This window comes from Stegodyphus dumicola, chromosome 3, assembly GCF_044657685.1.
Source record: "Stegodyphus dumicola isolate Sdum_Otavi_A_Nest chromosome 3, ASM4465768v1".
Classification (NCBI taxonomy): Eukaryota; Metazoa; Arthropoda; class Arachnida; order Araneae; family Eresidae; genus Stegodyphus; species Stegodyphus dumicola.
The window spans coordinates 107402807-107460126 of record NC_140770.1 but is presented as its reverse complement, the minus strand read 5'-3'; the positions used below and the strand labels follow the sequence as shown (position 1 = coordinate 107460126).

General features: G+C 33.3%; 1 protein-coding gene across 2 annotated transcripts; it reads right to left on the bottom strand.

Annotated features, from left to right (window-relative positions):
• Window positions 1-2940: 2940 nt before the first annotated feature.
• On the bottom strand, window positions 2941-37530 carry Polr2J (DNA-directed RNA polymerase II subunit RPB11). 2 transcript variants are annotated; one of them, XM_085813147.1, is made up of 4 exons: window positions 37354-37530; window positions 37182-37271; window positions 26959-27133; window positions 15876-15995 (listed from the first exon to the last, which is right to left on the bottom strand). In XM_085813147.1, exons 1-4 carry the CDS (start codon window positions 37404-37406, stop codon window positions 15960-15962), a joined length of 354 nt encoding a protein of 117 aa, XP_085669273.1. In that variant the 5' UTR covers window positions 37407-37530; the 3' UTR covers window positions 15876-15959. The 2 variants fall into 2 exon arrangements, with proteins under 2 accessions (XP_085669272.1, XP_085669273.1); XM_085813146.1 differs by lacking the exon at window positions 26959-27133 and having other exon boundaries at window positions 2941-15995; window positions 37354-37402.
• Between the last annotated feature and the right edge of the window lie 19790 nt (window positions 37531-57320).

Here is a 57320-nt window from a genome sequence, read left to right as displayed (position 1 = left end):
AGGTAGCGGACCAACAGCATCGACATTTATTTTAGTGAATATTTCGGAAATTACTGGTACTAATGTCATTGGAGCCTTCTTTTTGTCATTTCCTTTTCCAGCGCGCTGACAAGCATCGCAGGTTCTTACAAAATCTTCAGTTTCTTTGTAACACCTCGTCCAATAAAAATATCTAGCAAGTCTGTCTTTGGTCTTTTTGACACCCAAATGACCAGAAGTTCCTTCGTGGCACAGCTTTATAATTGACAACTTGAGTTTTTCAGGTATAACTACAAGCTGTCTTTCAAAGCCCATTTTATCAGTCGTTTTTTTAACTAAAAGCTCTCTTCTTCTTCAAAAACATCCCTGGATGCTTTATTTTCTTTCTTCATCGGTTCCAAGAGCTTCTCTTCAGCTATTTCTCTTTTCCTTTGAGCTCTAGTAGAGACAGCATTAACCTGGTGAGGACAACTATCAGGCTCTTTTCCTTGTTTATTCAACAGTGCAGAAGTTCGATTGCCTAATAAATACCTTCCTTTGTCGAGTTCATTTCTAATAATGGCAGCCTTAGTTATTACTCGCCCAAGATCGCAATTTAGTTCGATCTCAGCCAATGGTAAACAGGTTGGATTCAAGTCTAATGGCTGTTGCACCCACACATTTTCACCTGTCAGCATTTCCGGCGTGATGTATTTGCGACAAGCTATATCAATACTAGCACCTGAATCCCTTAACTCTTTCGCGTCGAAGTCGCCCCAAGCGCCCGAGCATTCAGACATCGGCTGGACGCCCGAAACGCCTGAATAATTTCCTACCCAGTGCTTTCCCCCCCCATCACGTTACTGCATCACTCATTGCTTTCAGGTGTTGTTAAATCACATGTCAATCATTCTTTTGAAGCTACTAAAAGTAGCTTCCTTGTTTCCTTTGTTCCTTCCCTTCCTTTGTTTACTGTCAGTGTTTAGCTTTTGATGCCCGAAGTTGCAATCCCGTCCCAAGGGGGAACTTCACGCAGTGTCAAAGCGTCGAAGAAAGAAGTTCTCGCTTTACTTAAGTAAGGCTATTGTTAGCACTGTAGTATTCAACTTGTCATGGGGGAAGGGAAAGCATTCCAGGAGAAATTCTTAGATATGGGCGTTTTCGATGTTTGGGAAATTCAGATTTTGCCCTCTCGATGCGAAAGAGTTAATATAGGAATTTTATGACCATTTACGTAACCCATACTAGTACAAGGTAATAGAAATTTATCCTCTGGTTTTGCACTAATTCTGTTAAGATTAGCAGGAGATTCAGTACTATTTCTTAAGTTTTGGACATTGGGGCCTTAAATGTTGATAAGACCCACACTGATAGCATTGTGGCGTCTTTCGTTTTTCATATTTATCATCTGGACGTGGACTTCTAGGTCTATGAAACAAGCTTTGCGTATTAAATCCTGATGACATTTTGTTTTCAGTTTTATTTTTATTATCTGAACTCAATTTACCTTGAGTTAGTGCATTGTATCTTTCTTTCTGCCTATCCACTACAGGCTTTTTTTTAAAGTTTCCGCAAACGTTTTCATAGGCATCAAGTTTTTCAGCTAATTTTTTAGATGAAATCATCTCTACCCACTCATCAAGAAAATGATCTCGAATTTCAGGAGGAACTCGACGCTTAAGTTGGTCAATCACCATCAAATCTAGCAACTGATCAAAAGTCTTAACTCCTAGACCAGTCACCCATTCCTTGCAATAATTTTCTATTTCATAATTGAAATCCACCCATGTGGATTCGGTACTCTTTTGATGTTTCATAAATTTCTGCCTAAACTTTTCCGGGCTTAGTTTAAACCGTCTTAACAATAAATTCTTCACGTGTTCATAGTCTTTAGCTTTATCGGAGGGTTCTCTAGCTATTAACTGGGTTACTTCGTAAGGAAGTAGTCCTAGTAAATGAGATACAAATTCTTCTTTATCAATTTTAGCCCATTCTGCTTGCCTTTCAAACAATAGCAAATATAGACTGATATCTCCTTTCTTGTCATCGAATTTCTGCATAAGGTGACGCAGCTCCGTTTTCGGCCGGATCTGTCCGGTATTTTGAGACTTTGTCTCTGCTTCAAGTCTTAATCTCTCTAATTCATACTGCTCGTTCCTTCTCCGCTCTTCTGCTTCTTCCTGTCTCCTACGTTCTTCTCTTTCCCTTTCCTCCCTCTCTTTCCGTTCTTCTCTTTCCCTTTCCTCTTTCTCTTTCCGTTCTTCTCTTTTTCTCTTTTCTCCCTCTCTTTCCGTTCTTCTATTATTGTGTCTAAGACTCCTTTGACGAATACTTCATCATAATCACTACTTTCAACAATTTTCTGTTTTAAATCGACTATTTTCATATCTGCAGTCACATGAACTCCCAGTTCAGCCGCGAGATTTTGCAAATCTTCCTTACCGAGCTCTTCCCAAGTAGGACATTTTTTTATGTTTAAAATTAACGAACACTTTATTCTTTATATTTCCTCAAAATAGCTCAATTCAATTACTTTAGTTAATTAATGCAGTCAGGAATCACGAAATTAAATGCACTTTGTTAAGTACGTATACCTCAAAAATGAAATATTTAAATTATATGAAGTTCATTCTCTGTACCACATTAATTGTGATTAAAATAAGAATAATAATATAGAGCAATATATATATCTACTGTATGGACAACTAAAATGAATATTAAATATAATATCAAATACGGTAATAAAATAAGACAATTTATTATTAACAGGAAGTAATAATCTGGTATCACTAATATTGCGTTCAGTGATGAACTAATAAAGCAATTCTATATAAACATTAAGTAATAATCTGGTATCACTAATATTATGTTCAGTGATGAACTAATAAAATAAAAATACGCACGATTATTCGATCTCGGTCAGTGCCTCCAAAATAATTAAGACTGTAATACTTCTTTGACGAAATGAAGCAACTCCAATGATGGAACACAGAAGAAAACTTTATTTAACACTCAAATGGCGACATACAAACAAAAAGAGAGAACATATTCTCACATTTTAAAATAAATTACATTCTTCGTGCGAGAGTCGCACATGGCACTCGAGTCTGGTTTCAAATATTGCCATTCACAAATACCTCAATGTTCATCTATTTAAATTATTTAAACTACAAGATTTTAATAATATGTAAAGCTGTTACAGAATGCTACATGACCGTGGTATCCCAAGGGAGGACTAAGGGGGCGGAAAGGTGTGTGGCCGACAGTAACAAGGCCAGTGAAGTAAATGGAGTCGTAAAATGGAAAAGCAAAACAGTGCGAGGTGTGAACCTAATACTGCATGAAGAATAACATGTGAAAGTAGAGAGAATACACAAAATATAATGCCGAGTAAATGAAACAAAATAAAACAAAATGCTAGTAATGAAGTTGAAGCTATATACACTATCAATACTATATAGAGTGCAGTATTTTAGGTGGGGAAACTAGAATCTCGGGTGATGTGTGCCGCGAGGGGGCGAATATCGTGGTCTTCTTGCAGAATTTCATAATTAAAATCATTTAAAGAGCTTAGATGTATGCATTCACGTGCTTTAGCAAAGAATTTTCGGTTTGTAATCTGCAGGTAGTCATCCATATACTCAATTTTTAAATCTTTATGCAAGGTATCGTTGCTAACAAAGCAGTGGGCGTTCGTAATCCGGTGTACGTACTTATTTTGGGTGACCTGTAATTTTGCAATCTCTGAGTTGGAGGCCGCAGCCCATGCCGGTGAGGCGTAACAGAGCACCGGTCTGATAACAGCAGCGTTAGATGTGCCGCTTTTTGACCAGATTGAGTTTCGAGCTTGAACTTAGCAGTGGATTTAATTGGTGAATAATATACAAAGCCTTACGTCCGACCTTGTCAATATGGTCCGACCAGGTGAACTTATGATTGATGACAGCCCCTCAATAAGTTGCCTTCTTTACAAGTGGAATCGTCTCATTAAAAAGACTGAGATTAGCATTAATAGTTTTTCTTTGCCTTCTCCTGATAATCTTGAATTGTGACTTTTGCGCATTTATTGTGACCCGCCATTTGATGCACCAGTCTTCAATGTTAGGTATGAAGTTCTGCAGTTTTTGAATAGCGTGCATCGGACGAATAGATTTAATCGCTAACGCAGTGTCATCTGCGTAGCATCCAAGAAAGCTGTTGTGGTCATTCTGTAATTTAGGGAAATCCATCACGTAGTAAAGATACAAAATAGGTCCTAAAATGGACCCCTGCGCTATACCGGCGCACATTCTTCTGACGCTAGAGGTGTCTTGACCCATTGAGACATAAAATCTTCTGTTAACAATAAAAGAATTGATTAGCAGAATTAGTTCAAGGTCAAAATTTAGCTGGATCAGCTTATAAATGAGCCCCTCATGCCAGACGTGGTCGAAGGCTTTCGCCACGTCCAGCATGAGTAAGGCGACACTCTCCTTGTTATGTAAGGCGCTGCCAATAAACTCGGTGAGTCTAACTAATTGTTTGGTTGTGGCTAAGCCTTTTCTGAAACCAAATTGTTTTAAAGGTAATCTGTTAAAGTGGGGTTGCAAGAGAGCATAGATAATTTTCTCATAAATCTTTCCGAGGCCCGAGAGCAAGCTAATTGGGCGGTAGCCGTCCGGTCTGGTTATCTCTTTTCCTGGTTTTGGTAGTAGAATGATCTTGGCAAGCTTCCAAGCACGCGAGAAATAAGAATTTTCTAAACTGGCGTTGATGATGCTTATAAAATGAGTGATAATATTGCGGGGAAGATTCTTAATGGCCATATTCGAGATAATGTCATGCCCAAGCGCTTTTCTTTTCTTCAGAGTCTTGATAATATCCTGCACTTTTGCTGGGGTGGTGAACTGAGTCCTGTTTCTGACACTAGGCGCATTTATCCAGTCTTTTACAAAGTAGAGAACGTCATAATTGAAGCTATAGTCACAGTGTTAAGTCCTTTGGTTTAAATTGCTGTTCAAGATGATCAGCGAGAATTTCCGCCTTGTCTTTGTTGGTCAATGCAATACAATTATTGCTATAAATAGGCTTATTCGTAGTGGAACTATTTTTGAGGCGCTTAACGAAGGACCAAAAGTTCGGTCAAACTGAGTATTTTTTCTTCCCATTTTTCTTGCCTGAATTGGTAAATATTCTCTTTAATAACTCGATTTAGCTTATTTAGCTCTTTTTTGTGGGCTGGGTTCCAAGTCTTATTCCAGATTTTTCGGAGCTTATTCCCCTCTCTGATTTGCTCTCGAATAAAAGAGGTTAGTCTATCTACACTGTGATTGGTTGGTACACTAAGTTGTTTTCATCCAATAGAACCGAAGGCGGGTTATAGAAGGCACAGAAATACACTACGCCGTAATAAGGGAGCAGTACGGATACCCTTGATCATCTCCTGACCGTTATTTCTGAAGTCTGCAATGTGACATGACTGAAAGGATCGCCTAACATAAATTGCGACTCCCCCACCGCGACGACTCAACCTATCACACCTGTAGCACATATAATTCGGAATCTTAATGTTATTGCATGGTGAAACATGCATCTCAGTAATTAAAGCTACGTCTATATCATAATTAGTAAGAAAGTTTTGCAGCTCCATAATTTTATTAGAAATGCCACAGGCATTCCAAACAGTAAGTTTTATCGGAGCTCTGTTATGGTTGTATCTACCTATTATTATTTTAGTTGGTAGAATTGGAGTCCTTATTTAGTTGGGTAATTTCCTTCATTTGTTGTGTAATTTGAATACCAGTGGTTTTTATAGCTACTAAGAGTTCTGAGAGATCAATAAATACTTTCTGGGCTTCCTGAATTTTTTCAGTGAATAGTCCTGCGGAAAGAGCTTGTGAATATGTCTTATTCTCCACAATTCTGCTGGTGTAAGTTTTTTGTTTGTCATTTTTTGCTTTCGGGAACTTAATACAATCACGAAAACTTGAAGTATGTTCAGAACCGCAGTTTGCACAGCATGGGGTTCTATCTTTGTCCTTTGTAAAAGGGCATAAGTATGGGTTATTCAATTATGGCAAAGCATACGAGGGCTATCTGCCTAAAGGGAGGACTTTCTAAGGGAATTATACCTAAATGTGGTATCGTATACACGTTACACATGGGGAAAACCACGAAAACGCCCATGCAGCCAGCCCGTTCGCGAGATTCGAACCTCGGACCGAACTACCAGTGTTCAGCGTCTTTACCGCTCAGCCGCTGGTGGGCTCGGGCATAAGTATGAAAAGTGTTCTTGTGCACAGCGAACACATTTAGGTATAATTGCAACCAGTTTGGGTGTGGTGGAACCCCTGGCACCTAAAGCACTGCAGGGTCCTTGTCTTCCCTTATAGTCTTCAATATTTACCTTAAAATCCAGTAGATAGCTCTCATAATAGATTCCTTTGGAAGTCTCATTTTTTGGTAATGAGGAAAAGAGGCAGTTTCGTAACATCTCCATTTTGGCTGCGTGTCATTTGTTTAATATCTGAGGGGACGTAATTTAGGGCGTTAAGTTCCTCCTTAATGTCTTCAACTTTAGTAGAAGAGGTAAGACCTCTTATTACAACCTTGATATGTTTTTCTTCTGGTAATACAAAACAGTGATGCTCTACTACTGCATCCTTGAGAATTTTTATAATACCCCTATAACTGTCATGGTCGTGTGCAAAAATCTTAATTTTATCATTTGAAGTTTTACTATAATATCCATATCCACGCTGTTATAAGCTTACGGATGTCACCTCATGCGAGTTTATTTTCATTTAATGTGATGGGAGGCAGTTTAGAGTTCGCTGGATTAACGTCATCTTGCTTGTTATTTTCATTGGCGGATTGTTGTTCATTGGATGTAGTATCCATATCTTCATTTGTGTTTTGTAATTGAGGTACATGTATGGATTTTTCAATGTGGGTGTTAGAAACATTAATCATTTCCATGTTGGAGTCGGTCGATTCCGAGTCTTTTTGTGCAACAATCTTTGCTTTTTTAGCAACATTCTTAAGTTGTCTCGTGCGCACAGTTTTATCACCATATTTGTGAGGTGCAATATAATCACCAGAACTGATGTCCTGATCTAAAGGTTTGCCTATTTCAGAGCTACTATGCAGCTTAATAGGACTACGTGATCTAACATTTGTAGTGGCTGTCTTACTGCTACATGGCTTTGCCCAAACAACTTCCTGATGTGTGCTAGCCGAAGATTGATTTTTATCTGTGCCCTCAGTGATGGCCTTTTTAACTTCTAACATAGTCAAATAAACATGTATAACATGCATTCTCAGTAACCGTTAATTCACCATTGCTTTCCTTAACGCACTCCAAATTATTAATTTGACTCTTAATTTCTAGCAGTTTCTCCATTTTCAAACTATCCAAAATAAAATCCTATCCACTCAATGGGTTCGCGCCACAGGTTAGTAAATAAATCTACTCCTCTCTAAAAACCACGGAAGTTTTCCTGAGGATGAGTAGAGTCAAAGCCTGCAAGACCTCTGACAAGTGCCCGAGGTGCAAGCTTGGAGGCAGAACAGATTTTTTTTTTTTTTTTTTTTCATGGCATCTGTATGTATCTCGCAAAACGAGTAGCCTCAGAACGTTGACATTTTGTATATAGGACTGCTATAACATGCAGTTATGCACCTTCTTTTTTTGGTTGCAATCGGCCGCACGAAAAGTATGTATATATCACCCACTCTGTTATTCGCCTCAGTGAGCTCAGGTTTGTTTTTTAATTCTTATATGTTGGTAATTTGTGCATTTTTTGCTTTAAAAGTGATTGAATTGTGTTGCTCTTATCTTCCGGTTAATGTTTTTATGCATGCAATAATTGTAAAATTATCAACAATTTAAAAGTTGTTTAAGGGCAGCTAAGCCTAATTTTTATTTACCATAGCAGCCATATTTGTTTACGTTTGAAACTTAGCAAAATAGTGAATTAATTCTTTCTGCACTTTCAGTGTCTATTTGCCGAGTGGGACGAAAAGGAAACTTAGTTTTGGCACTTAAAAATCTACCTTCTTGCCTGTTGGCCATATTGCTTGTTTTTGCGTAGAAACTGTACTTTTAATTGTAAAAATTGTTTCAACTGCATTTGGTGTTTTATGTTTTTCTATATCTTTCAATTTTAAATGAAAATATTTTGAGTTTGTATGTATTTTTGCCTTGCTGTGAAGTGAGAAGTGAATTAATTGAATGAGAAGTATATTTCTAATGAAATACGAAAAAATAAGTTTAAACAAAATGCAGGAAAAAAGTGTGTATAATTTAATATTTCATACAAGGTAGTCATGTTGTGAATACATCAGCTTTCCTCCCCCCCCCTCCCATTGAAACGATACATGTATGAGGTAAATTACCGCGTAAAACATTTGCAAAGGACCAATGACAACACAAGAAAGGAGAGAAGGGGGAAAAAAAACTTTTATTGAAATTACTTTTTAACGTGACCACCTTCGCAGAAGATAACGCATTGCATGCATAACATTGTTGACAATAATGAACGTACCATCTCAGGAGGAATATATTTTATCGCACCTTTCAATTCTGACTAATCTCGTGGGTTTGATGCATATACCTTAGACGCTATGATGATGTTAATCTTTACAAAAGAAGAGTGTTAGTTCGGCATGCGTGCTTATCTTGTAGCCGTGGTTCATGATTCTGAACTGAGATTAACTTAATACTAAAATGTGTCAGCCGTTTCGGAAACGAGCGTTTTGATGGTTTCGTCTTATAAAAATAAGTCAGTAATGTGCTATTTCTTCTTTGAGCACTGGCTATTTATCTAAAAGATTTATTTTACAATATTTGTATTTTATAGGAATTTGTTTTGCTAGTATGTTCCCATGGCGGAAAGGCGCAAGTAATGCTGGGCGGATTGTTATTTTATATATCATTTTATTACGAAGTAAAATTTCCAAGAAGAGATCTTAAGTTAGCTATGGAAATGCTAAATTTATTTCTAAAGTTTGGCAAACTGAAGTCTAAAACCGAGTTTAGCTAAGTTAAATCAAGCCTTAAATCGCACAAAATTAAAAGATGAACATTTATTTACGGCTAATATAGAAGTTTAGCGGACAAAAAGCATGTTCTAAAAATGGGCAGCAGCAATCCAAATACACAAGATTAAAAATTATTAATCAGATAAAAGTCATTTTTGTTATCAGATACACTCAAACAGTATTTCTAACAACTATCAAGTATGATGACTAATTATGCGATTTCTTGTTCCCAGATATTTCTTCAAATAATTTGAGAGTAAATAATAGATTTTGGCACTGGCCTTTGTGAAACAGAATTACATTCGATCTGTTGACATTTTAATTTTGAAATTCTACAATCAATAAGCCAAGGTTCTGAAAAATAAAGATAACGCTGTAGTTTACTGTAAATCTTGGCATTCGTCAGAACAGCTGTGTCAATAGCAAAAAGGGCACTTTGAATTTTAGAGCGATGTGATACAGTCTGGCTCGCCCAGAAGCCCAAAATGCTGTTAAGATGGCACTGGCCATAAATAGTATGCACGGTCCGGCCTCCGTGAAGGAGAAAAGAAAAAATACGAATCAGCTTATCTTGAAAATTGTTGTTAATTTATAAATAAAGACATTGCAAGACGCAGTCAAATGCTTTTGCTTTCAAGGAAGATTGCAACTAACGGCAACCTGCTATTGAAACCTACAGTAATAGTGCTAACGACCCGAAGTTGTTTAGTGTTATGGTTTACCTTAAAATCAAAACTGCTCGTATGGTTAAGAAGGTGGAATGATACTAAATAAACATAGTTGGAATATGACTTTTTCGGAAGCTGCTTAGAAAGAGAACTAAATACATTAATTAGTCAGTAGTTTTGCGAAAAGGTGACATATTTTTGTTTAAGAAAAGTTGTTGTTATTGCACGTTTAAAGACATATCGGCGTACTTTCTGTCGCTTGGGTGACTGATGCTAAAAATTTTTATAAATAAAAAAACACGTGCTTGAGAGGTTAAACTTACTATATCTATGATTGTAACAACTAAAAAAATATTGTTTAGTGCATTTAACAAGAACAGTGTAACTTGAAAAGGTTTTATATGTATCTTGCATCAAAATAAAATAAAGAATTTTTTATTACAGCAAAACAAAATCATAACTTATTTTTTTAAAAAAAAATTACCAATAAGTTTAGTTTTACTTCGCTTACAAAAAACAATAAGCAATCTGGACGATTAGAGATTCAGTTATATGGAATCTGGATGAATAGTTTTATTGTACTTTTTTCACATGTTGGCCACCTAATATAATCGACTGATTCGTTGATTTTTTTATTGGTTGCAAAAATTTGATCTTTCTAGAATAAAATACATTTTTCTACATACTGTTGTTTGGCTTTAATAAAAAATTTTATTGTTTTCAAGTAAAAATTCCTCTAATACTACAGCTTTAATTTTGATAAAATGCTAAGCATTTTTTTTTTACGACATTTAAGTCGTCATAATTATTTTTTTGCTTCCGAGGACACCAAAGATATGTTTTAATCTAAAAACTTTAGTCCCCTCTCTCTATTTCCCCCATAATTTAAAAACAAAGCATGTGCAAGTGTCTTAAAAGCTTGCAATGGTAAAAATGCACACACAGTTAAGCTACCTGAAGTTTAAAATACAAATTTTCACCATAAATTTAATGCTCGTTCTCTAAAAACAAGTTTTACATTAAAATCAATTCAAGAGCTTTTTTTTTTGGATTGTTTGTTTTTGTATTGAAATATACAATACGGCAAATAATTTCTAATTCACCAAAAATTTATGACTAAATACACTATAAGGTATTTTCTTCGTCCTTTCGTCATGCCTTCGTGGTGTAACTGGAAACATACTCAACGCACATTCGAGATGTCTAGGGTTTGAGTCCCGGTGAAGACAGCTTCATGGCAAAACACTATATATAGTTCCCCACTTGTTCGATCACTCTCGGAGCTCAACACACTCAAACTACTCTTCACGATAAAACTCATGATAGACTGCTACTCCGCATACAGGTAGTGTTTATATAGCTTTTGACTTGCCTTAAAGGACACTCTGAGGCAAACAGGTAAGAATTTTTCTAGAATGTTCTCTCTCTGTCTATGCCATATTGCCAATTTTGCCACCAAATGAGCAATTTCGCGACAAATCTGGCAACCCTAAGCCCTCTTTGAGGGGAAGCTATCTTACCAGAGCTGGGCATTTCGTAGCGATATCTTTACGCCAACATGAGCACATCTAGCTTCAGAACATTGGTGTCCTAAAATATTCCTTCTTGTAAAGCTATGATCATGTATCTGTACAAAGAATCAATTTAATACATTCTTGTAAATGTACACCTCACGCAATTTTAAAGTATTAGTTCTATAAAATAAAATGCACATAACATGGAAGCCAAATGTGACAGAAGCTGCCAATGGATCACAAAAGAATGAGAGCAGACTCATAAGCAGCAATTTCCCATGTTGACTGCTACCCATAAAGAAAAAAATTCGTCTGCCAAAAGATATAAGAATGCTACTTGTCATGCATTGTGGTACAAAATACAATACATAATCAGTAAGTTTAGGTGCATCTTCAATAAGTTAGATTTCACTTGATCATTTAGATCTAAATTAGATACACTGGATGGCAAAATTTTATCCATCACGGACAAATGCAGCTAGCTCTGCACAAACTGTTAGCTTCCTCTTCCCAGCGATAAGCTCTAGTCTCATTTTTTTTTTTCTTTCCTTGTATCAGATTTTTATACCTATTTTCAACACAGGCCCTTTCTTTTAATTTTTTATGCGATGCCATTCTCAAGAGTATGGTGGAATTGTTTCATAAAATCTTTGCTTTATAGAAAAAGGGTTGTTGCTTTCTGACTTTCATAAAATTTTTCTGAAAAGTGCCAACCAGTGGACAAAATTTGGATCTTTTGAAAGTATACTCACATATAGCAGAGGGGCAAGGGTAGAATTTTCAATTTTTTTCATGCAAATACTGGGCCATATAAAAAGTCTCTGCACTGTATTGCCATTAGATGATGTTGATGCCTATATATCCGGCAACACTTACCCGATTGTCTCAAATGAACATGTGCTTAAAAGATGATATTATTCAGTTTCTATTGTTTGTGAACATATTTTAATTTGTTGCTCGTGTAAAAAGTAATATGAATTTGAAAATGAGTGATATATCTGAAGAAATACGCCATGTGATACTTTTTTACTATAAAAAAGGTAAAAACACTGCAAAAACATGCCAAAAAGTTTGTGAAGTGTGTAGTGAGAATGCTGTGAGCAAGCGAAGGACCCAGGAGTGGTTTTTTTCAATTCCGTTCCGGAAATTTCGATGTCAAAGATGCACCTCGCTCTGGTCGGCCAGTCACTGAAAATGTCGATGGAATTTTGCAACTGGTGGAGCAAGACCGGCAATTAAGCTGTCAGGAAATAGTGGAGAAATTAAATATCAACCACATGACAGTTTAGAATCATTTGAAAAGAGCAGGCTACAAAAAGAAGCTCAATGTTTGGGTGCCATGTGAATTAACACAAAGAAATTTGATTGACCGAATTACCATCAGTGAAATGCTGCTGAAACGCAACGAAATCGAACAATTTTTGAAACGAATCATTACAGGCAATGAAAAATGGGTGAAATACGAGAATATTAAATGCAAGTGATCATGGTTAAAGGCTGATGACCCTTCACAAATGATTTCAAAGCCAGATTGTGCCAAAATAAGGTGGAATTTTGAGTGTCTGGTGGAATTGGAAGGGAATTGTCCATTATGAGCTACTGCAACCTGGCAGAACCACGAATTGGGCCCTGTAATGTGCACAACTTGACCATTTGAACAAACCAATCCACAAAGAGTGACCAGAATAGACCAACAGAAAGGGAGTTGTGTTCCATTATGACAATTTGCAGCCACACACATCTCTGATGACTCAGAACATATTGACAGAACTTCGTTAGGAAATTTTGATACGCCCACTGTATAGCCCGAACTTTGCTCCATCTGAGTACCATTTGTTTCACTCTCTGCAAAACTCTCTTGATGGTAAAAAATTGGCCGACCGAAGCGCCGCAAAAAGTCACTTGGCCAAGTTTTTTGACAATAAATCACAGAAGTTCTACACCAATAAAATTATGAAGCTACCCAAAAAATGGTCAATATGTACTTGATTAAAATTGATTTTCAATAAAGAAAATTTGTGTTAAAAAATGTGCCAAAAAAAGAGCGGAGACTTTTTATATGACCCAATATTAGTTACTACAAAATATTCCCATGAAACATGATCAAACAGCAGAAAGTAGAAATACATATCAATTGAGATTAATAAAAAATACATATGTGTTTTGCATTTAATTCACTTATGTAAAACTGACTGTGTTACTTCAAAAGTTATGGAGCAGAAAATGGCTGGCATTATTTTCAACAGCAAAGCTTATTTCAGTAGTTTTTTAATAAGTAAATTTGATATTTATAATAACCAAACAGACAAATATCTTGAAAAGCTCAGTATAATACCAATACTAAAATACATTCTTAAGGACACATTATCCCACATAAAAGAGTTTTACAGAATATGAAAAATCACTCCACCACATCTTTTAATAATTTTCCATCTCATGTATATCAGTAAAATAAAGAAAAACATTATGAAGATCAAAAGAAGAGTCTTTGATTTAAAATAATTTGAAAAGGATTAAGCTTCCCAAAACTGCACATTTTAATTTACTTTTTAAATATGTAAAACTAAAAGATATATTTTACATTTCTTTTCCATTTTTAAAATTCTTTATTATTTAACTTAAAATTTTAAATTTGCATTTCATATGATAATTTGACACCATGTTTCTTATCAGAATAGATGTTATCAGCACACAATTACATCATAAAAATATGAATATTAATTTCTTTTAAAATCCACTGACATGCTAAAACACTTTATTAGAATATAGATTAGATTTAAATTACTAGAATGTTCTTGAAACTGAAAAAAATAAATATAATAGTAAAGTAAACAGATGAAGAATAAGAACTTAATTCTGCCACTGTAACTTGATGTAGAAAAGTGATACAACTGCGATGCAAACATCATGATGAATCACCACAAATAAACTTAAAATTGCCATATGTTATATGCTTTTGGATAATGTATACACTTCGTTGCTTTGCACATTTAAAAAAAGGAAGGGATAAATTTATATATATAAAATCTGCTGGTAACAAAGAATGCAGATTTAGAAGAAAAAATGGCATGCTACTATACATATATTAAAACTGAAAACGGCAGGGATAAAAGTGACTCATTTGCTCTTAGTTGACACTGTAAGGGAAAACTTATGATATTATACAAGTACTGGTATCTAATAATATAAATATGAACATAAAATTTTTCAGGCAGTCACTAAATACTTTTTAAAGAAATTTAATATTATGTATAGGCCAAAACAGCAGCTATTCTTGGATGAATGTAAACTAATACATATCACATTAAAAAATATACAGGCTCACAAAATAAATGTGAAATTCTGTTGCAAATAATTTGTGAAACTTAGTCTGGTTACATTAATTTCTTTTAATTCTGCACAAATGCATGTTCAACAACACAGTAATAAATTAGATTATAATATAAACTTTTGGCATCATGTCTATATGAATAATTATTATTATAGTATAAAACTCAGCAGAGTCTGCATCAAATGAAAAGCAAGATTTGTAACACAATGAACACTAACAAAGTATTGATTATCTCAGTAATTCTAATAATAGAATGATGACAATTATTAAATTAACAAATTTTAATATAAATATTCATTCACCAGAAATACAACCATTGCATATCGTCCTACATGAAAAGTATGATATGATGAGGGTAAAATAAAAATCAAGTAAGGATTAGAAACAGATTCTCTGAAAGAAAAAATTAAATGAACGTTACAGTAAAACAAAGTCAGTTTTAAAATATGAAGTAAAAAATTTAACATTCCTATACTTTTTTGGAAGAAGACACGAAGAATGTCTTATAAACATTATCAATTAGAGTTACAGAATAGAAAGAATTACAGTTCTAATGCTTTTTGTTAAAACAAATTATCAGCAAACTTTTAAATTTAACACAGAGAGGCAGATATCCAAGTTTCAGTTTTGTAATACAACCTGAGTTTTCATCATTATTAATATAACCACATATACATCAAATTTATAAGACTTCAACCTGATATGTATGCTGACACAAACTTCTGCAGAAGATTTTTAAAAATTTTACAATTTTTGGTCATTTGGATGACAGCACCATAAAAAAGGGTTAAAAACTGTAGTAATAAAATATAAATATTGAATGAAACCATGAATTTTTTATCACCATTCTATTTAAGATTTAGGAGATTACCATAAAAAGTTTTGAAAAATATATTTGAACTGCCTCAAATGCACTATGCAAAAAGTGAATGCCAACACCTTGACTAATTATTTAAGTGTATTAGTGGCAGCAACTCACGTCAAAAACACACACACAAAAAAAAGAAGATAGCATAATTTAAAAAAATAAAATTACTAATGCAAATTACTAATTAACAAGTGTTTTTAAAAATTATAATGTTTAATAAAACTTAATGGAACTTTGATTTGTGTTTTAAAGAAAGAAGTATATACCAAAAAATAAATAAATAAAAGGTAAGTACAGATTTAACTTCTTTGAAGAGAAAGATCTTACAATTAAAAAAAATTGACAATATGGAAAATAAATCTTCCTCATACCTTGGATGCATGAGACAGAAACAAAAATACAGCTAAACTTTCAATACTTGAATGCAAATGATGAAAGGATTAGTATATTATTAAGGAATTGAAAAGGCTTTTAAAATATGGAAACTTAATTCAAATAAATCTTGCAAAAACATATCCAAAACATTATGAAACTTTATTTTAAATGAAAGACAAAAAGATAATGAAATATGTCGGTGTTCTGATGAATAGATACAGCTTTCAGTCCAGACCTTCTTGTTTTTCTCTTACAGCTTCCTAAAAGACAAAAGATAATTTATATTTCTAAATAAGAAAATGCAATAACACATATATAAAACTGCACTTAATATCTCACTTCAAATGGGGGAAAAATAAATAGCATTCATACTCGCTTAACATTTTTTATTGAAAAAGAGAAAGGTTTCATTAAAGTCCTATTAAAAATTCTTCATTCAAATAAAGAGTAAAAAAAACCTAAAAAAGAAACAGAAAGAAGAGAAAAATCATAGAGAAGCCAATTTGGTACTCTTCTATTTTATCGGGACCGGATTCAGAAATGCATGTATGTATGCATGCATGTATGTATGTGTATGTACACACATACACATATATTCATACATACACACTTGCATACATAAATACATTTCTAATCCGGTCCCGACAACAAGAGTCCATCAATTTTTCCTATCAAAATATACACTAGAAACACATGTATACAAAATTATTTTATTTAAACTGCTACTGAACTTTCAATACTTCAACATACATTTAAACAGTTTTTCACATAAATAAAAAGAATACAATGCAGATTAAATTCTGAAGATTTTTTGTAACCGCTGTTACACACTAAAGTTTAATACTGTTTTAAGAACTTAATTATTCTAAACCATCTTTCACAAACCAAAATAATTCTTTTTTGAATACTTTATACATAAATAAGATAGAAGATTTAATTAATAACTACACAGAGCTCTAGTCCTTACCTAAATTTTAACCAATTCTTACACAAAGCACATTCACTACGCCCCAATTAAAAATTATAAACTTTTTACTTAGACAGCACTTTAGCTGGTTCTCTTCCTTGAAACTCACAGACTGATTAAAAACTAACACAATAACAAAGAGCCAAGCAAAATCCTTAAAATTTGCCAGTGATGCCAGTTACTATATTCTTCGTCCAAGAATTATGATTTTTAGTGCAACTGTAATTATATATCTAAAAAATTATTTAGTGAAAATTTATTATTTAAATTAACAATTAATACTGTTGCTAATAAAAACCAAGTAACTAATATAATTCTACAACTTTTCACATTTTAAATTCTAAACAAATACTGTGTCAATTGCATATAAAACATAAATGAAATAATAACTTTAACACTACATATTAACATGAAATACTATGATAAATACTCACATATCTTCATAGTCAAACATACATTACACAGAAAAAAATAAATAAATAAATAAATAAATAAAAAATAAACAAGAGAATACAACTAATTAAATACAATATATAAACTATAATTCTTAAATAAAACAAGGGCTAAATGCAGATAATCAATTATGTAAATCACACAAATAAAAGTGGTATTATCAAATATATTAAAATTAACCAAGCAAAAAAATTGCTGGTCACATTTGCTGAATGAATTCCTTAAATTTAATACTTTTAACAAAACAACAGAACAGCACAATTAGAACAATGGAACAAACAACTTTAAAGAATGGATGAACAAGTCACAGGAAAGCGCAGAATTCAATGGTTTGACTGGGGCACTGATAGTAACTTTATCAAAAGTACCAACTGAAAACTGTAACCAAAGGAATGAAAAAAATTTTTTTTCGAAGAAAGTCATAACACACCTCAGCTATCGTGCCAATAAAAAAAGGGGGAGGGAAAAAGAATTCAAGTGAGGTTCATGTAAGAATGTTTCAAAAGTTCATTTCGAAGTATTTTTTACCATTCACTAAAATTCTACATTTTTATTGCTTTTAAATGCCCATTACACTCTTTTTTAAAAAATGTATCATAAATTTTTGCTTTTCAATAAAAATCATTTCTCACTTCCTTGCCATAGATGTACAAACTGTCCATTCGACCTTGTGCTCATTTATTTTCTGTTGGCATATTGAAGTAGCAGGATACAAACTGCCAGCTATTATGTTTCCTTCTTCCCTCTTACACATCTCTTAAACTTCCTTTAATGAGGAGCTCCCTTAAGCCAACTGTGTCTTCAGAACCCTCGGTTTCTTTACTTTTACAGGTCTCTTCTTCCGACATTTACACAATCAATTTTATTTTATTCAAAAAAATGCCACTCAGTTCCTTCCACTTCAAAACTTGCAGTTCAAAATTCAGCAGTATAACTATAAAAATGATTTGTGAACTGAATTTTACCTTGCAGGCTTTTCAGATAGAAACTTTTCAGTCCATTATAAAGTGTGAGGATTGTCGTCAAGTATAAAACATACACCAGTCACTGGTATTATCAATCTTACAGAAATATACTGAGTATTTTTATCCTTCCAATAAATATATACTATCAGGTTTTAATAAAAGTTTCCCACCACTGCAAATATCATCTGCGCAAACAGTTCACGGTGGCATGTTTAATCATATTTTGTCAAACGATTTTTGGCATTTGAAAGAAAAAGACTCGCTTTAGAACACTGTCTTGTAAAATTTGTAAAAAAATATCATTAAGTACACACACCAGATTAGAACATCATATACTTCCAGTTCTGTTGCAAAAAGTCAACTACAGATTACCACCAAATCATATGTATAGATTTAGGTACTAACGTTGTATCATATGACACAGTGAAGGTTGGGTAAAGAAAGTTAAAAAACAAGGACTACAACATTTAAGAAGCAGAGCGCTCTGGCCGGCCTACTAAGGGTCTAGGACTTTTCACCATTGGAACACTTTGCCGTCAAAACTTATTTTTCTTTATATGACTGTATTATATACTAGCATTAAATTTATTTAGATTAATAATTCTGTTTACCTTTTATATACTTGATAAAGGTTGCTTGTAATATATATAGTTATTTACTAGTATGAGATATAAAGAAATTACACATAGTTGGAAAATTATGTCAGTATCAAAGAGAACTGGGACTAAACTTCTGTTATATCAGAAGTTATATTATCGATTTTAAAATTATGCAGGTACAATATTTACATAATTCGCCAAAATTTCTTAAAATTTTAATTGGCTAGTTCAGAGAAATCACACATACAAGCAGGAAATTCACATTTTTATGAAATCTGAATGGAAAATGGAATTACTTTGGAATCTTGTCAGTACATTAATTTCTTAAAATTAATATGTGATGTGTAAGTGTGTATTTGTATAAAATTGTACATAAAAACATTTTATATATAATTTTATATATTATTTTATATAAAATTTATATAAAATAATATATAAAATGTTTATTGAATTATTAAACTAAACAGAGTTATTAATTTAAATCAACTTAATATAATACGCAGTCATGAAAGGAAAAATATGTCTTGATGGTGAAACAGCAAAGTGGCCACGGCAAATAATCCCATTCCTGCCTACTGATGTTGATGAGGCCTGTTTGCAAGAATTTTAAGAAAAAGATCAGTATGCAACCATTCGAGAGCTTGCCAAGGATGGGTTAGACATTAGTGCCATGTCCATTAGTCACGCTATGTATTGCATAAACTCGACGTACAAGTTAAACGGTTAGATGGCGCTTGAGCTGACTTAAGCAGATAAGGACAAACATGTTTAGGCCTGCATTAATCTGCTCATATCAATGCAAGGACAAAATTCTGGACCGGATTGTCACTTGTGATGAAAAGTGGATTTACTTTCAACACAGATCGAAAAGGAGTCTGGTTTGCAACCAGTGATCCCATCGGCAGCGTTACACAGTGCAATTTGACTAGCAAAAAGATCATGCTTTGTATCTGGTGGGACTACTTGGTATTATCCATAAAGAGTATCCGGAAAAAGGTAAAACCCTCAACAGTAAGGGGCACAAAGTATTGTGCCCCTTACTGTTGAGCTCGCTAATCCGTATTGACGTTATTATAAAGGAAAAACATCGAACTGAGTTCCAGTGCAAAAAGGTAATGCTTCATCAAGATAATGCAAGACCACATATGTCTGCTTTCATTGGCTGTACTCCGTACAGACTCGAATAGGATCTTTTGCCACACACACCACATAGCCCCAATATCGCTCCTTCAGATTTCTACCTTTTTTCACACCTGCAGCTACATCTTGCAGGTGCTATCTTCCATTCTGCACAGGACATCTGAAATGAGGTTGATTTGTTTTGGGACTCATAGCCAGCAAGTTTCTGGGCCAAAGCTTTTGAAAAACTACCAAAACGTTGGCAGAAAATCATAGATTTAGGTGGTGATTACTAACTCACACTAAAAATACTACTCTTATGTTGTTTTTTTTTTTTTTTTCTAACTTTATTAAGAACTTTTTTTGACCGAAAACTTTTGTTACAAGCAGATATATTTATTTTCTTACTTTCTTCTTTCCTTTTTTGTTCAGATACTTATTTTCCTATTTTTACTCATTTCTATTCCCGAAAATCAAAAGAGTATATGCAATATACAGGGTGTGAGTCAGAGACTGGTTCATTTCTGAGTAGGGGAGCGCACGCGGACCGGTTCCGCCAGATGGGGAAGTAGTGGGGGGTTTAGGGGAACGAACTGACACTTCGGCAGTTGGCTCCGGAAACCTGGAGAGTGTGCATCACTTGCATCATTGACCTCGGTCGAAAAAAGGAAGAGGCGAAAATGGAGCAGCACTTGGAGCAACATTATGCAATTTTAAGTTTTGCGTGCGACTGAACAAAACTCCGATGGAGACTCTCGGTATAATTCAAGAGGCCTTTAAGGAAGAAGCCATCTCCCATGCAATAGTTTTCATGTGGTGCAAATGTTTCAAAGATGGCCGTGGGAATGTTGAAGACGGCAACCGCTCTAAGAGGCCATCATCAAGACGAACAGATCAAAATGTGGAGAGAGTGCGGGAACTTTTAAACAATGACCGTTGCCTTAGTACTAGATTAACCCGCTCCCGACGGGCACTTCTGTTACCAAAGCATTCTCTTGGTACAGCGTGTTAACCGGATATGTCATCTTGTGGGGATAAGCAATTCGCGCTGCTAAGACTAACTTTGGAAAAAAATTCATTTAAATTAAATTTGTCATTCAATTGTTCCAATTTTTGGTACATGAGAAGAACATTCAGGTAGTTGTCAGTATTAATTGTTATATTTTCCTTAAAAATTTTATAAAATACTCATTCTAGAATAATATAATCCCACAATTAAATATATATGGAAAAATATCCAAAGAGTTGCAGATTTTATTTAACACAACACATAATTAAAATTAAAAAATATTAAAACTGTCTTTCATAAAAATTCATTAAAAAATATTAAAACTGTCTTTCATAAAAATTCAATGTGCAAACAACGAAAAGGGAGCAATATTTCAAAAAAGAGACACTGTATGATATTCTTTGAAACATGGAGGTATGCAAAGTCCAAAGTTGCAAAAGACACAGGAATAGAATATTAGTAAATTTGACTCATTTAGCATTTGTGTATCTTCTACGGTCAGATAGCGCTTTCGTTTTGCCATTAAAAAAATAGAACACCAGCAATAGAACTTTCACTAAGCCATACAAAATATTCGTCTCAATGCGGGGAAAATCCAAGAGTAATAAAAAAGTCTCTAATGATAGAAAATCTACTCCACTATATGGTGATAAAAAATTAATTAATTAAATTTAAAAGTATTCCAGAGCATCGAGAATATGTTCATTTGTTTATATGAAATGACTCGGTAAGAGCCATCACATTACTCAATGCTAACGAAGTCCGCTGTACTTAAATGTCCAATAAATTTCTAGTTCTGAGGTAAGTCTTGAAACTTTTGAATCACACCCTGTACATCACATCTGAAAGAGTTTAACGTGTTAATCACAGCAATGGCAGGTCTTTATCCTACTCTCTGTGCTAAGAGCTCACCTCTAGTGCTAAATTCTATTAAAACTCATTTCTTTTACTTTAAAAAACAATAACAATAATTCCTATAATGATTTAAGATTTATTTGTATATAAAAAAATAAAAAAAAGTACTACAAGACAAAATAAAAAATAAAATTGTAAATCTTGCATAAGGTTAGAATTTATCAAATTATAATAGTTTTCAAAGCAAGGCATTACATACAATGCAGATCTGCTTTGCACAAACATTGTGTTCTCAGTAAATGTGGTGGGTATGACATACTCCTGTGTTAGTGCAGCTTTAGTTCATGTTGCGAGTATTTTGTCCATGTAAAATTAGCCTTCCATTTGCCATGTATCTGAAGACTTATGGTGCCTGAAATAATTTCTAGAAACTTGTGTACCTTTGCATTCAACAAAACTTAATAGCAAATGTATTATTTCTTTTTGGTACCAGATCTGAGTTTGTTTTCCATCGACCTTGATATACATAACATAGGAGTTAGAAATTACAATATCCAAATGTTGAAGCACAAATTTTCTGCACTATTTAACTGAATTCAACAATGTTAAGTAAAAGAAAAGGATTTCCATGATGATGAATAACAGGAACATGTGGCATCATTTAAAATTATAACTACACATGTGTTTGTTGTAATCTAGAACATATTTGGTTTAGTGACAGATTCCCAATTTCGATCCTTTCTAACTGAGGTCTTTATTTTGCCAAGGATACTCAGTTCTAAGCATAAGGAGATCTTGTTTGTTTTCCCATTTCATCACACCCATACGAGGCTTTCTGAATGCAACTGTTCCACCTCATTTTAGCTGTAAAGAAAAATTCGTACAATTTGTACTTTTTGTATGATTTATTTCATCTACAGGTCCCAAAGAACTTTTAGGATTATTGTCACTCAAAGGTCAAACATGTGGAGAGGAAACAGCAAATGCTGTAATTCTTCTTGGAAAGATATTTTCTGCTTATTTAATATTCCATGTAATGTTATTTTGTTTCGTTTGAGATTATTTGCTTGAAGAATATTAGCATATTAACTGTACATGTAATTTGTTTATAAGTTTGTCCATCAAAGCCACTTTACTTACTATGTGACCTAATCCACGCATACGATCCATCGTATCACAATACACAAGTACATTCAATACTCCACTACTTGGCTCACAAAGCATGTTAAGTTTTACACCATATGTTAACCATTGGCCAGGAATTCTGTATGGACTGCATTCATCAACAGAAGTTTTTCTTGAAATATTTAGTGATATAGAAGGAGTTCAAATAGATATAGATGACTTATTAATTTGAGGAAAAGATTAAAAAAGAACATATAAATTTAAATAAATGTAAAATTGGGGTAATAAAGTCAAATATATGGAACATATATTCTCTAAATATGATTTAAAACTAGATGAAGTTAAGGCTATTCCAGATATAAAACCACAAAAAATATCAAGTAATCAGAAACATTCCTAGAAATGATTACATACATTTCTAGATTTACACTAGAATTGAAATCATGTTTAAGAAATTTGTTGAAAAACAGGTTGCCTGGAACTGGAATGCAGTACATGAAAAAGATTTAGAAGACTAAAAAATGTCTTATTAAATAAATCAGTTTTACAATAACATATGACATAAACACGCCTGCCTGTACTTTTATTTATAGCTGCATCTCAAGAAAGTGTGTGTGTGATTATGGCAAAGTCTCGAGGGCTATCTGCCTAAGAGAAGGGATGCCTTCATGGAGGACTTTCTAAGAGAAACTGGTTTGTATACACGTTACACATGAGGAAAAACGCAAAACTGCCCATGCAGCCAGCTTGTTCGCGGGATTCGAACCTCGGACCGAATTACCAGTGTTCAGCAATTTTACTACTCAGCCGCTGGTGGGACACATTTCAAGAAAGACTAGAAGTCTTACTGCAGAATAATTTACCAGTGATATATGGATCTATGGAATTAACAGATACAAAGAATATGCTCAAATTGAAAAGAAAACTTTAGCTATTGTATTTCAATGTGAGAAATTTCAACATAATATATCTGGAAAATGTTTTACAATTGAAAGTGATCATAAACTGTTGGAACCAATTTTCAAACAGAAATTAAATAAATGTCAGAAAGAATGCATATAAGATAAGAGTCGTGTCAGTTTGAGATAAAATATAAACCAGGAAAAGAACTTTTTATAGCTGATGCATTATCAAGATCATTAGATTACATGATTACAGTAGATAACAAGATCATTAGATTACATTATTACAGTAGATAACAAGATCATGGCCAAATGCAAATTATATGGTTTTAGATCTGACAAAACCATATTTTAACTTCAGAGAAGAACTATCAGGAGCAAATAGAACAATACACTGATTATCATAAATTAAGGTGATGCTTTCCTGTTACAGGACGATAACGCAAGACCACACAGGCCTCGCATCGTAGATGATTATCTTCAACAGGAAACAATTATGCGCATGGAGTGGCCAGCTCAATCTCCGGACTTGAATCCTATCGAGCACGTTTAGGATGCTTTAGAGAGACGTCTAGCTGCTCTCAATCCGCCCCCTCAGACCCTTGCCGCGCTTGCAACTGCTTTGCAAGAGCAATGGCTCTCGCTTCCTATGGAACTGATAGACTGCATAATTGAAAGCATCACGCATCGCTGAATGTGCTGTATTGCTTCTAGAGGCGATTATATTCCATATTGAAGGTACTTTTACTATAGCAAACTGACATCTTCGATTTGTTCATTTTATACATGTGCTAATTTCTACACTACCATAATTGCCTGGTAATTTCTTTTTATGTTATTTGATACCTTACTATGTGTTGTATATTGTGGGTAAGCTTCATAAAATTCTACATGTAACTTTTTCAGTAATCATGATTTTTGTGATTTTTCCTTAATTTATGATAACCAGTGTACATAACTGTAAAACGTAATACATACTATAACCATAACTGTACTATAGAACAACAGTAGTTATACAGAATAACAATGCTTAGCTGACCTTGTAGTAATTTTCCATTTATCTAACACATAAATAATGTTATACTGTAGACATAAACAGAGCCTACAGCCATAAAACTGTTGACTCAACTATTGAAAATTCTGGTTAATCTTTGGATTATGGTAACTTGGCGATTTTTTGGCAAAAATTTGACGACCAACCCTGCTACAGCAACCTGCTAGTTTTGTTTTGGACGCCATTTTGTTTTCACGAAGTAAAGGCATTTTTTCTTTTAACTCAACATTTTTTTCCAACAATCTGCTAGCCGAATTACACTTATGCAAGAACTTTTATGGAACAAAAGTGCTCAATCATGACGAAGATTAGGTGCGAAATTGGGAGAAAGTGCAGAATCGCCCACTGCTTGCCGCGTTTTTAAGAATTGCACATACACGGTATCATCCATGTACACATCGACCTATTTTCACTTAAAAAAACATCCCAGAATTGCACAAAAATGGCACTGCGCATACTCTTGACTTTATCCATGTACACTGCTAAAGTCCTAGCTAGTAACCTTTATCATCTTACCAAAATGTCGCCAAAATATCTGTTACCATATTCCAAAGATAAGCCAAAATTCTTTAAGTGGTGCATAAATGTTTTGAAAATTACCGAGGATAGCATCACAAATCTTTTGCAGCTTAAGCAGCTTATTCCTGTTAGTGTCTCCAAGCGCCAAAACTTTGATACAATGATTTACACAAGAATTTGAATCATTTCCTTGCCAATGGGAAGCTAGAAATCAGTGTTGTTAATTGAATCAATCAAGAAGCAGTTAACACACAATCATTTGACCATCAGTCTTCAAGACAAGATTTTTTTTATTAAGTCCCACTGCAAAAATAAGTCCCTAAAATTTCTTCATTTCTGCAAGTTGAGTTGTTTTTTTAACATATGACACCTTTTTGTTTGATTATTGATTTATGTATACATTATGCCACATACCTGCTAGTTTCTGATCTAATGATTTACACAATTTCTTTAGCAACAAATAAATGAAAAAATTCTACTGCCTGTAAGGAAGCCAAAAGGTCTCCTCATACAAGATACATTATGCTGTTGCTGCCCTGAAAATATCATTAGTCGGCATGTAATTTGTACCAAATTTACACCATTCATACTATGATGTTGAAGCTACTTAAGAATAATCAATTTCACTTTTACTACTTTCTGAAATATTTTCTATTAGTTTAACAACATCAGAATTCATGCTTACAGCACACAGAAGAAATCCATATTTGCTCCACCTCTTCCTGCACTTTCATTGGCACCACCATTTTCATCTTTGGTGCTTTAATTAGAAACAGGTTGCTAAGTTTACAACTGCTTTCCCCATCTGAGTACATATCACTAACAAGCTCTTCGTCAGATAATTTTACTGACTCATCAACTGAACAAAGCTTTCATTCACTTATTTTTTATTCAAACAATAACAAATATGTGTAACATAAAGGAACATAACAACAATGCAAAGCAAATTACAGTGTTGCAAAAAATTTCACCAAAAATTGCACTGTTAATGCCAACTTGTAGAAATTTTGTGAAAACCAAATAATATGAACCAAGATACACTAAAATGTTGATAAATATGTTGCTTGACACACTGCAATAATACAGAAAAACATTGTGTACAGGATGAGTTATCCCATCGCTAGTGATCAGCAAATATTCTTGGAAGACGATATTTCTTGTCTGTAGCACTGAAAATGTTAAGAATGAATTAGCTAGATTAAAATGTGCATACGAATTAATTTAATAGTATTATGGTACCCTAAGAAACCAGTTATGATTTTTGCTTTTAAAAATATTTTTACTTATATATTATATTTTGCTATATATTGCTACCATATATAGAAATCTGAAAATTATATCCTGAAAATTTTAAGAGAAAGAATACATGAATAAACATAATAAAAGCATTCTGTGTAGTTATGAATAAATTTCATGATTGAAAGCAGATTTTAAAATCACCTTAAATTTTCTGTCTATCCTAAATTATGCACAAATTAAGAGTTGGGCTGAATTCCTGAACTGAATTTTTTTCCAACCCTTTAATACATATATTTACTATTTAGTAGATGAACTAGATTACTGCCTACAACTGTATTTCCATATGTTTCCATTTTAACCATTAATACTTCATTTTTAAATAACATGCTAACTATTTATACATATATAATAACTTACCTTAAATCTCTCTTCTAAAAGAGATAACTCACTAATAAGATCTGTAATAGCATTTGTAAAAGCCTCCTGAGGAGAATATTCCATCACAGTTTGAACTCTCAGAAGAAATTTGTATTCTAAAGGATGGGGAGCTTTATAACCAGCAAATAGAACATTTGGATCTTTCAAAAGCTGACTAAAAAATATTTTTTTTAATTATACTTTTAACTTATAACTGGTAATTTCAGATAAAATTATGAATTTCTAAATTCAGAAGCATAAAATAATTTCATTATTTTCAGATATAACAATCAAGCACAGCCAACTCTACAAGATAATTCTGACCCCATTTCAATACATATATTTGCTCATTTATGTGCTTAAATTACCAAACCATAAGTCTGTACAGATAAAAGTATATTTAAGGGTACCCCTTGGCGATTTTTCGCGGTACATGGATACTGAGTTTGTGCAATTCTTTGATTTGTTATATTGGTTTATGTAGCGGCAATTTTTTGTGAAAAAAATCGCCGCTACACAAAATTCAAAGTCAAAATTCCCTACTTTAAGGTACCCTTTGTATTACGGCTTTCTACAAGTTATTGTTTCATTTATGGTAGCCTGAGTAGTTGAATATTATGGAAACCATATTGTGACGTAATTGGGTGCATGATTCTGGGAAACTCTGAATCATGGGATGTTTTGTAAGTGCTTTTGTGGTGTGTGTTGGTTTATTGTTTAGATGGTAGAACGGCTGAATGTAGTAAGATTAATTTGAAGTTTCTGTTCGATTTGGAACAAAAGGAGAAAATAGCATTAATTGACTGATGTGTAAATGAAGGTTTACTTAGTAGCCATTATAAGTGTCCTGTATGTAGGAAGGATATGCGTCTAGTCGAACGTAAAAACCGTTTAGATAGATTTGAATGGGTTTGTAGGAAGAAAAGTTCAGATGTGGCGAAGCAGATACAGTCAAAAGTCGTTAATTCGGACACCCATAATCCGGACCTCAAAGATAAAAACTTTCTGCACATGCGCCGCGTTGACACATGAGCATAGGCGTTTAAGCGTGCGTGTAAGATCTTTACTACTGCGCATATGCATGTGCGCAAGCGCAGAATACGTTTTCGCGTGCGCGTTTAATGTATAACGGACGGTATAAGCTAAAATTATCTAATTATCTATTTCAGTTAATATTGATGATTGCGTTCTTCCTGAATCTTCAAATTGGATCCGGATTATTATTTTTTGCAGACTGTAAGAGCAATTTTATAAAAGTAAACTTCAACTTTCGATTATGTCAAAGAGAATTTCCGATGCTGGAGCTCCCAAAGGATCTACAAAACAAAAGTATGTTTCGATGTTCATCAAACAAAAAGTGGAATTGCTGCAAAAAGAGGATAAAGACACGAAGAAGGTGACAGAGAGGTTAGTGAATACGAAAAAATTTCAATTGACAAGTTATTCGGTATTCTCGGCACAGCAATTATGGGACTTGAACAGCGGAACTTTGTAACTGAACAAGAAATTATGTCTGTTTATAGAATTAAAGAGAAAGTATTATCACATAAAACGGCAACTTAAACCACTTACATTGAAAGAAATGTTTAATAAAGTAAACAAACAAATATTAAGCTTTTTTTTTTTTTGTAAATTTTGATACCCTTTAGATCATAATTGTTCTTTATTTCATAAATTACGGTTTCATATTTTTAATTTTAGAATTTCTGCATGCCATCTTATGAGATTTAAACTGATGATCTATAATCCGGAAAAATCGATAATCCGGAATCGCCGAAGTCCCGACGAGTCCGGATTAACGACTTTTGACTGTATATGGATTTGAGTTCAGATAATTTTAGGAAGTTTTTGGATGCTGTTAAGAAATTTTGTGTGCCACAGACTAAAGACGAAGGAACTTCTAAATAGGATAAGTGGATATTTGGGCTAATCTTTGGAATATGGTAACAGGCAGTTTGGCAACATTTTGGTAGGCGATAAAGGTTACTACCTAGGACTTTGGCAATAATGCGAGAAGTACCCAGTTCCAATTACACATTATTTTGTGCGAGATCATGAGATATGTCATGTGACATTTATGGACGAATCACAGTTCTTTAATTGGAAAAGGGGGGGAATTTAGAAAAATATCTGTAGTACTTTATAGTATTTTGTATTTAGCTTCATTGTGTGTTTTGTGAAAAAGTATTGCTTACTTTTTGGATCCCATGGCCCTATCTATCTAAACTGAATTCGAAATTTTTATTGCGTTTAGCATTTTGTATTTAGCTTCATTGTGTGTTGTGTGAGAATGAAATGAGATTGTGTGAAAAGAAGGATATTACAGATAAGTTTGAATGGCGGTGCAAGAAATCTGGTGAAAATGGACATTTTGTAATCTGCCATGCACTCAAGATTCTGTAGAAGATTAGGTAAGTTAGTATTTTTAATCATTTGAGGATATTATTTTTATGCATTGTTCTAAATATAAGGAATAAATAAATTAATATGATATTATTGAAAAATTTTTATTAGCAATGAATTAGTTTAAAGTAGTTAAGATTTTAAGTTAATTTTTATTAATTTAATGTATGTGTTTATTTATATTTTAAGTAGTATTTTTTAATTTAATTATATTTTAATTAAATGATAGTTATTTTGGGAATTATATGTTTGTATCATTTTGGAATACCTTTCAATAGAAGTAAACGGGCATGGAAATAATTTAAATATTTGACACTAAGTATTTGCAACAATTTTTAATGTTTGCGTTATAAATTCGCAGGTGACGTTTATAATAGATAATTTAGAGGGAAAAGTTTTTGGATATTTTATTTACTTTATATGTGCAAATGTTCGTCCTTGGAAAGAGTGTATACTTTTTAGCAATCAGGTAATTTCATATATGTCCTTTTTACCGACTTTAAAGATTCACAAAATTTTCCTGCATTTTCGTGCAAATTTTTCTAATTTATGAGAAAAAAGCAGTGTACATGGATAAAGTTAAGAGTGTGCGCAATGCCATTTTTGTGCAATTCTAGGATTTTTTTAAAGTAAAAATAGGTCGACGTGCACATGGTTACCGTGTATGTGCCATTCTGAAAAACGCGGCAAGGAGTTTGCGATTCTGCACTTTCTTCCAATTTTGCAGTTAATATTTGTCATGATTAAGCACTTTTCTTCCTTAAAATTTCAGCATAAGCGTAATTCGGCTAGCAGATTGATGGAAAAAATGTTGAGTAAAAAGAAAAGAAATCTGTCTTTACTTCCTGAAGACAAAATGACGGCACAAAAAAAAAAAAAAAAAAAAAAAGGTAGAAGGTTGCTGTAGCAGGGTTGGTTGCTAAATGTTCGCCAAGTTACCATATTCCAAAGATTAACCAATATTTGCTTTTTGTAGTGCTTAAATGTGCAACATGTTTTTCCTTTTTCATGTTATTTTATTGTTTAGTTTAAAATGTAGCAGGGTTCATAGCCACATTTTAGTTAAAAAAATAAGCACCTACAAGCACTTTTCAAGCACATTTTAAGAAAAAAAATAAGCACCTGTCTAATTACATTATACACAACTGCATAACCTTAAAAATTAGACTTGTAATTTAAAATATGAGAAATGCAGTATTTATTAAGAGAGAATAAGCATTACCTCAACCATGGATAATAATAACTTTTTTTTTTATTTTTTTTATTTTAAATAACTCAATTTACAATGAGAGGACTAGTTTACAATGAGGAGAACTAGTTTACAATGAGAGGAAAAAAAACTATGCAGAACTAAACTATATTACAAGATTTAATGATGAAATTTCAGTTCAAAATAGAGAAAATAAATAATAATAAGGCATATTTATTGTATTCACTTGGAACCTAATAATAAATACAATTTATTTTTCCACTCATATTTATATTTAAATAATTCAAATCTAAATTCTGAACATTTTCTAAATTTTCATTGTATATCAGTTTTCTCTTAACAGATATTGCAAGCAAAGTAATTTAAGTAAAGAAGAGGAACATTTCTGAAATCAGAAGACAGAAATTTGCTTCATGCAGTCATCCTTTAACAGTAAAAGCTTAACTAATCCGCATACTTGGAAATTGGCGAATATTTGGACAGTCGAGCGTAACTTGAAAAAGAGGAGCGGAGGGGGGGGAAGACTGTAGCCGCTCTTTAAAATTTTCCGCTAAATAAATGCTTTTGACATTTCGATATGCGCATCATATAAAAATAAACCAATGGAACTGAAAAATATTCTGCTTAGCAAGCACAGTAAAACTCTTTTAAGTGTTCATAAACAAATCTCGGACAGAACATCAAAATTAATTATCTCTGCAAAATATCGCAAGCGTTATTGCGCAATACGTGCGCCTTAATTCTTCCCTACGTGATATTACGCAATCGGAATCAACAGCTGCCGGTATTGGGAGAATAAAGAACTAAATAACTGGGGTGTTTTTCATTCTAATTTTCAACAGACGGCGTTAAATTTCCGGAATAGAATCATTCTTCGCTTAGGTTGGTAGACCGCAGAACTTTTAGTCCTATTCAATCCAGATTGGAAAGTGACAAAAAAAAAAAAGGTCCGTTGCTTGTTTTGCAGCGAACCGTAACAGTTTCAATATTCGAGATTTTGCGAAGGGGAGAACCTCCCAATCTTCATACTGTATAATGTATTGGCCAAAAAAACAAAATTATTTTGACTATTCGATTACTTTCCTTTTATTTAAGTCATTCCGAATATTATTCCTTAGAAAGCTAATACGTGTTAAAACACAACCATTTTTGAAAGTTTACTATACTTCAGCAGTTACTGCAACTATGTTATTATAAACATTCATACATATGCTCATAATATAAGTATAACGATCATAATAAACACGAATATGAACTGACCAAGCAGAACGAGAATGCAAATTATTAAGATCTTGATAGAAATTCAAACGTGTGTAGTATTTGGGTGGGAGGAAAAAATGCCGAATGTACCGGAATTTTCTACTGCTTTCGCATTTCTTTGACCAATAGAACGACAGGCACCTGTCTGTACTCTTCGTGCACACCAAAGGTTATATTAATGCAGAGAAAGGGGAAAAGCTATTTCCGGGAGTATGATTCACCATCTGACGTTCCATATTAGAAAGAAAATTTGTTTATTTAGTTTCGGCTTTGGTACCGGGAAAAATAGCGTGTTCATTAAAAAAAAAAAAGCACTAAAAGCAAAAAAAAAAGCACTAAAAGCAAAAAATAAGCACTAAAAACAAAAAAATACGGGCTTTAAAGAAAAAGTAAGCACCTATAAGGGCTTTTATATTTTATTTTCAAATATAAGGACTTATAAGCACTTATAAGGACCGCTACGAACCCTGTGTAGTTTATTGACATTATGTATTTTTTGTTTGCCTGTATTGTAGAATTCAGTGCTCCTTTGACTTTTTAAGTGAAAATATATCGATGTGTATATGGACATATTGAAGGGAGTGCACAATGCAAGTTTGTGCAATTCTTGGATTTTGTTTTAAGTGAAAATAGGTCAACGTGTACATGGATAAAGTCAAGGGAGTGCACAATGCCATTTTTGTGCAATTCGAGGATTTTTTTGAAGTGAAAATAGGTTGATTTGTACATGGATAAAGTCAAGAAAGTGCACAATGCCATTTTTGTGCAATTCAAGGTTTTTTTTAAGTGAAAATAGGTTGATTTGTACATGGATACCGAGTTTGTGCAATTCTTTGTGTTGTTATTTTGGCTTTGTGTAGCGGCAAAAATCGCCGTTATGCAAGCCAAAATAATAAGTCAAAGAATTGCACAAACTCGGTATCTATGTGCCGCCAAAAATCGCCAAAGGGTACCCTAAAATATACTTTTACCTTTCCTTTTTAACAGATGTTATGCAGTTTCTTTTTAAGTTAGTTTTCCGTTTCCTTTCTAGATTTTACGTTATTTAACACTTAACAGAACAATATTCCATGCACACTATTATTGCTACATATGCAGACAAGAGAGTGATCTTCAAACAAAAAGCATACTTGTTTAATCACACAATAAACATATACATATACATGTATTTATTTAAGTACAGTCAAAAATCGTTAATTCGGACACCCATAATCCGGACCTCAAAGCTAAAATCTTTCTGCGCATGCGCCGCGTTGACGCGTGCGCGCAAGACATTTACGACTGCGCATATGCGTCTGCACAAGCGCAGAATACGTTTTCGCGTGCGCGTTTAATGTATAACGGACGGTATAAGCTAAAATTATCTAATTATCTATTTCAGTTAATGTTGATGATTACGTTGTTCCTTAATCTTCGAATTGGATCTGGCTTATTATTTTTTGCAGACTTTAAAAGCAATTTTATAAAAGTAAGCTTGAACTTTCGATTATGTCAAATAGAATTTCCGATGCTGGAGCTCCCAAAGGATCTAGAAAACGAAAGTATGTTTTGATGTCCATCAAACAAAAAACGAATTGCTACAAAAAATGGATCAAGGCATATCCTTTGTTTATCTAACCGTTCCGAAATCTGTTTATCAATTTCACGCTGCTCTGCGCAGGAGGGGGGGGACGTCGCGGCGCGCAATGAACTGGAAGTTGATCTGTTAGCACTATCGTTATCTTCAGGGCAGATGTTTTTATTTTATTCAGCTTATAATTCCTTACTAAATGTAGTATTTAATCTCGATGTACTCCGCCTTTGATATGATTTAAATCAAATTCCTCATCATTATAAATATCACGAATACAAATCAAATAGTTTTCTGGTTGCAATTCTCTAATTTCGGCTATGCATAAGGTATGCTTTACGCATGCGCGCGTTGAAAGAAATGTTTAATAAAGTAAACAAATAAATATTAAGCTTCTTTTTTTGTAAATTGTGATACCCTTTAGATCATAATTGCTCATTATTTTATAAATTACGGTTTCATACTTTTAATTTTATAATTTCTGCATGTCATCTTACCAGATTTAAACTGATGATCTATAATCCGGAAAAATCGATAACCCGGAATCGCCGAAGTCCCGACGAGTCCGGATTAAAGACTTTTGACTGTACTGGCAAAACAAATGAAAAACTGCAATGAACATGCATAAAATCTACTGTTGTTATATTTGCAAGGAAGAAAACTCAAAATCTCATCAAAATTTATTAGGCTATTCTCTTGGATAAGCACTGCACTTATCTCAAAATGATCACCAATTCTATATTAATAGAAAAAAGGCTTTCTCTCAAAATCTGATTTCGAAGATAAATTTAAAAAATGAATAATTTTTCTTTTTCCTAAATATAAAATTCCATCTCATAAAATTTCAAAGATAAGTATACACTTCATTTTTAAAATCTTAGGATAGGTCTTTGAATAAAATTCATAGCTCTTTGAAAAACAGCAAATGCCCTGTAAAAGCCAAATGGCATTCTAAGAAAAGCATACAGTCCCGATTTGATAAAAAATGCGGTTTAGGAGCCATACTTCAGTTTCATATATAACTGATATTATCCATAAGTGAGGTCTAGTGTCGTGAACATTTTGTGGATTTTATTTTATAAATGATTTCCTCAATTACTGGGCAAGGGTGAACTGGACATTTTCTTATGCTACTTAGTTTTCTACAGTCCACAGCAAAATGCCATGCTAAAATCCATAGGTAGAGGATGATTTTTCTTTTGACACAGTATTATAGGACTACTTATGGGGATCATAATTTTATTCTTTAGCATTCCTTGTTATTCTATTATTTCTGCCTATATAATAGTGTTAAAGATTTGCTCGACAGGAGGTGATTTCCAGTTTCGGGGAAAGTGCAGAATCACCCACTGCTTCGCGTGTTTTGCAATATCACCAACTTGAAAATAACAAGTCGAAGAAGTGCACAAACTTAGTATCCATGTGCAGGTCGACCTATTTTCACTTTAAAGAAAAATCAGAGAACTGCACAAACTTGGCATTGCACATTCCTTTGACTTTGCCCATCGATATGCGCCATATAAGCGGACAATTCTGCACTTTACCCCCAGTTTCTACTGTCCACAGACAACTCTGTGGCCTTGCATTCCATTGCTACTGACACTGGTAGAGTATTGAGCTCACTTCTAGTATAGTAATTAATTATGTAGCCTTTTACTATGTTCCATATTTAACTTAAACCTATTTAGTTTTATTACCATGAGTTCTGGCTACATTGTAGTACAAAACAGAGGTTTGTGTTCTAAATTATGTTTAAATAAAAGGTTATTTTTAACCTTCTCATGACTCTATCATTATTTCAGACATAGTGACAATTTACTTCACATTCATTTGGGTTACTGAACTAATTAACTTTACCAGATCAAGTGAAACCCTATGCATATAAAATATTGAACGCAATATTCCACATGGGAATATTAAACACAATATAAAAATTATTAATAATATGCAAACTAAGAAGTAATATAAATATTAACCAAAATAACATGTGAAAGTACAAATGTTCGATGATATTAAAGCAACAAAAATCAGTGCATGTAGCATAAATTTTAGTTTTAAAGGTTCCATTCAAACCTTCTAAACTAGTCCTGTAATTTAAGCAACTCTCTCCGACTCTGGCTGCTTTAATATAATACAACATAAGAAATAATCTTTTTCAGCTTCATGTTCTTTTTATATAGAAATATTAATAATTTAAAATTTGCAATTTCCATTACATTAAAACACCGTTTATATAATATGTTCATTTTGATTTTCTCTCTTAATCCAAATTTCATAAATTTATCGGAGAGCATTATGAACTAAACTTCATATTTAAAATATAATAACCGGTTAATCGTTGGATTATGGTAACTTGGCGATTGTTTGGCGACCAACTCTGCTACAGCAACCTGCTAGTTTTTGTTTGGATGCCATTTTGTTTTCATGAAGTAAACGCATGTTTTTTTTCCCCCTTTTACTCAACATTTTTTTCCAACAATCTGCTAGCCGAATTACACTTATGCTAGAACTTTTATGGAACAAAAGTGCTTAATCATAACAAAGATTAGGTGCGGAATTGGGAGAAAGTGCAGAATCGCAAACAGCTTGCCGCATTTTTATGAATTGCACATGCACGGTATCATCCATGTACACATCGACCTATTTTTCACTTAAAAAACATCCCAGAATTGCACAAAAATGTCATTGAGTACATTCTTGACTTTATCCAAGTACACTGCTAAAGTCCTAGCTAGTAACCTTTATCGCCTTACCAAACTGTTGCCAAACTACCTGTTACCATATTCCAAAGATTAGTCTAAGAACCTTTCTAATATGATCAGCCCACCAGTGGTAAAATTTCTGAACACTGGTAGTTGCTACATGGGTTCGATTCCAGGCAAATTATCATTTTCATGGTATTCCCCAAGTGTAATATATAAAAGAGTCAGGTTCCCTTAGAAAGTCCTCCCTGAAGGCATCTCTCCCTTAGAGAGAGCCCAAGTGTGCTTTGTCATAATCAACCAAACAAAAACAAACACAAGATAATGACTTTAAAAATGTGAGAGAAACATAAATACACATAATATTTCTAAGAACGTAAATAAACACCAATTTTGAATTTTCCTCCCTGTAAAATGACCACCTTCACTGGCCATTGGTGGCATCTTACAGAGGGCTAATTTTTCTTCATAAAAAGTCTACTTCAATGAAAACAACCCCATATTTATTATATGCAAACTAAGAATACAAATATTAACCAAAATAACATGTCAAAGTATGGATGATATTAAAGCAACAAAAATCAGTACAAAGTGGCATAAATTTTAGTTTTAAGGGTTCCATTCAAACCTTCAAAACTAGTCATGTAATTTAAGCAACTCCGACTATTGCTGCTTTAATACAATCCAACGTAAAAATGGCAGTGTTCTGTACAGCTTTGTATAAACCTGTTTCAACTTTGTATTCTTTTTTATATAAAAATATTAATTATTTAAAATTCTTTCCCGGTAAAATGACCACTTTCACTGGCCTTAGGTAGCGTCTTACAGAGGGCTAATTTTTCTTCATAAAAAAGTCCGCTTCAATGAAAACCATGGCACGCCAACGGGAAAAAAAACCCATATACATTACAAAATTCTTCATCGTATCTATCTACTTTTTTTATTATTACATGAATTTGTATGAATATATATATGAATATGAATTTTTTCTTAATACTGACTTGTAAATACTTTCCAATAAAAGACTAGCTGGAATTCATCAGACACATATTATTAAGAAAATTTCAATATTACATACTTTTTTATCATGTTCCCAAGTGTGTGATCTTCTTTGTTTACGGTGAAAATGGCTGCATTCGGTACTTTTGTATCTTTCTCTATCGTAATTCTGAAAATTACACAAAATAAATACAGCAAAGAAGCTTGATCATATCATACGAATGTTATATCAAAATTATACTGGTACTTACTTCTTTTCACCTTCAAACAAAAGAAATGACTCAAATGCTGGTGGTGCATTCATAGTAAATTTTTAATAAAAGATATGAAAATAGCAATAATGTTACAGAGTTATGTTTTCTATTTAAATTGCAACCGACACTTTCACATCACACACACGTTGTGAACATTGTGGTAGGAAAGGGAGGAGGGGCCATTTCGCGCTAGAAGTGAAGCACTGCTTTGAAGCTTGGGTCACCAGACGGGGTGTTCTTTGTTTACATTCAGAAGTTCGATTGACAAGATTCTGATAGTATTTCGACACACGACAGTTCCATAGCAATCGAAAAAGGGACACTCTCGCATGAAAGAAACATTCATAGTGTGATGGATAATAGCAATTTGTATAGTTTACTGACATTTACGCAAAAATCACATCTTGGTTATTTTTCGATAACTAACAACAGCGATTTTGATTATGAATTTGTTTTATAAAATTATAAGCTGTTGCACTACAAAAATATAGATTTTAAGAAAATTGCTAAAAGTGATCTGCCAAAATTTATTTTCTAGAAGATTTGAAAAGTTTGAAACTTGATGGCTAAATGTAAATATAAAATTATGTATGTTAAAATATTTATAATTAGGCACATAGGTCAGATTAAGTTTTTATTAAATAGAGTAACGCATGCAAGGGCTATCTTCCTAAAGAGAGAGATGCCATTGTGGAGGAATTTTGAAGAAAAACTGACCTTTGAGTGGGTATTAAAAATAATACTTATAATTTTCATTCAAATTATATTCATATATATTTTTTATGTAAAACTTTCTGGTGTATGCTAAATTAATGTAAATTATTTTACACGAAAAATATAGTGAATGCACAGAAATTAAAGATTTGCACATGCCGGAAATGATAAATAGGAAATATGTATGGGTATTTATGCATGTGCTTGCAAAAAGCATGTATCTGCCTTTGACAAAATACTTAAATATTCATTAAATTATTTATAAATGTATTTGAAATGAAGAATTTATTTACTCATAAACAACTGTGAAAGTACTGTGAAGAAATCTAATGATTAAATGTATCTAATTTATAATGATTATAAATGTTATCTAAATATATAATAACCTTAATATTGAATTGTAAACATAAATTGAAATCCTGTTGACAAATACGTTATAAAACTATTTAAGCAAGAATTGTTCGTATTGGAAAGCAATCTGTTGAAAGGTATTGTAAAGCAAATGCTATGAGATGCGCACTTAAGAACGTAATAAAGAGTTTTGGAATATGTATTGTTGAAATGAAGGGTAAAAAAAAAATTAGAAAATAAATTAATAATAAAAAAAAAAAAAAAATCTGAAATGTTTCAGATTTTGTTTTTTTTTATTAATTTATATATTATATTTATTTAATTTATATATATAATTAAATAAATAAATATTTTATTTATTTATTTAATATAATATTTATATTAATCTGAAATGTTTCAGATTTTAAATTACGTCCAAAGGGGCGTTTTTTAACATTTTGTGTGTTACCTTTCTTTATTAAATATCATGTTCCTCGCACTTAAACCATAAGATCCAGTGCAACAGCAATATCGCAAAATAGTTTTAAAACGAGCATATCTTTAGAATTTCCGATACAGAGACTCACGCGCTAGAGATAAAAATGTTTTTTCGAGGTTTGCAGATATATGCGACGACAAACGCTGAGAGTTTACAGAAGTTAGCGGGTCTCACGTGATCGATGGCAACACTAAGAGGTTACCGTAATTTGCGCCAAAATTGAAAAATGAAGCCAAATGTAATTTTTGGAAGTAAGCAATACAGGTTCTCGCCATTTTGCTTGCTCGTGCTGCTGTTGTAGCAAGGTACGTTGTATTAGCGCTGATATTTTGAGTTTTAATTATCTTATTTTAGTTATGTGTTTGTCTAAGCAATCTGAAAAGATGAAAATACTCATAATCGGGAATTCTATAATTAAATATTTACAAGAATATTTGTCTGCGAATTTACCTGATTACGAAGTTGATTTTCGTTGCTTTCCAGGAGCTAGGATTGAAAGGTTGACACGTGAGATTGCCTTTATGAACAACCATTTTCATTTAGTTTTCGTCCACGTTGGTACCAATAATTCAAATGACGATTTAGATGAAATTCATCGTAAATATGGTTGTCTATATAAGGGAATTGAACGATTAAACCCGAAGGTCATTCTGTTTTCAGGTGTTCTCCCACGATGCCGGGATTTATATCGAGATTGTAACACGTATCACCTACAGGAACTTAATAGGAAGATACTAAAAACAAATTCAAGACTTCTCGCAACATACGAAGGTAAAGATGGGATTTTCTTTTGCAGCTCTTTTGATTATTCTTGGAGTACTTGTTTATCCAGAGACGGTTTACACCTTAATCGGAGAGGTAATCAGCAGCTGGGGAAAATTTTTGCTAAAAGATATCAGGAGAAGTTTGACTGTTGCAGAGGTAAGTGCACCATTTTGTTCTACATCCCTTAGCAGTTTCCCAGCATTAACCAGTATTCCTTCTGTTCTGAGTACTCATTTGGGTAGTAGTCTTGGTGCTTCTGTTTCCAAACCACTCTTTTCAGATGTTGTGAAACGTTCTTTAGTTTCCAGTGTTCGGGTTTGTAATTCTAGAAATTTTTTGTGTCATGTTTCTTCTTCTAAACCACTTTATTCAGATGTTTTAAAGCATGATTGTTTTACTAGCTCTGTTTTGAATACTAATCCCAGTATTCCGAGTTTATCAGATTTTCCACTTCTTGAATATTCACTTGGCACTAGTGTAAATTTTTTTGATCCACCTCTTAAGCCACTTTACTCAGATGTTTTAAAACATGGATTTTCTAGTACGATTTTGGATAGCAGTTCCAGTGTTTTGATGTATTGGATTTTCCAGCTCTCGAATGTACTGTCCACACTACATCAGGTGTTTTAAATTCTACTGGATCTCAACTTCCTGATACTGCAGCTATTTCTGAACTTCCTGGAAATTCAGTGTCTAATTCTCAACCTGCAGGCTCTTCGGATTCCAATTCATCATCATCTCATCTTGGTATCAGTTTCAATTCTTGTACTTCCATGTCGAATTTTCCAGTTTTTAAGGGTTCATTTGTTTGCTCTGATTCAGATTTGCAGAATGCTACGACATCTGTATCTAAATTTTCTTTTATGTCGTTAGTCACTTCTCAGCCTACTGGCTTTTGCGGCTCTATTTCATCTACTCAGCTTGTCACCAATTCCAATACTTGCCCATCAGTTGTTGGTTCTTGTGCAAATTTTAATTCTTACCATCCATATTTTCATTTTAACAAGTTTTCTATTCTTAAAAATTATTCAGAATGTTCTGACATTAAGTTTGGGGGTGCAAATGATTCTAATCAGGGTGAAAGTAATGTACAGAAATCTGAAAATGGGTATGTTGAAGAAAACTGCAGTGTTATTACCTCTGTTAACCCAAATATAAAGACTATAATTTGTCCATGTTGTAAGAAAGATTTCTCTTGTAAAGAAACTTTATCAAGATACAAACGTAACTGTAAAATTTTAAATAAGGATAACTTATGTACTACCATAAAGAATGATGAAATAGAAAATAAATATCCAAGAACGTGCGAGGTATGCATGAAGTCATATGCTTCAAGACAGTCATTTTTTAATCATAAAAAAAAGTGTAAATCTGTGTCTTCTGAAATTGATTCAAAATCATATATTTGTGACAACTGTGAGATAGACTGTAAAATCCGCAGTAACCTTTTTCATCATAAGAAGTTTTGCTGTTCTAAAAATAATTTAAATATTTGTAAACCGTGTATTTTTCCTGATTGCAAGGCATCCTTCCGGTTTATTAGTGATCATAATAAACATTTGGCTGAATTTCACAATTGTGAGATGGATGTGAAGGAGCTTACATTTTCATCAATGGTGGAGTTTCAGCTGTGGTTAGAATGTCATTCTAAGGAAACATTCAGTTCTTTTAAGAAGTGTTCTAGGAGTAAACATAAAGTTAATAAAGCATACCATTATTATTGTTGTCACTTCAATGTAACACAAAAAAAAACAGTGCCAATTTCAAGTAGAAAAAATCTTAAAGGTTCTTTACCATTAGGCTTCAGATGTCCATCCAGAATTTTAGTTTCTGAGGAACAAGATCTTGTGACAGCTATTCTTTATTCAGGTCACAATCATGAGCTGTCGTTTGAAAATACCAAATTTCAACAGCTTAGTCAGAATTGTCGTGATCAAATCAAAACTTATGCTCAGTTAGGTGTTTCCACCGATCAAATTTAGGAATTTATCAGAGATGGAAGTGGATCACGTGATAATAGAGAGAGCTTAAGTATTAAAGATAATTTTGTAACACGTAGGACTATAAATTACTATGTAAAGCGTGTAATGATTTCTTCTCTTAGTGATGATTCACTTTCTGTTGCTGCCATGGTTGAGAAACTTAGGCAGGAATCGTATGACCCTATTCTTATTTACAAATCTCGAGGAAAACCAACATTGTATGGTCCGAAAGGCCTTGACACGCTGTCTTTTCCAAATAAGTCTTTTGCACTAGGATTGCAGACAAAGGAGCAAAAAGAAATGATGATTAAAGGTTGTGGCAGGATTTTATGTATAGATTCTACTCATAAAACAAATCAGTATGATTTTTATTTGCTAAATTTAATTGTTCCAGATGAATTTGGTAGTGGTTACCCCGTAGCACATTTTATTTCAAATCAGTTGAATCAGGATACGATGTACAATTTATTTCTTAGTATCAAATGTGTAATACCTGAGCTTAATATTAATTGTTTAATGACAGATGATGATAAAACTACACATCCTGCATTTGAAAAAGCATTTGGTCCAGGTATTAAACATATACTATGTAAATAGCATGTACATCGTGCATGGCAACGTAGTTTATTTCGAATGGTTTGAAGTCAAAAACTTAGGGATGAAATTTATTTTAATTTAGTTATCTTGCTTGAAGAAACTAATTCTTATTTATTTATTTCTATGATGGATAATTTCCTTCAAAAGTTTCGAGCTGTTGCACCATCGTTTGTAAATTATTTTGAGGAGTATTATTTTTGTCGAGCAAGTCTGTGGTCAATGGCATACAGAAACTTCCCTCATGCATTCACAGATACTAACATGTATTGCAAGTCATTTCACAATAAATTGAAAACCATGTACTTTATAATTCAATAAATTGAAAACCATGTAAATTTAACAGACGCCTTGATAATTTAATTAATGTGCTTTTAAAAATTGAAGAAGATATTTACATGGCTTATAAGTATAAAGTTGAAATTAACTGTAAAGAGAGCATCTACCCGCCAACTTATAATAAACGACATGAATCTGGAATGAAAATACCTGATAGTGATGTAACAGAAACACATCCTTGTTTGTGGTCTATAAAATCACAGACACGTAAAAATATTCAATATACAGTTAAGCGGTTGCATGAACTATGTTCAGAAACAGATCAGTGTTATTCAAAGTGTATTAACCTCTCCTGTCTAAATCTGTGTCATCATTTATATAATTGTAATTGTCCAGACTTCAGCACACTATGTAAACACGTACATAAAATACATTCAATTACATGCAGGCAACCAAGTCCTTCTGTAATTGCAACAGATTATTCTTAACGCAGAAAACTACTCCCCTCTAGAATTGATTAAAAAATCTAATGCTATTTCAGATACTGTTGTGTGTAACACTGAACCTAAATTAACACTTGTAAGACTTTAATGTCTGAATTATTAGTTATGTTGCCGCATGCGACAATCCAAAAGATATTAATACCTAGTATAACAAAGAATTTAAAAGATATAGTTTCTTATTGTAAAGGTGCAATAAAATCAAACCATTTGAAAGATTTTTCTGATAAAATGCCATTTACTCAGGTTGCTCCAAATTTAAAATTATCACGTCAAACTGTTTCGTACATCTATGAAAGGTATAAAACGTAAAATTCTAGGTTATCCCGATACTTACAATAAAAAAAATGTCAAGGAAGGTTTGTTAGGGTTATCAAATAATATTAATGTGAATGATCATAAATCATCACAGGATATCACAATTAAGGTTAAGGGTAGCAATTTACTTAAATATAATTCTTTTACCCCTGAGCTTAATGTATCCGATATTTCAAAATGTGTTCTGCGAGCTGAGGAAACACATCTAACATTTCTCAATATAAAATCTCTTGATCCTTATATTTCAAATGAAGAAATTTAGCCCTGAAGGCTGTAAATAATAATTTTCAGCTTGGCTGGCTTAGTGACAATATTATTGATGCTTTTTTTTTTTTTTTTACCATTCTTCATAATACTTCTTCCATAGCTGCCAAATGTTACCATACACCATTTTTTCAGTCAGGTAATAAAACTCCAAATGTATGGAAAAAAGCTGATTTTGCATCTGTTGATTTCTTTTTTATTCCAGCTCTTATCAATAATAATAATTGGGTTTTACTTGTTGCAAAGATTAAAGATAGAATGTTTGTTTTATGATCCACTTGTTTTTAATGCCATTCAAAATTCTGTGTATTCATTAATTCATTTGTGGCAAAGTATCCTTAATAATGTTTTAGATATATGTGATAATTGGTATTGTTCGTTTCCCAATCACGCTATTCAGAATGATGGCATGAGTTGTGGAGTATTCATTTGTTATTATGCCTATCAGATTAGCAGAAATTTAGATGTTAAACAGGCTTTCAATTCATATGAATTTGGGAAGTTTATTTTTACACAATTAGGTGGAGAGATTGTGAAAATATAGATGTTAAATATATAATTCATTTGTTTTAAATATTATTTAATTTTTGTTTTCTGACCTATTGATATAGCATTAAACTCACGTAGGTAGTATTTTATCTTGTGTTTCCTGTGCCCTAAGCTTTTTTTATATATTTTACTCTCGTAACTTGTAAATTCAAAGACTGCATTTAGTATGAATTTTCTTTCTTCTTGCTTTAAACCTTGAATTGAATGTTTGTGAAATTTAATTCCGAAATGTATTTCCCGTATTAAATTGGTCTTGTCTTGTTATTTTTAGTAACACTTGATGGTACTTAGCTTCGAAATTGGCTGTTTAAAGCCTTGTAACATAGTTTTTATATAGGCCTTAAATTATCATTTTTCTTTCAACTGGCTGATATAATTTTCTTTGAATGTTCAGAATTGACATTACCAAAAGAGCAGCTATGTAAAAATGTTAGTTTAGGAAAACCAGCATGGTAACGAGCTTGCACAGTACCTCTTGGATGGCATGGAAACCTGTGTATTTTTATATTGTCTCAATCGATTTGAAAAAAAGAATTTTTAAGTATTCTTTATAGTTAATGCTTAAGTTAGATTTTCACAATGTGTTATGTGTTAAAATACTGTTTTTATGCTTTTCTAGTACTATAACCTTTTAACAGTGACAGGAGGATAAAAGCACCAAAAATAAACCCACTGTGGTTATTGCCTATGCGACTAAAGTAAATTCTTCTAGCTATTGCCTATGATCTAAAGTGATACTTCAGTTCCTTTGCAAAGTAGTATAAACACAAGTAAAGATCCAATTGTAATTCAAAAAGTAAAAACTCAAAATATATGAAATACTAATTAAGAAAGTTAGAAAATGGTGAAAGCTTAACTTGATTCAAAGTTAAAAGTTTATATGTATGTAGAATAAAGTTTAAGCTATCTCAAAACATATTAGAAAAAATACTACAAAAAAATTGTTAAAAAACAAAAACTACTAAGCAGCGGTTAATGGGAAAATGCAAGGCGATGCTGCTCAGCTGTAGTTTTTTTTTGGGGGGGGGTAGTATTTTTTCTAATGTGTTTTGAGATAGCTTCAACTTTATTCTACATATTAACTTTTAAGTTTAAATCAAGTTAAGCTTTCTAATTTTCTTAACTATTATTTCATATTTTATGTTTTTACTTTTTGAATTACAATTGAATCTTTACTTTGTGTTCATACTACTTAGCAAAGGAACCAAAGTATCACTTTAGCTCATAGGCAATAGCTAGAAGAATTTACTTTTTAAATTTTATTTACATAAATATATTTAATGTACATGTAAAATTTCTTTTTCATACATTCTTAATGTTAAATTTTCATTTTTGTCTTATTAGAATATGTTTTTGTACACTTGTTTTTACAAAGTTTGCATTGTTTTTAAATAATCAAAGGCAGAAGTGTCATGAAGCAATTTTTTCAGGTAAGAAAATAAAACTTGCTCTTATAAGAATTATATATTCCGATTTAAAGATTGCATTTCAAGTTTGATAGGATGACCATTTTCTGTTTTTTTATGAGCAATTTGAATAATTTTACTAAACAGCTTTTTAACCTGCGAGCACACGCGGCGGGTATATCATAACCATGTGCATTTTTCTTTTTGTATATTTCTCGCCCATTATTTCATAAAAGGACGAAACTTGGTGTAGCTGAGTTCAAGATCACATACTTAAATGGGAGAAATTCCTGAGATACGCAAGTGCAACGGTTTTTTAGGAACAGCATTGTTCGGGCATGTCATACCCGTGCGTGTACTCGCGTTTCTCAGTGAGTCACTTCTCGTTTTCAAGCTTTTAGTATAGGTTTTTCTTGAGTTGTAAGCATGGCGCCGTATATTCCTTACGATGAAGAGATGAAAAGATTGAGAAATCTCCCTGAAACAGTTTCTTCTGATGAGGATTCATTTAGTTAAGAAGAGGAAGATGTTGATGACGAAGAATATAATAGTAATCATGATTCACCCATAGAGAGTAGTGATTCAGATACAGAAACAGAAAATGAAACTCTAGAATGTAGCAGAGTTTTTATGTTGGAAAAAATGGAACAAAAATAAATTTCCAAAAATATTATAACTAAACTCCCTGGAAATACAAAGTATTCTAAAAAATTCTCAACACCTTTAGATTCCTTGTCATTGCTTATTGATGAAGATATGTTAAAACATGTAGTTGACAATAAAAATATTTATATTTATTCAATACGAGAAAATTTCACTCGTGAACGGGATGAGTACTTTTCTCAAAGCCTTAGGGATGCATCTAATAGAAAAATGTTCAAAATGAATGACGGCGAGCATCTGTGGTTCCTGATTCTGGATAAACACTGACCGCCAATGAACTGTCCCCTAAAATGACTTACAAGAGGTGTACAGAGTGCCCCAAGAAAAAGCATAGAAAGACTACTTCACAACTTCATTTGTGAAAATAGTAGCAAAAATATATGTATGGAACATATGACCTCATTTTGTAAACAATGTTCAAAAAATTGTAAGTGGCCTTATTGTTTCCTATTTTGTCTAAAATGAAGTATTAACTTGGTTTTACATTTAATTTCTTTTAAAAAAACTATTAATTTTTGTTGACAAATTTTTAAGTACAATTTTTTTATTCGGGTATGACATACCTGGCGCGTGTTCTCGTGTTCGTCGGATCCGTGCGTGTGCTCGCGGGTTAAATCTTGATTCTTACTGGAGAAAAAGATGAAACTCTTTCGCATCTATTAATTATAAAAGTCAACTAATTTCTGGTCAGGACAATAATTACTTGGTTTGTTGATTGCTTTTAATTCCATTTTAAACATGTTAATGAGTAAATTCATTCCTTTTCTAACTGTTTTTATTTTTCAAAGAAGAAAATGTATTCAATAATCCCCCTGAGAAAATTCATAATATCTCAATTTAATTTTTATTATTACTAATATTGGGAGAGTCAACGGTGGTCCTAAACTGACTGAGTAGTCTTAATTTTTCACTTGTCAGATATACTTTCTTTACTCATTAGCAGATGTTATTTCGTTGACATTTTAAAATTAAGACAAGTTGTTAATCAAATCTATTATTTCTAGTTATATATCAGAAGTGCATATACTAGTTTCAAATTTTCTGTATTTTTTTTTTTTAAATGAACCATTAAAACCCAGCAGGTAATCGAATATATGTTTATCAGTAGCTATCTATAGAGTGAAACAGTAACTGGCAGCAGTGTGAAGCTAAAACACAACTTTTAAATGTTTTAATTTTAATAAAATACAATAAGGTATTCGTATTTGCATAGAGTTGGGGATTATCATTAAGATAAAAAATTTGGCAATTAGGGCATTAATGTTTTAGAGCTTAGCATAAAAATGCAGATTTGAAATAGTTAATTTCCATGGTGTTCCAAATGGAGGAAATGTAGATTGTATTTATAAAACTACCTTTTAATACATTTTTGAATTGTCACAAGAAGGCATGCAGCTTCTCTTAAAAGATCACAAGATAAACTATTTCGTATTTCAAAATTTCACAAAGGACATTATATGACCTCTAATGCAAAAGGATATTGTCTGATTTTGACTTAGCAAGAAAGGGCCAGCTTACCAAAAATTTTAGTTCAAGGAATTCGACTTTCAAAAAGGATGACTCTTAGTTTGTAATAAGTACTATTTTCACAATAAAAACTTCTTAATATTCAGTTAATTGATTAAAAAAAAAGCATACGACTGCTGTCACAAACATCCTGAGGGTAGTTGACCCTATCAGTTTCACCTGTGGCTAAGTGAATAAAACAGCTCTAAACTTTTATCACTTAACAAAGGTTTGAATGCTGGCAAAGAGGCTAGTTTCACACTGCTTTTATAGCTTTGCTCATACTGTGTATGTAAATATGAGCCAGTCTTTATGAAGTCCTCCATGCTGTGATGAATTCAGAAGGCAAGAGGTAGTGTAAATAAATTTATTGTAGTTCTTTCTAGGCTATATGCAAAAATAAATAAACTCACTGTAGGGTGAGGGGGGGAACTATAACAACCAGACATTGTGAATAAAGTTTCCATTTAGCACTGATTCTAGATAAAAGCTCTTGTTTCAAAATAATTCAAGATGAGGCTGTTTAGAATTAATCGTCTCTCCAAGTTAGTGGTTCCCGGACTGAGTTGGATGCTGTCTGGTAAGGTAACGCGAGGCTACCTCACTGTAAACTCTTGGCAGAGATATTAATGTCACTCTACGCAGAGCGAAATAAAATTTGCGCATGGCCAAGCTGGAAAAACCAAGAGAAGGTTTCTCTCTTCACTTACTGTAACTCACTCTCACTCCTTCTCTAAAACTGCATTCCATGATTTTGTTCAAGTTGTCCTGGGCATGTTGAAAAAATATTGAGGATCCTCATTTGTTCGTAATTTTAAAAGTGCCTCTTGACTGGCAAGAGAACCTTGATTAAAAATCGGATATAATGAAGACAGCCTGGGGACTCAAACCAGGTGGTCTGAGACAACGCACCTATAAACTGATGAAAGGGAACAGAACAATGTCTCCCTTCGGACAACTATAAGAGGAACAAAAACTTGAGTTTGTTTTGTGGCTGCTGGTCACTTTCTTTCTGAGAATTCGTTAAGAAATGCTCTGTCCGTGGGAACTTTCAAAGCCGCCATTCTTTTTTTCAGAATGTTGTGGTGGTCGATACAATAGCTTAAGCCATTACAATGCCCTGTTCTGTTAGTCAATTAAACATTAACTTTTGCAAAGTTCGAACATAGATAGAATTTTTTTTAACAGATCAGTGCATATTTTGCTGATTGGAGATTTTTCTCTCTGGGAGCTATAGAAAAAGTTATTTTTTTAATCAAAATCCTCAATGTCTTGGAGTCAGTCTTCATCTTATTTTGAAAAATTCCATAAGTGGAAGAATGTATATTGGATTAGTTTTTGAGCTAATAAATCAGTTCATGTATACATAGGGTATGAAGAAATATGCTCTGTGTAAGTAAACTGAAAGCATTTTCCAAAATAACTTTAAAATAAGAATCGCAAAAAAAAACGCTTCTTGAAGTGTTACATAGCAATAGGTAATAAAGAAGAAATATTAAGAATTATTTCCTTCAAGACTGAGCCAACTTGAATAAAATGTAAAATTATTTACTTCCAGGCATTCTTCCTTTCAAAATAAATCTGAGCATGTAACTTAAGTGAAGATTGAAATATCAAAAAATTCAGTACATAAATGAAATAAAATTTGTATATTCAGTAAGCATCAGGGATGCAGTTTTTAAGCTTTCTCTTTTATGTAGGCAACAACAAAAATCTATCCCTAACTAAAGGAATATGTGAAAATGATAATAAAATTTCAATGAAATGGTAAAAATCAGTTTAACTACAGTAATTAAGTTTCTATGATTTTATTGCTATTTCATTAACACATTTACTACTATAATAATACATATTTTGACTCTCATATATATTACACGGTAAGAGATGGACTATGAAATGCTTGGGATATGCAAATTCTTGATAAATAAAGTTTCCGGATAATAATATATAAAATGGTGTGGTGTTGGTGTATTTAATTACGGCAAAGCACACTAGGGCTATCTACCAAAGAGGAGGGAAACTGGCTCGTATACACGTTACACATGGGGAAAACCACGAAAACACCCATGCAGCCAGCCCGTTCGCGGGATTCGAACCTCGGACCGAACTACCAGTGTTCAGCAACTTTACCGCTCGGCCGCTGGTGGGCATATATAAAATGCAATTGGCAGAAACGTCCTGTTAATGGAGAAAGAAATTTCAGGTCTAATATTATAAAAACTGTCTTCTTATTTGTTATCAGCTTCTAATCAAAAGCCTACAATTAATTATGTAACGTTTAAAAAAAACTTCACAAATAAATTTGTATGTATTTGCTAGGCTTTTGGCATATAAAATTAAAATATCTTCTTATTAAATGTCATCATGAAAATTAAAGGAGATGTTGCCAAATTTGCACCATTCATTCCAGTAGGAGCTTAAAGAAAATGGCCAATTTTTATTTAATATCATGATTCAAGTTAAGAATATAGCATATCAAAAACTTAAATTTTGTATGATAATTTTGCACTTTGTATCACCATTGTTCATTCATTTTTTCCTAGTTTAATGTCATAAATTATAATTAATCCGATGCTAAAGTCTTTCATTAAATTTTGCTTGTTTTCACCTTTTTCAAAACTTAATTATTTTGTTTTTTATATGTTGAAGAATCTTCCATTTTTGCAGTCAAGTTCTGGCAAAGATTTTCAGTCAGTAGATGGATAATTAATCAAAATAGATACAATATTAATTTCCTGTCACAATAAAAGATGTTTAGAAATTGTTACCTATAGCCTATTCAACTTGAGGACCAATTTAATGAAAAATCTGTTAGTAAAACAGGTGAAAACAATTTCTGATAGAACACCTGTGTTCAAGTGCACTTCCAAATTTCCACTCTATGCAGTGACCTTGGTCCTGTTTGCTCACCACAAGAAATCTATGTTCCCCTCTAGTAGTAACAAAGGACTTCTAATGGGAACTGAAATGTGTAACTTCTCACAACTGGTGAGAAGAATCTGAGCCAACAATAAGGACTAATATAGTTACTGTTAGCCTTGGGTGAGGCCTATTCTCTGGAGGAATTCTTAGAACAGTATGATGGATATAGCAGTGGGGAAGAGGGAATGTAAGAAAGGTGTGTAAATGTAAATCTGTTCACAATTTAGAAGTTATCAGCAGGGTTTCTGGAGGCCTGTCCTTGCATTATATGTCACTTAAATTTCCAGTTAGTTGATAGTCCAGCTTTTACTGTATTTTAACATTTAAATGTTATGGATATATAATACTGCTGTATTTAATAATTATTTAAGTAAATTATATTCATAAGTGTGTCACTGGCTGCTATCCACATAGGTATTTGTTGCACTGGCAATTATCACATTGGGATTTGTCCAGTGGTCTTTTATCCGGGAACCTATTTTAACGTGTTTTGGAATTTTCAAATATATTTTAGGAAATGACTGAAACGAATTAAGCATAATTTCCTGCTTTTTATATGAAAACCAGATTTCTATTTTTCGGTAACTTATTGGGAATTTCTTCTTGTATGACTGGTTTCATAAAGGCTGATTACATACAAAATATACAGATGATTGATGAATTAGATATTAATGAAGTTTTTTAATGTAACAGGATATTTAATCTTGATTGTGCTGTTATTAAGGATTTAAATTTTGTGTAACATTAAAAGTGAAATTATAAATTTAAGTTTTATTGTCTTTATGTAACATATTTTTTTATGCTTTAAAACACTTTTTTGTTGAAATAATTTTTTTTTAGTTGCATGGTAGCTGAATGATCTCTTATATGGATGGATGCCATGCCAGTATAAGAAGAGATTAAGTCCCAATGGCAATTGTTTTTGTGATTGACTGTGCAATATATTTGTAAAGCTTTCAGAAAATAATTGCTTTTAGGACATATAAAAATATGTTCCCCATATAGAATTTAAAGAACATCTGGTAAAGTTACATTTGAATTCTTGTTAATTGTTAAAAAAGCAGATGGTATATTTCACAGAAGATGGATGATATGTTTCACTTGTTTTTATTCCAGATTTCTGTTATTTTCAAATATTGCAACTAAATATTCCTCAGATTTAAGAAATGTGGCCTCTAACCATTTTGAGACGTGGAATTGACAGAATAGTGACGAGCTTTAAGTGAACTATCAGCATCTAGTTGATCATTTATAAATGAAATCTAATTAATTTGTTAACTTTATGGCTCAGTCTTAATTATAAACACTGGTCATTTTTTAGTATTCATTCCTCCCATCAAATATTAAAAAAAAAAATAATGATGGTACATGAAAAGTCATCCTGTGGACTCGGAACCATATATGACCACAGGATGACTTTCGCGGAAGTCATCGTGCGGTCATATATGGTTTCGGATTCACAAATCAATGACTTAATCATATATTTTTTTAAATCTTTAGAATTCTCAATATAGTGTCAACTATGTCAGTCCATTTCTTTGTATAGTTGTTAAATTGTATCCTTAAAAATAACACATAACAGTAACATTTGATGAAAGCATTCTTTTATTGGAAAAATGAAATAAATATGAAATTATGGACTAAGGCTGATACATTTAATTGCTTCATAATGAATTTATTCTCATAGCATTTAGCACAATTCCAAAATACATTTAACGCTTATAAATATAATATGTTGTTCTCAATCACGTACCTATTTTAAATACCAAATTTCAGAAGTTTCTCTTGTCTTTTTACAAAAGCCTGTTCCAAGTGTTAAAAGTATCACTTCCAGTGTATTAATATTAAGAAAAATCTAGTTGTTCCCATTGATATGAAAGTCTTAAATGCCAAAACTGGAAAGTAAGAAGATGCAGATTTGATATAGTATGGAGAAAAACTGTAAAATTAAAAAAGATATGAATGGGTGCATTAAATACAAAGTAGTGGTTTTTGCTTATTATTAAAGCAAAAAGCATTACTTTGTATTTAATGCACCCATTCATATCTTTTTTTGTACTAAGTTCCAATACAGCTTGCAAAAGAATTTTTTTCCATTAAAAGAAAAGAAGATAAGACCGGATTTTAACTATATTTAGGCATGAAACTCTTGAAGCAGTTCTAATTGAAAAGTTAAATATAATGGGAAAAGAAACTTTATTTAAAAAATTCCATAATTTAGAGCTTAATCTTACTAAGCATGCTACCTATAAATATTTACATTCATTATTTGTAAAGAAATTATAAGTAATTTTATTATCATTATATGTACTATTCTTATGTATCTAAAATTCAATTTTTTTTAACTTTATTTTTCTATAGAAATCAGAATTCAGAAACCTAAATATATACGATTTATGGATTCTAATTTTCTCTATGATTATTTGTGATTTAAAATATTTGCATCAATAATGTTTTAGTAAATTTTGATATTTCTGCTTTAATAAAAGGAAAATTTCTAATAAAATATGCATATAATTTATAAGATTTTTATTTATTCAATTTTATATAGAGAGATATTTTAAGCTAATCTAATTAAATGGATTACAATTAATGATTTAATTAAAAATTAATAAATGGGTAATAAAAATATGCTTTATATGCACATTTTCAAATTTGTAAAAATGTCATTCACACATTGACTGCTGACAAGTTTTGCTCTAGGTTGGAGTATAAGTAGTGTAAACAGGCCTTATGAGCTTCAAGCAAAGTACCACTTCTAGTTGTCCAATTTTGCCCAAAATCTAATCAACTCTTTATGTACGAATGTAGAAAGCTTAAATATGGAAAATGGGAATTTTTGGAAGTTCCAGCAAGTGTTATTGTGGATGAAAAAATTTTCACACAGACATCATTCTAAAAACAGCTGAAACATGTTGTTGAGTTCCCTAATTCGCGCTTTTTCGCGGAAAACATCCTTTAGAACAGCGAAAAAAAGGTTGTAAAGCCCTTTAGAAAGGCACGATCCAAATCACTTTTCTGCCCTCCTTTATTACTGTTCCCTAATGAGAAGAGTCATTATAGAGGCTCACCAGCGACCGAGCGGTAACGCCGCTGAACACTGTTAGTTCGGTCCGAGGTTCGAATCCCGCGAACGGGCTGGCTGCATGAGCGTTTTCGTGGTTTTCCCCATGTGTAACGTGTATACGAGCTAGTTTTCCATAAAAAGTACTCCATGAAGGCATCCCTCCCTTAAGGCAGATAGCCCTCGAGTGCTTTGCCGTAATCTAATAAACCAAACCATTATAGTGGTTATTTGTGCCCTCCCCATGAAAGTAGTAAAATTTACAGAATGAAAAACATTCTAAAATTTCGTAACATCAGTTTGACACCTGAAGAGATATGTAGCTAGCCCCTGCTCAGAAAAATGAAATGTAAGTGAAATATAAACGCATAAGCATAGGGCCCGTACGCACTTGGGGCTGAGGAACACATGCGTTAAGACGGCCTTGGCATAACTACACTGAAGTGCAAAATTAAGAAAATTTGCAAATTATGTCTATTTTTACAAAAAGTATTGAACCAAAGATACTAATTATGGCTCTAAAGAATTATGATGAAACATGTCGAATATAAAGCGTACGCATATCTGCGGAGGGGATCTAGGCCGCACGAAGGGTTTTCGGCGATTTGGGTACTTGTACTTCTTCACAACATTTGCTGTGTTTCTCGCAAGAGTGGGGTAAATTTTATGACGTATCAAGTAAAATTAGTAGCCAAGAATGTATAGATGATGGAATAAGGGGGGGGGATTGTCAGTAGATTGGAGATAGGACAGTCAAAAGCGCAGATGGCTGCAATGTAAAGTCCAGTGTCATTTGCAATTTCCGGAAGTAGTTTCAGTACAATGGATCTATAGCGTTCCTATTTTATATGCACTTCCGAGAAGTACACAATGGATCTATATCAAGAAGACCTGGACAAGGTCCACAAACATTTAAAACGATGAAAGAATCATAATTTAGCACATTCAGGGCGGCGACACAGGACCGCTACAGCTGTTACGTGAGATGTGTGCTGTCAATGTAACTCGAGTTTTACGGTTTACAGTTGCCTCAAAGCTTCGTGAGATAGAGCTGTATGCCAGGAAAATCTCTGGTTGTGTTCTGCTCACTGCAGCACGGAAGAGAGCATGTTTAGCATAGTATAAATGACACGTGCCTTGAGCCAGATTTCAGCGGAACAGCGTGCTTTTTCACAGGTGAGCCGCGATTCATCCTGGGACACTGATTCTTAGCGTATCTTTATCTGGCAGTGGCGTAGCTAGGGTGGGGCAAGGGGGGACATCTGTCCCCGGGCGCAGCATTCAGGGGGCGCCAAATTGATGTTACGAAATTTTAGAATGAAATGTTTCAGTTCTTGGCACAGAGAAAGGGGCGCAAAATCTTCAGTTGCCCCCGGGCGCTGGAAACCTAGCTACGCCTCTGTTATCTGGAGAGAGTATGCAACAAGATACCACCCCCTCTTCATCAGAAAAAAGATCATTATGGTTGTGGAAGTGTAATGGTTTGAACAGGCATTATGTTGAATAGCCACACACCCTGCATGTGTTTGACAAATGCTTCCAGACTATTACAAGGTATAGAGAGATCTTAGAGCTCTCTTTTCGACTTTCCAGGAGCGCAGTTGGTGGTGGGTTCCTGTTAATAAACGATAACGGTCGTCTATAAAGGGCTCAGCTAGTCAACCATTACTTGTAAAGTAAAGTAAGTATATTTGTCAACATGGACTGGCCAGCTAGATGTCCTCACCTTAATCCTATAAAACATGTCTTCGATGACGCTTTTGGTAGTCCAGTTTAATCTCGCCATTTCCCCCTCCAAGAACTAAAGCGAAGTTGAAAACTGCCTTGCGGTAGAAGTGGGATCGCCTGACACAGGGATTCCTTAACTGCCTCATGTCCAGTATGGCGTCAACTTGCGCGACCTGTCTGGCTGTGAGAGGGACACATAGCTCATATTGCACTTATTTTTAGTTCCATATCACAACGTGGATTTTCGACATCCTTGCATCGTGAACTTTATTGACAATCGCGCATATATGAAATGATTTTTGAATAATACATCTCTTTCTCTGTTATAAATGTATATATTCATAGCAAATTTCGTTAAAATCTGCTCATTAGTTTTCAGAAGTTCATTGCTAGTTGCCTAAAATATGGATACTTTTGTGGAGGAACCCACCAGCGAAAGAGTGGTAAGATCGCTGAACACTGGTAGGTCAACCGGGGTTAAAATTCAGGCGAACATGAAAGGTTTCATGGCTTTCCTCATATACTCGTAAAACGTGAATATGTGCCTGCTTTCCTTAGGAAGTCTTCTACGACGGCATCTCTTCCCACACAGATAGTCCTCGAATTTCTTTAATTAATTAATTTAACTTTTAAGTTCGTCGAAGACTTCGAGAGAAAGCGGCTTATAAATCACGTTAGACACGAGGAAATAGCAAGTTGATCAAGTTGATCAACTTGCTAGTTGATCAAGTTGATAGTTGATCAAGCTGCAATTTCGAGTTTTGACTTCCCAGCAGCTATACTGACTACCAATAAGTATTTGGACACCTGTGATAGAAAAGAAAAAATAATTTTATTCAAAATCAATAATTGGTAGAGCCTCCACGAGAGGTAATTACAGCATGGACCCTCCAAGGCATACTTTTCACACAGGGGCGTAGCTAGAGGGGGGCAAGGGGGGCATCTGTCCCCGGGCGCAGAATCCAACGGGCGCCAAACTGATGTTTTTGGTAGTCCATTTTAAAATTAAATGTTTTTCATACTTGGCAAGCAGTAGGGGGCGCGAAATCTTCAGTTGTCCCTGGGCGCTGAAAACCCTACCTACGACTCTGTTTTCACAAGTCTTTGTATGACAGCTAGTGGTGTATTCTTCCACTCGGCTTTGAGAAGACATAGAAGTTCCTTCGCCAATTTTGCACGGGTATTGCACCCCTGAATTCGGCGATGCAACTCGTCCCAGAGGTTTTCGATAGGGTTCAGGTCTGGACTCTTGGCAGGCCAGTCCATTCGATGAACTCCATTGGCACCATACCAAGCCTTGGTTAACGTCGAAGAATGACAACTGGCATTGTCGTCCTGAAAGTAACATGGGTCCAACCCGTAAAACTGCCACAACGTAGGAAGCACATTATCATCCAAAATAGTGCAGTAGGCATCGGAGTTGAGCTTACCATGAATGGGGACTAAGGGTCCCAGCCCATACCAGGAGAAACACCCCCAGACCATAACTCCACCTCCGCCGAACTTGACTGTTGGCACAATGCATTCTGGCAGGAGATGTTCTCCAGGTAGACGCTAGACCCGGACTCTGCCATCCGAACGGTAAAGGGTGAACCTTGATTCGTCACTCCCAAGAACCCGTTTCCACTGATCTACGGTCCAATTTCGATGTGCTTTGCACCACATTAACCGAACAGCGCGGTTGGACTTTGTGATCAAAGGCTTATGGGCAGCATCACGACCATGAAAACCAAGCAAATGTGCTTCCTTACGGATGGTATTTATTGAAACAATACTCCCGGATACCTGTAGAAACTCCTCGCGGATGAGGGACATTGGTTGGGTGTGGTTCTTCCGAATTTCTCTGGACAGCACTCGTCGGTCTTTATCTTCCAGTTTCGT

Coding starts and splice junctions, on each gene's coding strand:
- Polr2J (XM_085813146.1), bottom strand. CDS start 7,254: ATGCATGTTATACATGTTTATTTGACTATGTTAGAAGTTAAAAAGGCC.